General features: G+C 42.7%; 1 protein-coding gene across 2 annotated transcripts; it reads right to left on the minus strand.

Annotated features, from left to right (window-relative positions):
• Window positions 1–45,879: 45,879 nt before the first annotated feature.
• Window positions 45,880–56,399, minus strand: LOC145354052 (claudin domain-containing protein 1-like). Of its 2 annotated transcripts, none has more exons than XM_080205175.1 (5): window positions 56,349–56,399; window positions 53,238–53,560; window positions 51,265–51,372; window positions 50,190–50,327; window positions 45,880–49,714 (listed from the first exon to the last, which is right to left on the minus strand). In XM_080205175.1, the coding sequence occupies exons 2-5, from the start codon at window positions 53,533–53,535 to the stop codon at window positions 49,491–49,493; spliced, it is 768 nt and encodes a 255-aa protein (XP_080061301.1). In that variant the 5' UTR covers window positions 53,536–53,560; window positions 56,349–56,399; the 3' UTR covers window positions 45,880–49,490. The 2 variants fall into 2 exon arrangements, with proteins under 2 accessions (XP_080061301.1, XP_080061302.1); XM_080205176.1 differs by having other exon boundaries at window positions 56,353–56,391.
• Window positions 56,400–72,089: the final 15,690 nt, after the last annotated feature.

The following is a 72,089-nucleotide window of genomic DNA, read 5'->3' on the forward strand; positions in this document are numbered from 1 at the left end:
ACAAATTGTCCCTAAATTATTCTCCCCTTAATCTAGTTTCCAATGGGGGTACCATAAGCATAGACATGGGTCAAGGGTGGAGGAGGAAAAACCCATTGTTAAGATGGTGGCGCGGGCTCGTTGGGCCGAAGGGCCTGTTTCCCGTGCTGTGTTGTTCTTTGTTCTTTGTTCACCTACAACAGGAATCCCAGTCGTTTTATTTTATCATCTGCCTTTCTTAAATAATGTGTGGTAAAGTTCTGAACTGCAATTTTATCTTCGGTGTTCTTGCAACGTCTAATGTCCAGCATGTTAGTTACCTCAACTTCAAAACAATAATCTCCACAGAAGTAAACATCACCTGTAATGTATGAACGATCAACAAGCTCTTCTATCAAGAAGAACTAATTTGAGGGGAAAAAAACTAACGCGGAAGCACACATATTGGACAAATGTGAGTTTGTTTCTGCTCGGAAAAGATAAAATGAGAGCTGATTTGATGTAAGTAACATTATAATGTAACAATCCAAATAATTAAGTGAATGGGTAAATTTTCGCGAGAAGCAGCTATTACTGATGGAAGACTCCAGAACGAGGGGACACTGATCTATGGCGATTGGTAAAATAAACAACGGTGAAATATGGAGAAGGGTTTTCACACAAAGCTGCTGAAATCGGGAATGAACCTCTGAGCGATACATGGACGCACTAATGCACTAGATGAAACACTTTTCAACAGAGATATGTATAATTACCTGAACATGATATATCTGCAGACTATGGGTAAAATGAACAAGGTTCGTGACTGTTGCGGCTGGCTGTACTGACACAAGGCATCCAATGTTTTCCCACTCTGATCCAATTAATGTGTAAAATAATCATGAATACGATGAAGCACTCGTACAGTATTAAGCATATATCTGCTTTAGCTGCAAGAGCACTTGAAGAGAAAAACATGCAAGAGCATTTTATCTCAACTGAGTGGAGATTTTACCTCATTGCGTGGAGATACACCAAAGGCGCAAAAACAGTTTTCGATCTACACACTATCATCAGCTGCCTGCCTTATATAAAGCATGGAGGAAGTTGCTGTTACATCAGTACAAAAAAGAAAATACCAGAATCGCAATATCCGGCGTAGTGAGCATTACTACGAAAATGTTAATTGTTCTCAGCAAAGAACAACATAAAAATATAATAGCAGCTATAGAAACTAGAAGCAGTGGTGGGCTATTCGGCCCTTCGAGCCTGTTCCTCTTTAATGCCCATTATGGCTAATCATCGAATGCAATATCCTGATTTCTCCCTCCCCAGTATCACATGATCCATTCAGCCCCAATAGTTATATCTAATTTCTTCTTGAAATCAGACAACGTTTGGTCTTGAAGAATTTCATGTGGTAGTGAATTCCACCTACTCACTACACTCTGGGTGAAAAAACTCTGCCAATCCCAGTTCTGAAATATTTTCCATTTATCCTCAAACTATGGACGGCTAGTTCTGTCCTTTTCAGCCATTTCGAACATTCTGCATCTACCCGGTCTAACCCTGTTACAATTTTGTAAGTTTCTGTGACACCCCTCTCGCTCTTCTAAACTCCTGTGAATATAATCCTAAACAACTGAGTCACTCCTCATATGACATATTTTTCACTCCAGCAATCTCTTGCTGCCTGATTTTGTTTCTGGTGTTTTCTATATTGTATTGCTCCTATCAGATTCATCTAACAACCCCAAAATTTTGAACTGGAGTGTTGCTGGACTGCTGTAGAGGACAGTCAAGTAGATTTTTGTCTTCGAAAGCAAGGCTAGATTGAAGTATGGTTTTGGCTGTTGTGGTGCAATCTTGCTGATCATTATAATTGAAGGTTACCACTGAAAAGATTTACACAGAACACGTAGGCTATGATCCTAATATGTTTCAGTGTATCAATCCTGTATGAAGTTAAACACATTGTAAAAGAACCTTTAATAAATTGGTCAAAGTGATGCTAAGTGTTGCATGGAGTATATATAAAATAATGCTCCAAGAATCTCCAATTATGGGACAACATCAAGGCTCAGGCCGTAATTATCTAGCCTTGAAACGGAACACATGTGAATGTCTATAAGGTGCAATTACTTCTCATGTCATAGTGCATTAATGCCAACAAAGGCTGCCAGTGATCATGATGGGTGCCAATGCTGTTTTCAGGGAGTTGGTCACTCTGTTTTATAAATGCGTCCATGCTGTGAACCGTTGTGAGCATCATGGTTTGCAGGTGCCCAATGTTAGGAAGATTTCATACTAAGATTAGGTTGATTGGCCATGACAAATTATCCCTAAATGTCAGGAGGTTAGTAGGGTAAATACGGAGGGCTATGGGGATAGGGATGTGATCCTGTATACACGATGGGCTAAATGGGCTCTTTCTGCACTGTAGGGATTTGATGATTCTATGAATATGAGATTTCCACAGTAGCTTTAAACCTGTGAATCGGTATCTTTGTCCTGAACATTATGCTGAACGGAGCTGGCAATGCTGTTGCTTCCACGCTTCTTCTATACACCATGTACAAATCCAGGCATGAATCACCAAGTTCACAGAATTGTATTTAACGTTGAGCTGATAACTATGGTTCCCAGAGAGGAGATAATTATGACAGCTTTCAATCAAAGTGACATGAATCTGCCTGCTAGTTGCAGTTTGAAGAATTTAACAAGGCATACTAGGATGCAAACTGCCCAACACTGGGTAGAAGTCTGCCTAGCGCCAGCAGTAGCTAGCATTCTTAAAATGTGAACACCAAGCAACTGGTGTAACAGACATGTTAGAATATTCATAGAATGCCAACAGTGCAAAAGGAGGCCATTCAGCCTATTGAACCTGCAATTACAACAATACCACCCAGGCCCCATCACGGTAATTCCAATAATTTAACCTATTAGTTCCCCTGACGTGAGGGGCAATTTAGCAAGGCCAATCCACTGTGGTCTGTGGGAGGAAATCAGAGCACGCGGAAGAAACCCATGCAGACACGAGGAGAATGTGAAACCTCCAGACCGATAGTCACCCAAGACCAGAATTGTACCCGGTCCCTGGCGCTGTGAGGCAGCAATGCAAACCATTGTGCCACCGCCCAAACGAGGTGCAAATTGTCCTGTTAGCGACAAGTTGTTTAGTTAAGTGACTGGCAGTCTTCTGAGAGATCAGTGTACATCATACACATGTGAAGTTCTAAAGTCCCGTAATTTGATAGAGGTTTGCAACCATATACACAGAATGAGGACTCAAAGAGAAAAATAGTATAATTGCTAGCACACTCTGAAGCGGGCAAGAACCTTGAAAGCTTGATTATTTGCGTGCTGGTGATTTTGGCGTTTAAGTTGTAACAAGAGTGAGGACCAAGTGGAACTAAGAACAAAGAACAGAGAAATTACAGCACATGAACAGGCCCTTCGTTCCTCCAAGCCTACACCGGTCATGCTGTCCGACTAAACTAAAGCCCCTTACCCTTCCGGGGACCATATCCGTCCATTCCCATCCTACTCATTTATTTTGTCAAGTAGTCCCTTAAAAATCACTGTCGTGTCTGCTTCCACTACCTCCCCCGGCAGCGAAATCCAGACACCCGCCACCCTCTGTGTAAAATACTTGCCTCGTTCACCTCCTTTAAATCTATTTCTCACACCTTAAAATTCTGCCCCCTAGCAATTGACTCTTCCACTCTGGGGAAAAGCTTCAGACTATCCACTCTGCCCACATCCCCCATAATACTGCAGACTTCAAGATTAGTGAGGACGCTTAACTGAGCTGAAAAAATGAGTTTTTATCGAGCTCGATCATATCTGGGAGTAGACAATAGAACTGCATCAAGTTTGAAATGTTTATCTAATATCAATTTGATGTAATTAGCAGTCATATTGTAAAAGCCTTCTCTCAATGAGCTAAGAAATCGGAGATAATAAATGAAAAATCAACACATTTGTTGAATAAGGATCGATGTTGTATCAGGGAGACTCTTAAAATTGGGAAACATATTACAGGAGATATAATGTTTCCTGTATCAAAAGGAATACAACTTCTTGCAGCGTGTGAAGTGGGCAAGTTACACAAGCATCGACGTTGCATGAAGGAAACCCTTAAAATAGGATTAAACACTTCTGAAATTTGTTCGAAACATTGGCTTTCACCTTGTTGTATATGAACATACATTCTTACGCGAATTACTCGCCATGAAAATTTTTTGTATTTTTTTAAGCTTTCTTTTACTTTGTATATTACATAAGAACATAAGAACATAAGAAATAGGAGCAGGAGTAGGCCATCTGGCCCTTCGAGCCTGCCCCGCCATTCAATAAGATCATGGCTGATCTGTCGTGGCTCAGTTCCACTTTCCCGCCCTCTCCCCATAACCCTTAATCCCCTCTCTTATCAAAAACCCATCAACCCGCTTCTTAAAAATATTTAGCGAGGCAGCCTCCACCACTTCAACGGGCAGAGAATTCCAGAGATTCACCACCCTTTGAGTGAAGAAGTTCCTCCTCAACTCCGTTCCGAACTGCCCCCCCTTTATCTTGAGGCTGTGCCCCCTAGTCCTACTGTCTTTTTTGAGCGGGAAGAGTCTTTCCACCTCTATCCTATCCATCCCATTCATCATCTTATACGTCTCAATGAGATCTCCCCTCATTCTTCTAAACTCTAACGAGTACAAGCCTAGTTTATTCAGCCTCTCCTCATAGCTCAACCCCCTCAACTCCGGTATCAGCCTAGTAAACCTCCTCTGCACTCCCTCCAAGGCCAAAATATCCTTGCGCAGGTGCGGCGCCCAAAACTGCACACAGTACTCCAGCTGCGGCCTCACCAATGCCCTATACAGCTGCAGCAAGACCTCCCTACTTTTATATTCAATCCCCCTCGCTATGAAGGCCAGCATCCCATTCGCCTTCCTGACCACCTGCTGCACCTGCAGGCTGGGTTTTTGCGACTCATGCACAAGGACCCCGAGGTCCCTCTGCACCGTCGCCTGCTGCAGTTTTTCGCCACGTAAGTAATAGTCCTTCCTACCATTCTTCCTACCAAAGTGGACCACCTCACACTTGCCAACATTAAATTCCATTTGCCATTTCCTGGCCCATTCGCCCAGCCTATCTAGATCCTTCTGCAGACTCTCCACACCCTCCGCACAATTTGCCTTTCCCCCAATCTTGGTGTCATCAGCAAATTTCGACACCCTACACTCGGTTCCCTCCTCCAGATCATCTATATAAATGGTAAATAGCTGAGGCCCCAGCACCGACCCCTGGGGCACCCCACTAGTCACCAACCGCCAATCCGAATAGCACCCATTGACCCCCACTCTCTGCCTCCTATTTGACAACCAATCCTCTATCCACGCTAACACCCTACCCCCAACTCCATGTCCTCTGACCTTCTGCAGTAACCTCTTACGTATTACGTAAGAGGTTACCTATTACGTATATGGTAAACCTATTACGTATATGGTAAACAACTTCTAAGGCGTTTACAAAAAATAAACACACACATCCAAAGAAGGCCTGCTACTTCTTGCTGCAGCTAGACCAAAAAATAAAGAGCAAATAAATAAGAGAAAAAACTCAGCTAGCATATGACGAAAGTTTTGGCCCAATGCGACTCAGAGCTTTAATACTGATAGCTTTCAGAATCTCAATTGGAGGTCCAAAATTGGCGCTCTTTCAGCATGCGTCGTCTTGTTCCGACGCGCACGTAATCCATGCTAATCGGCTAGAGGATAGGGACGATTCTTTACTAAGTTGTTGCTCCTTAGCTCTCCGCTTATTCCAGTGACGAATTTTCTGTTATGTCCGCACATATGTTAACCACCCTGGCTGCAAATAGTCCACTGACCCCGGTAACAACTAACAAATCTATCCAAGAAGAAACGGCTGCCCCCGCCCCTCCCCCGCCCCAGTCCATTGGCGTCAACACCGTCAATACAACTAGAATCAATATCCTGAAACTAACTGGAAGTGGCACAGCAGCTTTAAGAAGTAGCAACAGTAGCTTCAAAAACAGCGCGTCCGCATCAACTGCAATTTGTTGCTTTATTTTTCTGTTTGCATTCACAAAGTGTTTTTTTTTCGGGGCGGATGGAGGGGCACAGTTGTGGGCGTGGGGGAGCGGCTTGGCATGACTTGACTTGTCCAGTAGACCCGGATTCATTCTGAACTATAATACTCCTGAAAATTTTAGCAGCGTGACTGTTTATCACGGGGAGTTTACAGATGCGGAGTTAGCCAAACTCCAGGTCATTGTCCAGACGCGAGAGTCGCGCTTAAATCTTTTTTTTGTTTACTTTATTCCAAACCAATCAAGTCAAATTAAAGCCAATTCAGAGTCCCAACAAGTTGGCACATTCCCGATCCAAGCTGACAAGACAGGGCTCTCACCTCCTATCTTGGGCTTGATCTACATAATCCAAGCTGATTGGAGTAGGTGTAGCTCCTCCTCCAAGGTTTGATCTAATTTACATCTTAGTCAAAACGCCGAGATGCCGCTTGAAAAAATTGCTTCAAATGAAGCTGAAATGTAACCTAATGACTCCAACCAAATGCAGCATGTCGATACTACACTTGATCTTAGCCAAAAAGCCGACTGAGCAGTTACTAAAAGCAACACTCAGTGCCAGGTCAAATCGCTTTTCCAAATCGAACCGCTGCTGGATAATACCAGAATCAGGCGCGCAAGCACACACACACACACACACACTGCCAAGTCTACCCTCTGTTGCATAACGTCTCTCTCTTTCTCACACATGCACACGTTTTAGCTACATCAACCCTCTGCTAGATTAGGTTACAAACTCTCTCTCACACACACACGCAAACAACAAATTTACCAATCTACCTCCTGCTGGATAATGCCAGAAGCATACCTACACACACACACACACAATGCTTAGGAGAATAATTTGGTAATCGTGGAAACCTCTACAGTGCAGAAAGATGCCATGTGGCCCATCGAGTCTGCACCGACCACAATCCCAGCCAGACCCTACTCGCATATCCCTACACATGTATCCGCTAATCTCTCTAAGCTACGCATTTCAGAACACTAAGGAGCAATTTTAGCATGGTCAGTCAACCAAACCCGCACATCTTTGCATTGTGGCAGGAAACTGGAGCACCCGGAGGAAACCCACGTACACTGGCACAATGTGCAAACTCCACACAGACAGTGACCCAAGCCGGGAGTCGAACCCAGGTCCCTGGAGCTGTGAAGCCACAGTGCTAACCACTGTGCTACCGTGCCGAACATTCTGATTCAGGAGATGGCATAGCCGAGCAGAGCAACTTGAAAAAGAAGAAACAGCACCTGTGAAAATATTGTATTTCTTCGTTTATTAATGGGATGAGGGGATGAGACTGACAACTGAGGCGTTTTCAGGGTATATTAGTGAAAGTTTCAGGAATTACTTCCAAGGGAGTATGTAACATACAACTAAGTAAACCGTGTTGAATTATCTGTTTTCAATAGCTTTGACTGGATGGCAGATGTGGCAAGTTGGCAGATGGGGATAAAAGAAAGCAAGAACATAGGTAAAGAATATACCATTGGACGATGTAAATAGCATTCAGGATATATCATGACAACGGTTCTTGTTCAAACATTTCTGTTTCATGCTTTCACAACCTAAAATGCTGCTTTCGTGTTTGTGATGATTAACATCTGAACCGCTCTGCTTGAAGGATAACTTGGTTCAAACGTGTGTTGCTGGAAAATTAGTTCCTAATTTTCTGCTCCTTTCAGAAGAACAAAGAACAAATGCACCAGATTTTTACGGAACTCGATCATTTCCAAATTACTACAGCCATGATTCATACATCGTTACAATGCGTCAGGATGGAGGCATTTTTTGCAGTTCTCTTGTTCTGCGCACTCAGCCCATTTGGTATGTTTGATATTTTTAAAGCTCAATACACTAACCAGGTAGAAGAAATGCATCAAACCGTTAAAATGTTTCTACGTTGTGTTCCTTTTCAAAGGAAAAAAATGTCTGTATCAAATATGTGCGTGTGTGTTTTTGATACTGGACATCAGACTGTAGCAATGATATCAAGACTAGTTAAAATGTCATCTGGGTTAAGGAACTTCCGTTATCTAGAGGAATTGAAGAATTTTGTTTACTTTTTCTCATTGGGTGAGGAATGTTTAGATTTCTTTCAGCACCTAACATGCTGAAAGAAGCGATCCCCCCCAGCCCATCAAATCTGCAGCGAAACTCGGAAACAGTATCCCACCAAGTATCCCTTTGTCTGATCTTGTAACCCCGCAAATCCACCGAGCATCACTGGATAATGAAGGGCAATTTATCATGATCAATCCACCTAACTGGCACATCCATGGACAGTGGGAGGACACTGGAGCTTCCGGATGAAACCCACGCAGTACCGTAACCCACGCAGACACGGTAAACTGTAGAAAGTCCATGCAATTTTTGGTACAGGCCTATGGGAATATAATAACGTTTGGATTTATTATACTGGATAAAGGACTACTATAGCGAATGGAACAGTGGAAATATTATGGGATGCATGCAGGGCTATGGGCAGTATGGAAATTTGAGATTAAATTGGCATGGATACAGCCGTATTGGAAAAGTGGCACAGTGCGTTTCATTTGCAAATTCATTACAAAATATTATTTCTGTCTCATCTATCATCATTGGCCTACGACAGTACCTAATTATCCCCAATGTCTAAATATCTTTACATGCCACTATTTTAAACCGAAAATTACCAACTACCCCGTTCTCTCTCTATAATTCCTGAAAATAATCTAAAGTAATCGAAATTTTACACGCTCTCCCAGAGCCCAGCACCAATCTCTAACGAATCCCACTGCACCACTCTCTTCCCGTAGTTGCCTCAATTGAATACCAATCCCACTGCCTCCCACTCACATTGGGGCCCCACATAAAAGCTGAAATGATCCATGGCCTCATTCGGGCGAGAACGGAAATTCCCCTCTGAGGTCAACGGAGATTTCCGTTGTGGATCCTCGCCCGCGCCGAGTCCGTGGCAGGCAAGGTCCTTCTCTCTCGTTGGCTCTCTCCATTAGCTCTATATCAATCCTGAAATAATCCCACTGTAAATCGCACCATTCGCTCAGCAAAGCCTTACATCAATCTAAAATGAATCCCATTGTTCCTTACTCTGCCAGCAGTCCGACAATTAACTAATCCCACTGACCACTTCCTCCCTGCATGTCTGCGTCAATCCTTAACAAATTTTTTTGTCCGACTTTTCTTCATAGCTGTGTAACCGTACACGTAAAATTATGTAGTGCGAGATCATGTTAGTAGTTGTTTAAGTTGCATGCCATAGCTGCTGAAGAACATGTTTTCAACTTGCTATTCAAATAGCTCCACATTAAGAGAAATGTGCTTAAAATATATCTGATCCCAGTGAAAATATATGGGTTTACTTTTGGTTTCTCAGTCTGCACTGCCGGTGAAGTAACACTGAAGGAGTTTGCCGTCGGCTATGTGGGAATGGATGTGATGCTCCGGTGTCAGTTACGAACATCCCAACAGGATCTGACGGTAGTCCAGGTCGCCTGGGTGAGGAAAACTGAATTGACGAAAACTCTAGCATTGTACAATCCAAAATTTGGAATAAGTTATCCACTGCATCCTGGCACCCAGCGCCTGCGTTTCAAAAACCCTTCTCCCCAAGATGCCCCACTGATAATTACAGATTTGAGAATGAGTGATGCTGACGAATACAAGTGCAAGTTCACCACATTCCCCAATGGAAGCATTTCACGGGAGATTACTCTGGAAGTACTAGGTATGCCAAAGTGTTTATGTGTTACTGATATATGTTATCCTCAGAGAAGATGGGTTAGAGAAGTAATTTTTTATGAGATATTTAAGGGAATCCGTTGAACTCTGAACGGTTAAGCCATATTGAAGAAAAAGAAATTCATTGCATTTTCTTATCATTCATTCGTGGCATTGGAGCATCAATGGCAGAGTATTTTCACTGAATTAGTAATCTGAGACCGAAGGTAATGGCTTGGTGATTAAACCTATACTCAATAATCATCTGCAATGTAATGAAAACCATGAGCTATTGTTCATTGTCGTAAAATGAGCATCTGGCTCACTGATGTGTTTCATCATGCTGGGGAGGGTGGTCACAATTTCCGGATATGGAATACGGCATTTAGTACTAAGATGATGAGACACACATCTTCATTCAATCATTCAGAGGGTGATGAAACTGTAGAAACCTCCTTCAACGGAATGTTGTGGAGAACAAACCACTGAATATGTTTAAGAAGGAAATGGACTTCTAGAACCAAAGGCTGTCGGTGGGTCTGTGGAGAGAGCTGGTGCAAGGTGGTGTGATGACAGTTCAGCCATAATCATGTTGAAATACAGATCGGGCTCGAAAGGCGTTCATATTTTCTATATTTCTATTCGAGGTCGCCTGATAACTGTTACTTTTATACGAACATTAAGTAACCCTCCCATTATGTAGAAATATGCCGATTAACCAATGGGCACATTTCTGAGTTGTGTTTTTAATGCTGTTTTATTCTTTCGTGGGACTTGAAAATTGTTGACAATGTCAATATTTATTTGTTGTCCATCCTTAACTACCTTTTTTCCATGTGGCTGGTATGGTGTCTTCCTCTCTCAGAACAAGGGAGGTATCAATGACAAAACCTTTTATGTAACACATGTTTCTTTTAGGCTGAATTTTATGTTAGACAGTGGGAGGCAAACTAACCAAGATTTGTTCCGGACTCCAGCATAATACTTGATTCAAAAGGCTGTGCGAATTGAGCACTACGTCTATGTTGACGGGTGTAATCAATAAAGTATTGCCAATTCTGATGCAAAGTGCTTCAAAGTAAACAAACGGGGGTCAGGTCATACATTGCCCCCTATACAATGGCGGTAGCACATACGCCCTGATGCATATTGCCAGTCCCGGAAATATGGCGGTGGTGCATAAACCTGGCTTAGTTTTGCCCTCTGTAAAGATGTCGAGCGGCAAACACAAGTGTACTGACATGGCATTGGTACCAAACTTCACATGTTGGCCAGAAGGTTTCAGACAGTAGGGTCTTTTCAGTTAAAGACTCGAATCAACCAACTGGATGTTTCTGATAAGCAGGTATCATTTTTTCCAGATTATGTATTTATTTTCTTAACTAAACCTCTCCCCACACATACAAACACAAAGAAACGTTTTCTTCATAAAATTTGTAAATGTACATGACGAAACATTTCAACTTGGAAACTTCAAAAAGTGCAATAAAACCCGACTTCTCTCCAATCAGCATATTCCACCTTATTTTTAATGCAACTCACCGCATATTTGTAACATAAATTCCATGTTAAGCATATGCAGGCTCTGGACAGATCATTTCAAATTCAACAATTATAGAAGGTGTACCAGAAATCATCACTCCCTCGTCCAGCATGTTTCTCTGGAAGGTGCCGCAGTTCAATTTCAATACCCTTTGTATATTCAAAGTATATTCAATGGGAGGCATGCAGCCCAAGGGGCTCTGGTAAACCTCCAGCCCTCATGATGCAGTGTGGCTGATGGCCACATAGGCGCAGGGAGAAGAACAAATTCCACAAAGACAGTCACGCAAAGCTGGAGTCAAGTCGGTTGAAGCAGCAGTGCTAACTATTGTCCCACCATGCCACCCGCCAGTACTGATCATTTACCATTGCAACTTTCTCAATGTCGGACTTCCAGATGTGCGATTGTATTTTCCTCAGTCTAAAAATCGCATGAACAGTTCTCATAAAAACAGAAAGTGCTGGAAAAAATTCAACAGGCCTGATCGCATCTGAGCACCTTCATGGCCGTCCAGACTCGAAACGTTGGCTCTATTCTCTGTCCACAGATGCTGTCAGACCTGATGAGATTTTCCAGCATTTTTGTTTCTGTTTCAGGTATCAGCATTTGCAGTATTTTGTTTTTATCTTATTAGTACTCATTAGTTGTCTTCAGCCTCCAGCAGAAGGCAATGCGAACAATGTTCTTCTGTTTCTCCCCAAATGTTGCAAACAAATGAACTATTAGATTATTGATATTGTAACATTGACCAAACGTCAATGAAATGAAAGTGCAGAATTGTGTTTTCTTTATTGTTATTTTGAGTTGAGTTAATTTATTATTGTCACATGTATTAACATACAGTGAAAAGTATTGTTTCTTGCGCGCTATACAGTCAGAACATATGGTTCATAGAGAAGGAAACGAGAGAGTGCAGAATGTCGTGTTATAGTCATAGTTAGGGTGTAGAGAAATATCAACTTAATACAAGGTAATCCATTCAAAAGTCTAACAGCAGCAGGGGAGAAGCTATTCTCGAGTCTGTTGATATGTGACCTCGGACTTTTGTATCTGTTTCCTGAAGGAAGAAGGTGGACGAGAGAATGTCGGGAATGCGTGGGGTCCTTAGTTATGCTGGCTGCTTTGCCACAGCAGGAAGTGTAGATAGAGTAAATGGATGAGAGGCTAGTTTGCGTGATGGATTGGGCTACATTCACGACCTTTTGTAGTTCCTTACAGTCTTAAGCAAAACAGGAGCCATGCCAAGCTTTGATACAACTAGAAAGAATGTTTTCTATGGTGCACCTGTAAAAATTGTTGAGTGGTAGCTGACTTGGCAAATTTCCTTAGTCTTCTGAATAAGTAGAGGCATTGGTGGGTGTTCTTAACTATAGTGTCGGCATCGGGGAACCAGAACTGTTTGTTGATGATCTGGAAAACTAAAACCTTGAAGCTCTCGACCCTTTCTACTGCGTCCCCATTGATGTAGACAGGGGCATGTTCTCCTTTATGCTTCCTGAAGTCAATGGCAAACTCCTTCATTTTGCTGACGTTGAAGGAGAGATTATTGTTGCTGCACCAATTCACCAGATTCTCTATCTCATTCCTGTGCTCTGTCTTGTCATTGTTTGAGATCTGACACACTACGGTGGTGTCGTCAGCAAACTTGAAAATCGAGTTGGAAGGGAATCATCGGTGTGTAAAGAGTATAGTAGGGTCTGAGAACACAACCTTGATCATGGCGAAGGTGCTGTTGCCTATCCTTACAAATTGTGGTCTGTGAGTTAGGAAGTTCAGGATCCAGTCGTAGAGGGAGGTGCCTAGGTCAAGGCCACGGAGTTTGGAGATGAGCTTCGTGGGAATAATAGTGTTCAAGATTGAGCTGTACTTAATAAATAGGAGTCTAACATAGGTGTCCTTGTTATCTAGTTGTTCCAGGGTTGTGTGCGGTGGTAGGCAAACCGCAGTGGATCCAGATAGTTTGGGAGACTGGAATTGATTGGTGCCATGACTAGCCTTTCGAAATACTTCATAACGATGGATGTCAGAGCCATCGACCAATAGTCATTAAGGCATGCTGCTTGGTATTTCGTAGGTACCGGGATGATGGTCGTCTTCTTGAAACAGATAAGGATTTTAGATTGTTGTAAAGAGAGATTGAAGTTGGCTTTGAATACCTCCACCAGCTGATCTGCGCAGGACTGAGTCTATGTCCAGGAACCCCATCCGGGCCAGTTGCTTTCCGTGGATTGGCCTTCAAGAAAGCTGCTCTGGCATCTGCAATGGTGACCCCAGAGACAGGTTCATCCAGGGTGGAGGGCATGCTCTAGTTGACCTCTTGCTCGAAACGGGCCTAAAATGCATTGAGCTCGTCAGGGAGGGTGCGTTGGGGCCAGCGATTTTACATGTCTTCATCTTGTAGCCTATTGTACATGATGTGGGCATCTCTGGCTAGGTCAACATTTATCAGCCATCATTAATTGCCTTTGAGAAAGTAATGATGAGCTCTCTGCTTCCATGTGTAATTCTCGTGATGTACGTGCATTCAGAATACTGTTAGATAGGTAGTTCCAGGATTTTGATCAAACGACTGTGATTTGGCATCACTGGTTGATACAAAAGTCGCCTTCTCCTTCTCTTTATTCACTTGTAAACTACTTTTCAATGGGCCTATTTATTCTTTTATTTTTGAGTCATGAGTTCAGCTTCCACCTCGGTATCCTTCAAATGACAAAGAACATTGGAAGCTTCCCTTGGTAGCATCTGACCATACAGCCATCTCAGGTAGGCTGTCGATACAACTCCAATTAGATCAAGATGTGAAATATGTTTAATATGTTATCCATTTTCTTCTCAGCTGCGCCCCTACCTGACAGGCACATCTTTTATAACGCAGTTTGTGTGATTGCGGTGCTGCTGCTACTCGCTGTAGTGCTGATTCGCTTAACCAAACTATTGTGTGAAGCAAGCATTCGAGGTAAGCCTTGTAAGCTGTCCGTTCACTTGCTCTGAAAGATTTCAAATTAAGTGCAGACACGGTGATGAGAATCAGTGTAATATTAACAAACCGCATGTGTTGACATTCGAAACACGTGCAATGGAAAAATGTTGTAAATTCGATAACAGTAAATGTTGTACAAACTCAGTAGATATTGGAGCATCTGTGGAAGAAACGACTAGCATTAAAGTTTCCCACGAGTCAATACCACACTTTCACTCTCACTCTCAATAGATTTTGCCAGAATCCTGAGTATTTGTTTTACTGCAATTTCCGTTTTAATTTATAAACTTAACGTTTTAGCCATAACCAATAGAAGGTTGAAAAGCTCTAATCTGTAGCATTATGACATGCATAATTCAGTCGCAGTCTAGTAAAGACACTAGAAAATAGCAATCATTTTGTATAAATTCCTATCCAGAATGTACACAGTTTCAGCAGTTAGGGAGGTAACCGATCCCATGCACCATATTGGTACACAACATAGTTCTACACCCTGCATATTGGGAAAGATGGTAAAATAGTAACAGTGAGTGTTGTAACTGTGGTTAGTACCTAAGCTGTTACATCAAATCATTTCAAAAGGAGCTAAAGTTTTGATCATTCCTCCAAAGAACCCTCCTTCCTAGCATTTACATAGTATCTGAATTGGCGTTATACAAAGAAGTACAAGTCAAGTACAGATGACAGCAACATAAGTGAGCTAGAATATGTGAAAAGAGGAGAAAGCGAAAACAACAGATCAAGGCCTATTCAACCATGATGCAATGATGAAACATCAAGGTCAATATATTCCATGAGATGCAATGCATATTTAATTCTATCCGTTCTAAATGTGAACCTTGGTAAATTTGCCTATCGATGAAGTAAGGAAAAAATGTATCAATGCACTGATTTCAGTAAATTTTGTTATTCTGTCTTAAATTCAAGATGTAAAAAGTTGAATAATACAAAAAATAGAGATGGACAGGCTGGACAGGGATAACCTTGGTTTAATAGTATATTACTACAATATTCCGTAATGATATTTCTCTTTTATAATGCAGACATCAAGAGCGATCCTACCGAACAGCAGGTATGTTGTTCCAAAATGCAATAGTCCAATAATCTAAAATAGTAAACTTATTGTAGTTCCAATCAATTTTGAAGTAAAAACTAGTTAAATGAATGATTCACCAAAAGGTTTACGCTGGGATATAGGGATGTGAAATTATTTTTGAGAGTCGTCAAAATTTCAGCCAGGTTCGAGAATATCCAATAGAATTTCTCCAATTACAATCTGATCCTTTCTGCAATGTACACATTCATTTCTGGGCTAGGAATGTGACTTACAAGCTCACAGAAATATCAAATATACGGAGGGGCTGAGATAATGTAGCAGAAGCCGACACAGTTAAGGTTTATATTTTATTGAAACGCGGACAGAAAATAATCATCCAGACTATGGCGCAGCATTTGATTATATTCATGAAGGATTTACCACAGTTACTAAAGACTCAGGACGTTAATTTCCCATGTGTGGGCAGGCACACAAGAGGAATGTCTACAAAGCAAGTGGGCTGAAATAATTTGTCCTTTTAACTTTTAAATGTGTAATAAGCGCATTTATTAGCTGCCCTGCAGCCCGTGTGGTTTGGCTATGAAATATAGATCCAAATGTTACTAACATACCAATCAGGAGCAGGATTTGGCCACTGGACCCTTCAGATCTGACCACCATTTAATAAGGGATAACAACGGGTCTGATACAAACCTCAACCCCAAATACCTGAATATCCCCTTTGCCGGTTCAGTCCCCTTATTTAGCAAGAATCTATTTCCCTCTGCCGTAAATAATGTTCAAGGGCTCTGCTTCCACAAACTTTTGGATAATTCCACAGGTTCATAGGTATCTGCAAGAAAATGTATCATCTCTGCCCTAAATAAGATTTTGTTTTGTTTTAAAGGCCCCGCCAACTAGATTCTCCTATAAGAGGAACTGGCAATCCACATCCACCCTATCATGACCTCTCTGGATCATGACCAATCAGATCGCCCCTTCCTCGAACATCCACCAGATGTAAACCCAGCCTATCCAATCTTTCCTTATACGACCTTATCTCCTTGGATTAGTAAACTTTCTCTGAACTGTTTCCAATATTTTTTCCATCGTTGATTAAATGAGGAGACCAAACCGTACATAATACGGCATACGTGGTCTCACGATTGCACTGCATAACTGAAGCAGAACCCCGCTACTGTTGTGATGAATCCTGATCGCTAAAAACAGTAGCAGCCTGCCCTTAAAAGAACATATGTACGCCTACTCCCTATTTCCAGTTAGATACCAATCCTCTCCCCATGCCAATATGTTACTCTCCACACCACGAGCATTTTTGGGGGTAACTGTCGACATGGAAAATTATCAAATGTTTTCTCAAAATCATAATAAAGCACATCCTCCGGTTCCTCTTTATCTACAACGCATATAATTCATTCAGTGAACTGCAATAAATGGATTAATTATGATTATGAAAGGCTCTTTGACGATATATTTATTTAATGGGTAGATGTTATATTCAGAAGGGGGAGTGCTGAAGGCATTTGCTGTTAGACGTTCATGGTAACCTGTGAATGAAAGGTTCCAGAAATAAGAAGCAATAATTCATTTTACTTTTGACATTACCTGGAACTGCGATAAAATAAAATAGTTTTGGAACAGGGAGAGACCATTCAGCCCTGTGAGCTTTTTCCTCCATCGAAGGTGATGATAGCTCATTTTTAACCTGACATTTCATTTACCTTCCTTTTCCATATTAGTTCAGTTACCAAAAGATAAAAGTTCAATTAGATTAAAACTTCCCACTATAATTGAGACAGAAACTCTCCTTACTGAAATTGTTGATGCACGTGATTGATCATCCCATGCCACGAAGAAACAGATTGTCAATGGGTGTCTATTTCTATCCTAGCAGGGCCATTGTCAAATTGAATATGCCGTCTTAAATCTGCAAACTTCACAAACACTGAAGAGTCAAAAAGGACAAGTTCTAAAGGAGAAGGCACCTGACCGCAAAGCAACTGTCTATGCAATGGTGAACCCCGAATAAACACATCCAACTTTTGCAATATAAACAAATGTTCCATGTATTAATTTGTGAGATCCATCCGAGAAATTCTACCTCAGTTAATCAGTCTACATCTGCCCATACTGCTTATGTATTATTACCCCAAAGCACGGTCAACACTCTGTCATCTATCATGGACTTCGGAATTGCTAAGATCATGTTAAGCTCCTAACTGTTTACCTGACTTTCCTTTTTCACATTATGAGCAATAGTTGATGCGAGACATGCAGAGCGCAGGAGGTTTCCGAGAAAAAAAAACTTCCTCTTTTACTTCCACATTGCATCATTATGTTCTCTGATTCTGTGAAGGTTGTTAATGACAGTTAGCTTCCAGGTAAGAGGAACAGTTGATGCATATTTATCCGTTCTTCTAAGGTGAACGGTCGATGGAGTAAAATCCAATTCACCACCGAATGTATTCATTCTCTCAGAGTTTACACTTTTCATTGTAACTCGAAAGTTGACCCTATTTGCTTTTAGCGACAGGGCCTAGGAAAAAGCAAGCAGCCAGTATGTGAATGTTTCTTAATCCTGTTTCAAACAGTAAGCATACATTACAAGTTAAGTGATCATTCAATACTCTGTAAGGATATGGGCACAGTATCTATCATGTATTCCTCTCGCAAGTGGAGTGTCTTCTTCTGTGAATGTCCGTAACTGACACGTTTCATTCAACTTCTGAAAATGTGTCAGTATAAAGGCAAAAAACATTTGGACAGGAATAAAGTCATGCAGCTGCATATCAGGAAGGTGGCAACTGACGCAAAAGTCAATGTTTCATGTCAGAGATCTGCTTCAGAAATGCAAAAAAAAGAAATAGGTTCCAAACAAATACAGAGAAAAGCAAAATACTCGGCCTCCTGCACTAAAGCTCAACGTTAGTTTTCCAAAGCACTTCTTCTTTCGATTAAGAACTTTTAAAAAAATCCAACTTCGGCACTGAGTTCAACAATTTCAAATTCTAATGCCTGCCTCATTTTCATTTTCAAACAGAAAGTTTTGATAATGACTCCAGTGTTATAATTAATACTACCTGTAGACAGATTTTATTTTCATTTATTTTATATTACTGTGCGCCATCGTTCCTATTTACATTAAACCTTCTTCCTTTTTTCTGTACCACTGACCTTCCATATTGTTATTTTTTTTTCATTCCCTTTGCTTCTGTGTTTTTTTTTAAATTGTACTACACGTTTGACAAATGTTGTGATAATGGATCTCCTTGAAAGTTTCACTTTAGTGTTCTCTCCACAAAAGCCATCTAAAATTCTGATCATTTATTTACTCGCATTAAATAATGTACAGGGGAAATTGACTCCCATGTGCTACTTATCCAGAAAAAATCTCTTCTTTATTCTTATGGTTCAGCAGCCCGTATTTCCAATTCTCTGAATATCATGTGACCCATTTGTAAGAAATTCGCTGATTGATAACTGATTGTAGAAGTCGAGCATTTAACAAATTGTTCGAATGTGAAAGTTTGCAAAACGTTGTGCCAAATTGTTTTTTTCTAACGTGAAATAGATACTGAGGTATCCCTGTTTGACTCCTTTACCAGTTGAGGAAGGAATTAATTCCACTTCCCCTACCGAGAGTGCTACCGTTTCTCAGTCGCTGTCTCGCTTCCCTGTTTCATATCTCTTAATCTTTCCCCAGCGTTTATTGGGAAATTACTGTCATTTGGCCTCATTCCAAATGAACAGGCAGTCATATTCGTAACTAAGTAATTCAGAACAACTATATCTATGGTTGACAGTCTTCTGTCTGGACAGACCACTGCCGGAATGGCAATGATAACAGAAAGGGCAGCGTCGTCCATTATATTGACAAGTGCATGTTTGGACACCTGAGTGTCAGTGTCACTCATAACACGAGCTATATTGGTATAGTCATCACGGGCCAAATGGTCTGCTTATTCACTATATCAATTCTGTGATTCGCACTAATTAAGTCTATTGTACTAAATTTAAATGACAGATTGAAACAAATCTGATGCTGACCTGATGCTGAGGTATCGGATCAACCGGCACATCCGTTCTACCCATCTACCACAGGAATGTCCATTCCCTAGTGAGCTAGACCTCGCAATCTCAACTTGTTTTGCTAGATTCATTACATCAAATAAAGATGAGGGTACATTTGATTTACTCCATGCATCGCTCTCCTGCAGTATCATGATACCAGATCTAAACGATCCTTACTGAAGTGTTCATTCCTGGAAGAAGTAACAGCCAATTTCAATCCATCTACAAATACATTTTCAAAATTTCACATATATAGACCGTGACCATCCCTTCAACGCGATTTTCCAGCTATTTAGTTGTGCACCTCCCCTCTCATCACAACATATCATGCCACAGCTTCCAACACCACCAAAACTGTCTTACACTTGCCGTCAAAACGTTAAGGAAATAATGATTTACACTTTAGCACTTAAAATGAGCCAAATCTCACTTCTCCTGATTGCTGTTTCACTATGTTGAAGCTATAATGAAACAAGCAATGTTATGTGGCGGATTCAAGCTACTAAACACTGGGAGGGGAAGTCACAAGGAATCATTTCACACATACAAATACAAAGCTCAGACAAAGTCACATGATTATATTTGGGGAGAAGGAATTTACAGGATCATCACAAGGAGTCCACTCAAGAAATAAATGCCCTCTCTGCTCGCTGTGAGTAAAGTATCTTCTGATAAACATCAATGTTGTTGCGTGTTTTCCTTCCGAGGCCAGGAGATATAGGTCATGGAACTTGGGAGCTTGTTTTCTCGAATCAGAATGATTGAAGGTATTTGATATCTGGCAGGAGGAGCTTTATTTCACACTTGAAAGGTGATACTTCCACCAGTGAGACAATCGCTCAGTTTGGCAGTAGGTTCTTGGAAATGATGTGCTTTCTGACCCCTGAATACAGGAGTCACAAGAGTGGCCTGAACAGAAAGCTCTAAGCTAGCAAGTATGTTGCAAAGCGAGCCAAGTCTAATCAAACTGATTCATTTAATCATTCAAAGTGATGCAATAAGGTTGGTGTCCTCTGTGTGCAAGCAGGATATATCTGCTGCCTCAAAATTTTGTTAGGTCATGCCCCAATCCGGAGACTAGAATCCAATTTGTCATCTATGGCCTCCACTAATTGGAAACATCAGGGCATCAGGTCCATGATAACACCTGCAAGCCCTCTGATAAATTGCACGCTATCTTGACGTGGAAAAAAAATGACATTCCTTTATTTTTAAGAGACAGATCTGGAACTCTGTTCCGATGAGATATTTAGTTATAGATTGACCACACACATGCAGCAGATCAAGAAGGTGTCTGACCATCGGCTTCTCGGGAGTAATTACCGAATGGGTAATAAAGGCTGCATGCAATGCCGAACCCAATCGATGAAAAGATTTATAGAAAAAAAAGCGTTCTCAATTATATATTGAAGGAGTAGTGAATCTGTCTTACGGAGAAAATGATAAACCAGACCTAGCTTCGCCCTCAGGTGGACGAAAATGCTACATGCACTTCTTGGAAGAAGAAAGGGTTAATCCTCTTTCGTGTTCTGAGCCAAAAGAAGAACAATGAAAAAAATCCATATAATGCGCGGGAATCATGAAGACAAGGAGCACAATCCTGAGCGCTCAGATAATTAAGTCCAAAGTATTGTGTGTATATGTGTGAGGAGGAGTGGGGTATCGGGAGGAATGTGAGGCTTGCGTTAAGGCAGCGCAGTCTACGGTGTGGCGAATTGGAGATTTGGGAACATCTCCAAGTTAAAAATAGGAATTTTAGGTGCTGATTTTAATCAGTTCGAGATGCAGCAAAGGGCATCTTCCATTCCTGCGATGCGGCGCGGCTCGGAAAGGCCTCTATAGGAGGCACAGGCCGTGCTGCCGTCTGGGAGAGCCCGATGCAGTTTTGTTTTAAATTATTCTTCCCTTCCTGGCCGCTCATACTTTTGGTTCCCTCTCCGTTCTGAAAACTCTTCTTCTTGGACAAGTGATGGACCAAAAGGAGACAGGGAATGAGAACGATTAGAGTGGCCCTCAGAAGCCAGGAGGGGAAACAACAACAGGCACAGTCACTCTCTCTCTCCATCGGTTCCAGTTCTGTTGTCCGAAGCCCTGGAAGGCTCATCACTATAAAGTTCTGTTCATGAAATCAGCAGCAATATGAAATAGACAATAGGAGCAAAAACAGTCCACCCGTTTCCGTCGAACTGCTCCCCCATTCATTGTGACCATGGATAATTAACCAAGTGAACAGCCTGATCCAGCGTTCCCCAACCCCCATATCCTTTCATCCCCTTCACTCCACACGCTATAGCTAACTCCTTTTTGAAAAGTTTTCACGTTTTGTCCTCAATTACGTTCTGCGGTAGTGAATTCCACAGGCTGACCTCTCTCTGGGTGAAGAAATTTCTCCTCAACTCAATATTCAGAAGAATTAGTTTCTTTCCTGGGCAGTTTCACTCTATCCCCACTCTACATTCCACCATTTTATACCACTCCTAACGGTTTGTGAAAAAATTGTCAGTGATAAATTGATAGAGAGAAACGTAGAGGCAGGGAGAGGGATTGGGCCAGCCAGTCCGGCCAGGTAGATAGAGATGGAAAGTGGGATTGACTGACTTTAGTCATGGAGGTTACAGATGTTCCATATAACAATGCAGGAGAGAGGCTTCAATGTGTGTTCCTGAAAAATACCCAGCTCCATTTACCTGTAGTCATACCATCACATGTATTCCCCTAGTGTCAGTTTCAAAACTATCTGAGCTGATACTACCAATCTTGTTAACATAGAGTCATGTATTTGAGTCTGTTAGCGGTAGGGGGGGGTGGTGAGGTGGAGTTGGACATTGACAATTTGACAGAACATTATCTTTCCAGCTTTGGTGCTATTAATAAATTCTAGGAGTGTTGTCTTGCAATCCTTCAGTGTCATCTCGATATTTGTGAGAGAGAAATATCAATGTTGTTCTGTTTTAATGAAGTAAACAACAGTCAAAAGGAGATCTTTTTTCATATTTTTTCTCCCTTCATTGTGAATTTCATTTTACACTTTCTTAAGGTCAAGAATTCCTAAAGTGACGGTCTCCTTGCCCATTGACAGTGCGTTTCTTCTCTCAGTGATAGTGAAGTTCATCATTACTGAGTAAACATTGGATTAGTATCTTGAAAAGCTTGCGATGACGTGTTCGCCATTAGAAGGTTTGTATTGTTGGACACCTAAGGAAAAATAGGAAGAAAATTGTTCACTTTGCCTTGAGTTGGAGGTTGAGAGGTAATTAATAAGTATCCACGCTATTCTTAGCCTGAGAACAATATAGTCGAAAGTAGGAGATTCCAACAATGAGAAAAGTGGACGCACAGAAGATAATTGCTATTGGGCAGTATTGATGGGTGTTCAGCGCTGCTGCCTTACAAAGATAGGGACAATTTCAGCCTTGGGTAACTCTGTGGCATTTTCATGTTCCCCTGTGTCTGCATGAGTTTCCTCCAGGCTCCTGCTTTCGCCCACAGGCCAAGCTAGGTGGATTGGCCATGCTAAATTGTATCTTAGCGTCACTCTCGGAATATTAGTGAGTTAAATTGGTGCAATTTCCGATTTAGGGCTTGGGTAAAATGCTCTGTCAAATTGTCAGTGAAGACTCGATGGGCCAAGTGGTCTGATACTGGAAGAAAAATGATTCTACTGTATAATCAGAGGGTCAGTACTGAGGGAGTGTGGCACTATTGGAGGGAAATATTACACTGTCGAAGGCTCAGGACGGAGGGTGCAATGCACTGTCGGTCGTCAATATTGAAGCAGTGCTGCACCGCAGAGGGTTAGAACGGAGGGAACATGGAACAGTCAGAGCGTCACTGCTAAAGAACTGCTGCAATCTCAGAGAGTCAGTACCGAGAGAGTGCGCTATTTTCAGAGGGCTAGTTCAGAGGGAGATCTGCAATGCCAAAAGTCAGTACAGAGGGAGCACTGTATTTTGAGAAGGCAAGTTCTGATGGAGCGCTGCTGTGTCAGAGGTTCAGGACTGAGGAGATATTCCAGAATTGGAGGTTCAGTTCTGAGGAAATGCTGCAGTTTCAGAATGTCAATATTGAATGAGGGCGGGATTGTTAGAAGGCTAGTACTGAGGGAGTGCTGCACTGTCAGAGGGTCAGCACTAAGGGAATGCTGCACTGTCAGAGGGTCAGCACTAAGGGAATGCTGCACTGTCAGAGGGTCAGTAGTGAGGGAGCGCTGCACTGTCAGAGGAGTGTCCTTGGATAGAGGGGAGCAGGAATGCTCACAGTGGAATCCTGATCTGTATGTATTCTTCGAACATCACTGAAACATTAGATCTACTCATTTAACATGTACTTGTTTATGAAACTTATGAACACAATGGTGCCATCATTTCAACATTGCTTCAATCAAAACGTTCATTTGGAGGACTATTTCAGGACATCTTGATCTGGCGCATTACAGTCTTAAAAAAGGAGTTATTTATATTTGTCTTACCGACAGGAATTGGTACTGTCCCATTCAGGAACTGCCAATAAGTCCTATTTTTCGTACTTCCATCAACGCCTCCGATGCTGGTGATGTAGTAGCCCAGGGATGTTTTGACTTTGGTGAATCTGGGTAGGTAACATGGACACGTGAGGACGAAATATGTTGGAGCAACCAGAGCAACAATCATATTCCAGATAATCCACTGGGCTGAAGCTCCATTTGACTTTCAAACTGTTGAACTTCTGAACTTTAAACACCTAATGCTCATTTCACTTTTGAGCGTGGCTTCAGTCAAACAAGTTTCTGCAGTTACAGAGGCAGAGACGAGGAACTGATCCTCAAGATCGCGTTCTATTTGTCTCTGTCTGTCTCAGCCAGTAATTTTAATTTCTCGTTCTTTCAATTTTTCTCTCTGTATATGTTTGAATTCCTCTCTCTCTCTCTCTTTCTCTCTCTCTCCCGCTGTCTCTCTCTCTCCCTCTGTCGCTCTCTGTCTGCCTCAGCTAGGAATTTTATATTTTTCTCTTTCATTTTTTTCTCTCTCCATATGCCTGAATTGACCTCTCTGTCTCTCTATCTATCTCGCTCTCTATCTGTATCGATACGTCTCTCTCTCTCTGCCTGTCTGTCTTTCTTCCCCACCTCCCACCCACCCCCCCGCCCCTTTCACTCACTCACTCACTCAGTATTTTGTTTCTAGCTCACTCTATCTCTCTCTGTCTCACTCTGTCTGAGTGCCACTGCTTCCTGATCACTTTCTGTCATCATCTTCCAGCATCTATCTTTCTCTTTCTGGTTCTGTAACTGCCTGTGTCTCTGCACGTGTGTGTGCCTGTGCTTTTTTGTATGTCCCTATGTTGTTTGTTCTCTCTCTCCCAAAAAAATGCAAATATGTTCCTCCATTGAGTTAGTATCCATTGAATGTGAATTTGTTATATCTTGAGTACAAGTCAATTTACATTGATTGTGCAAGTTTGAGCATGTATGTAACTGAGTTTCCATTATGTGCCACTGAATTTACCACTGAGTGTGAGTATGTTTCCACTGAGTGCGAATGAGTTCCAAATGAGTGGGTGAGTTTGGATTGAGCCTGAGCGAGATTCCATTAAATGTGAGTCCATTAAGCATGTGAGTTTCTACGTGGTTTGTTACCCACTGAGTATAAGTGAGTTTCCAGTCAGTGTGTGAGTCCATATAGAGTGACTGAGTTTCTATGCCGCCCTACTGAGTTTTTTTTTAGTTGTGTAAGTTCAAGAATAATATTAAACAAAATAAGACGAGATATATTACATTACTTCTTCTCCCTGACTATACATTTATATTTATACACAGCTTTGTAAGAATAACAGAAAATCTGTTGTATGCTCTACTGTTCACTGCAAGAACACAATTGATGTAAACTGAGCAGTGAACTGTCATTGCCTGCACCATTCTCCAAAACCAAATGCCACTCAAACAACTTATATGGGCTTTCTACTTATTCCCTCCAAGATGCTTGTCACATTGTGAGCTAACTTGTCTCATTAGAACTCTATCTTTCATTTAAGGGGTTTCCAGCCCACACTCTCAAAGGAAACACGTTGGAATTTCCCCTCAATGATGCATTTTCATCAGCTGTATTCACCGAGGATCCATTTCCAGAGCTTCAAAATCTCTTTCTGGTGTTCTGCTGTCCCAGAGGTCCACGTGCTTTGCCTTCCACAAACTCTCTCAGATACCTATCTGTGCCAGCAGAACCCAGGCACATAGTAAGGAGTCATCAATCTTATGGTCTTCTTGGACCTCCGGCTTCTCATAGGCCCGTTTTGCTTTTGGTCTGCTTTCTGAAGCTTTGCATTTTTGAAATATCTCTTAACAGTATTGAACATACCTATTTTTCCAGATTTTCCTTTTGTTTTACATTGATTGGAAGCTCTTTTTAGAAATCGTTCCTATTCTTCCCCATGGCTTCTGGGACATAACTTCTTTTTATTTTTAATATGGGCCATAATACTGTCTCTATACCTTTTCTCGACTGTTCAGGTAATGTCTGTGGAATAGCCCTTCTTTTTAGGTTGCATTCTTTCAGCTGAACTCAAATTACTTTTTTCTGCCTCTTTGGGTATGTATTTGCTATGCAACAGGTCAGTTGTTTTATATACTTCAATGGTTTCCGAGTCGTAAAAACACTTATGAAAATGTAGATATCTGTCAAAATGAAACTAAAAATGAAATTCTTCACAGACAACTGCAGCAATTTTTTTAAAACTTAGACATAAAGTGATTGGTTACACCCAAGAAACATTAATGAAAATATAACTAACTTGAAACAGCATATGTTTCCTAATTGTTGAGAAAGGGAGTTTTTGTTGGGGAAATGGGATGGCAGAATAAAATTTCATTTTTTTAGTGGGGTGTCTGTTTATTGGGGGGGTGCATAGAGTTCAATTGGGAAAATGGGGTTTCTTTTGATCGAATTCAGTTTTAAGTATATGGCAAATTTTGTTCAGAATGGGAGTTTCTGTTAGGAATGGAGGATTCTGATGCAAATGCATGTTTTCTGCTGGGGAGCCAGTTGTGTGAATGGTGGTTCAGTGGTAGTGGCATTTATTATATTCCGTTGTGAATTGTGGTTGTTGTTGCAGATGGGCTTTCTGTTTGGTCTGATGTGATTTTGATTACAGAGAAATTATTGGGGATGAGAGTTTTTTTTTATTTGTTCATAGGGGGCATTGTGTGTGCTCTGTGTTGACATCAAACTGTTACATAATAAATTGTGCTGCACAAACAGGTTTCTGGAATAGCATTAACAGAGGAAGGGAGGGGTAAAAAGTTGATATTATAAAGCTTTAGAAGATATGGCAAAGAAGAATCCAAAGAACTTCTATAAATACACAAATGATGAAGGAGCGACTGGGGGAGAGTAGGGCTTTTTCACTATCAAACAAGGTCATCTATGTGTGGAACCACAAGATGGGTGAGATCCTAAAATTAATATTGTTCATCAGTATTTACTGTTGAGAAAGACATGGATGTTAGGGAACTTGGAGAAATTAATAGTGATGTGTTGAGAAGTGTACACATTACAGTGAAGGAGGTGCTGAAAGTCTTCGAGCACACCAAGGTAGATAACTCCCCAGGACCTGATTAAATGCCTCTCAGGATTTTGTGGGAGGCTTGGGAGAAAATTGAGGGTCTCCTAACAGAGATATTTGAATAATCAACAGCCACACGTAAGGTAGCAAATTTTGTGCCTTTGTTTAAGAAAAACTGAACGGAATAGTTTGGGAACTACAGATGGTGAACTCAATGTCTGTCGTGGATAAGTTCATAGAATCATAGAATCCTGCAGTGCAGAAGGAGGCCAGTTGGCTAATCAAGCCTGCACCAACCACAATCCTACTCAGGCCCTATCCCCGTAATCCCATGCTTTTACCTTGACTAGTCCAAATGGCACTAAACGGCAATTATCATGGCCAATCACTAATTTGCACATCTTTGGGCTGTGGAGGGAAAGCGGAACACTCGGAATAGATCCACACAGATTCCACACGGAGAGTCACCCATGTCAGGAATTGAACGCCCATTCCAGGCACTGTGAGGCAGCAGTGCTAACCATTGTGCCAATGTGCAATCACACTGTTATAACGTATTCTCAGAAACTTGATCTACAAGTGTTGAGAGGCAAAGACTGATTAGGAACTGTCAGCTTGACTTTATGAGTGGAAGATCTCATCTCACAAACCTGATTTTTTTCAAGAAGATAGATGAGGGCAGTGCAGTCAATGTTGTCTACATGGACTCCAGCAAGGCCTTTGACCAGGTACAGCATGGTATGCTGTTGCATGAGGTTAAATCTCGTGGGACCTAGGGTCAGGTAGCCAGTTGGATACAAAATTTGCATGACCACAGATGGCAGTGGGTGGTTGTTGAAGGTTTTTTTTTAAACTGGAGATCTGTGACAAGCGAAGTGCTTCAGTGTCCAGTTCAGGGTCCATTGTTATTTCTTAATTATCTTAATGACTTGATGAGAATTAAGAACACATGGTCAGTAAGTTTGCACATGATACCAAGATCGGTAGCATAGTGGACAGTGAAGAAGGTTATCTAGGATTTCAACGGGACATTGATCAATTGGATTAGTGAGCCAAGAATGGCAGGTTGTGTTTAATTTAGATAAATGTGAGATGATGCATTTTGGTAGGTCGAATTGGGGAGGACCTATTCAAATAATGGTAGGACATTGGGATGAGTTGTAGAACAAAGGGATGTAGCAGTTCAGGTTCATAGCTACTTGAAAGTGGGATCACAGAAGGACAGAATGATGTAAAAAGCGTTTGGCATGTTTGGTTTCATTGGTCAGAAAGATGTATGCAGGAGTTGAGACGTCTTATTGAAGTTGTACAAGACATTGCTAAGGTCACACTTGGAATACTGTATACAGTTCTGGTTATCCTGTTATAGAAAGGATATTATTAATCTAGAAAGAGTGCAGAAAAATTTACTAGGATGCTACGAGGACTTGATAGCTTTAGTTATGAGGAGAGGCTGGATAGACTGAAGCTTTTTCCCCTGGATTGTAGGAGTCTCGGAGGTGATATTATCGAGGTCTATGAAATAATGAGGGGCATGAATAATGTAGGGATTCAACATCTTTTCTAAAAGGTAAGGGAGTCTAAAACTAAAGGGTGTAGGTTTAAGTTGGGAGAGGGAGATACAAAATGGTCCAGACGGGCATTTTTTTTCAGTCAGTGAGTGTTGAGTATCTTGAGTGAGCTTCCAGCGGCAGTAGTAGAGGCAGGTACAATTTTGTCTTTACAAAAAAACATTTAAGATGGGTATAAAGGGGTATGAGTGAAATGCAAGCAATTGGGACTAGCTTAGTGGTAAAAAACTTGGTGGTATGGACAAGTTGGGCTAAAGGGCCTATTTCTATGCTGTAAACATCTATGACCTCTATGATTATATAAATAGGTGACCTTTCATTCATACAAAAATTGAAAAACAGCAGACTAATGCCACTGCACCCAAAGCATAATTCAACTGTCCACCCCTTACGACATTGATCAAATCCTATCTGCTATCACTGGATCCCCAAACCCATACCATATCTCATCCCATGGGCCATTTCATTCCTCACTGTATTAACCCCCTATTTACTCTACTGTCCACATTACATATTCAACTCCTCCACCATACCTGCCCATTCCCCAATTCATCCCAAACCTAATTCACTTCAGAAGGAGTTTGTTTAATAATCATACAAGTTTAAAAATCACATAAGCTGCTCGCTGCTAAAATTCTCAAACTCAGATAAAATTCAGAGGAGAGCAGAATTGCCTTTGATGCTGATAACTTTCAAGAAGCAAACCTTATTAATTATAAAAAAGGTTTTCATAACACAAAGTACACAAAAGCATTTAATTGAACTCTGTGCAGCTGCAACTCATGTGTGAAGGAAAATGGATAAGGAGGTGAATCCTAATTGATAAAGCACCGGTCAAACATTTCTTATCATAATTACATCTGAAAGCGGTAGATAAATATAAGTAAAAGCATGTTTGGTAATATTATAATTAAACAGACTTGTCAGATTATAATTGGATAACCATATCCACGTGTAATACATTATGTAATCCCAATTATTAGCTGTGATTGGGCATTTTTTCAAACTAACGCGGTACTCTTTTATCAGTAGATGTTAGTCTTTTGTAGTTAAGGGTATAATTGCCATTGTCTTTCTTAATCAAAGAATCTGTGAACCTAATTGGCCAGTCAGATTCCTTGCGATGAATCTTAAACTGGAACCCTAATTGTCACCTGGTCAACTATGAGGAGTTAACAACACTTTAGTCAACAACTACAGAACTTCCACAACAACTTCCATATTCCCAATCCATTTCCTGTTCACAACCTCAAGCCTGCCTTGCAGCTGATCACTCCCCATTCTCCTCCAGCACATCAGCTGAATGTCTCTTAGAGAAAAAATAACTTCCATTCCACAAACTCCTGCCATCATATCACCTATCATATATCTTACACGCTAACTGACCCTGCATCTATTCCACCAGGTTTGTCAGTCAAGTCCCAATCCTGCATCCAATCTCTCATCTCATATCCCACAGCTACTCCCCATTACCAAACCTTCCCTTACCTGTTCTACAACTGAAATCCTCGATCTATCTGTTTCCTCATTACACAGATCATATCACTCCCAAATCCCCAGCCAACTAATACTCATCCCCATGATACCACCTATGGTGTACCCATCTCACACCCCATCACTCACCCCAATACTCACCCCATCTCTCAATCCTTCTATCAACCTGTTACTCACCCCATTGCTTACCCTATCACTAGCAAAATCACACAACATGTTTTCATTCCATCAGTTACACCACCTCTCACTCTATCACACTGTTCAGCATTCAGTCAATACTCACCTCATCATTCATCCTGTGACTCACCCTGCCATTCACCCGATACTCATGCCATTAGCTCCCTAACAGTGTCAACAACACTCAACTCATTTTCATCCCACCACTTACTCTATCTCTCACTCCATCATACTTTTCAGCATTCAGTCAACACTCATCTCATCATTCAGCCTGTGACAGCCTCCATTTCTCATCCTATTGATACTCATCCATTAACTACCCTATCACTGACAACATCACTCAACTCATTTTCCCCTCATCACTCAGTCCATCAGCCACCCCACCACACAAACTATCACTCACTTCAACACACCCAATCACACAAAGCATGACATAGTCCTTCACTCGCCAGTCACTCACTTCAAAACTTAGCCAATCACTCAAGAGCATCGGTCACCCCATTACTCTCCCCATCTTTCACTTAGTCACTCACCCAATCACTTACCCAATCGTCACCATATCATGCAACAAATCAATCATCCCATCGCTCAGCCCATCATTCACAACAACATCACCCAGCCACTCATCCCGTCACTCTCGTCATCACTGAACATGTCACTCAACTTGTTCCTCTCCCTTCCACTCATCCCATGACTTACTCTATTATGTACTCCATCACTCACACCATCATTTGCTCCATTACTTACCCCATCTCTACCTTTGACACTCATCCAATTTCTGTCCTGTCACTGACTCATTCAGTCACCATGTCAATCACTCCAGTACTAAATGCATTCCTGCTTCCATCCCTTTCTTCATTATCAAACTAATCTTCACTCTATTTCCACACTCCAACTTTCTCTTCATCCTCACCCCACCCCCTTTCGAATACCAAACCCGACAGCACTCTGCACATCCTTCAGCAAAATCTTGCACCATATTTCCTAATCATGAACACCCATACTATCTGTTTATAGATTCCCCTCTCTGTGTGAGGAGTCTGTATGTGTATCCATCACCACACAGCAAACCCTGGTGTTACCTACGCAAAGGCATCCGGCTTTGTGTCCTGTGCACACTCCATAACTTGGAGGAGTGTGGTTCCTCTAGATACAGACAGATAAAGGGAATAGCTGGATGAAAAGTTGCAAGGCAGATCATTCCTAACAGTGTATTTCACGATAATCTTTCCAGTCTTTCCAGCCTCCTGGATATGGCATGGGTGATGATCTGAAAAAAAAAGAGGGTTTTAGACGTTGCCTGTGTGTATAAATCTATCAAAAGAAAAATTCTCAGTGATAATGAAAATGGCTACTTTGTAATAGTTTTATGATATGTGTACAATTGCACCTTCAAATTCTTATTGCTCTAGTTCCATCACAGGACAAGGTCATCCAGCACCAGGAACAAAGACCTGGTTGTGACACAAAAGTCGAAACATAGCCCTCATATGCAACTAGCTTTGAAGTCTGTCTATCTTTTTAACCTCCTCCAATTTCTGTATCTCCATGATCTACACATCTCCTTAAATCGACAAGTTCCTCCAACCTCTAAAATTCTCCATAGTCTCTTTGAGCTCCGACAACGCTTCCTATCTCGGTAATCTCCCCCAACCCCTAACACCGTCCATATTTCTGACACTTCCTTCAAGACCTACAGCTCTCCCTTTCATTTGTGACCTCCCCATAACTCCACAAATGTTACTATCTCAATCTCGTCCAATCCCGGCAAACTTTCTTATATATATAAAACCTCCTCCAGTGCCCATAATCTGCTTATGTTTGTAAACCCCTACACCAGAACTTTCTCTGTAAACACCTCCGAGCCTACGTCTCTCCCTATCTCTGTAATTTCCTCTAATCTGTCCAATCCACCATATCTCAGTTACTGCCATCAACACATTCAGTGCCCTTCTCTCTGTAATCTCAACCAGCCAACGTGACTGTCATCCTCCATAACATCCCCTATTTATTGCAATACTTTCCATCTCTGGATCATCCACTAATCCCTAAGACATTCCCTATATGAGTGAGACCCTACAGCCCTCAATACTGGTGAAATATTCTCCAGCCTCTAAATCCCCAGCACTGTAACTTCCTCCAGCCCCACAGTGCTGAAATTTCAGCACACTCCACGAGCCCTGCATTTGTCTCCATATTTGCAACCTCCCCTATTCCTCAATTAGCCACACCCTTTCCCAAGTTGGCAAGTTCCTCCAGGCCTACAACACTCACCATCTCTTTAAGTCCCTCCGAACTATGCAATCCTCCCTTTCTGTACCCTCTGCCAGCTCTGCATCATTCCTTTTCTTTACTGTCTTTAAGCCTCAATAAATCTCGCAAACTCTGTGAACTCATGCAGCCCATGTAAATTGAATCATCTCTTGTTAGCTCCTCAAAACAAAGGCCCCTCACCCTCTCCAAAAATTGTTCCAACCTCGACGAGCCTACCCATTTTTGTAAGTTCAGTGAGCACCTGCAACCAAAGCAAACCACCCATCTTTAACCACATGTCACTACAAGTCCCCCTGTCTTCCTAAACAACTCCATCCCCGTAATCGTCCAATTCCTGTACGCTCCTGCAACACCTACAACCTGCCCATTCCTGTAACCACCTCCGTCCCCGACAGTCCTCACTATCTCTGTAGCATCCTACACCCACGCTAATCCTCCCTCTCTTTTAATATCCTCCTTGCACCTGTAACCTTCTCCAAATGCTACAATGCTGCCTTCCTATCTGCAACTCCCTCCAATTCCTACAACTTGTTTTCTCTGTAATCCCCTCCAGGACCTACAATTCTCCCTAACTCTGTAACAATTTTCATTCCCTACAACCCTCCCTTCAATCTGTTACCTCATGCTGCCTCGAAAACATTCCCTTTCTCGGTAACCTCCTTCAAGATCTACAACTCTCCTTAATCTTCCAGAACCTACAATTACCTGTAAGTTCATCCAGACTGTATGAATCTCTGAAACTCTGTAAGTACTTCCAGCCACTATCCATTCGCCCTCTCTTTATAACCTCCTCCCACACCTAATATCCTGCCAAATACTGTAACTTTGTGGAGTCCATGCAACCGATGTATGTTGCCTGTTCTAAGGAGAACAGGACCAGCTTGCCCACTCTCTCCATTTTAAGTAAGTTCCAAAAAATGTTCCACTTCATTCCCATCAGTCTGGGTCTTAAGCAGAGGGCTGCCATTACTTACTGCAGCTTTGGAGGCCATGAGGGAAGCTCGCCAAGATCAGCAACAGCATGCAAAGAATAGCCATCTTTGTCTTGTGTCTGTCACTGCACACAATGCCGTCCTTCCAGTGTGAGCTTGAAATAGCGATTGAATAAGGGGAGGCTTACAGTGATTACAACTGATAACAATTATTTACCTTCAATTAATGATAAGTTCACCATGGAACTCTCACCTTCCATGTCAAGTTAATTGCAAAAGCAAATATTAACTCAATGATTTCAATGTGGTCAGCAGCAATGTCATTAATAGGGCATTTTGCTTACTTGGTTACAGTTTTGCTGGCCAGGTCAGCATTAATTTTCTGTTAATAATTGCCCTTAAGATGATGGTGGAAAGTTACCTCTTTGAAACGCTGCAGTCCATGAAATGTAGTACACCTAACTGCTGTTATGGAAAGAGTTCCAGGAATTTGACACAGCGATAGTGAAGGGACAGTGACATATTTCCAAGTCAGGATGATGAGTGGCTTTCAAGGAACTTGCAGATGGCCATGTTCACATATGAATATTGTTCTTGTCCTTTGGTTTATTAGAGTTCAATGGTCGGAATGCATTATCGAAAATTAAACCTTGCACTTATATAATAATTGCCACCATAATACCATAAGACCATAAGACATAAGAGCAGAATGAGGCCACTCAGCCCACCAAGTCTGCTCCACTCTTCAATCATGACTGATAATTTTCTCATCCGCATTCTCCTGCCTTTTCCACATGACCTCTGGTCCCCTATGGGCGGGCTCGAGGGGCCAGATGGCCTACTCCTGCTCCTATTTCTTATGTTCTTATGTTCTTTTTATAATTTCTTTGCTGTGCAAATTAATATAAATTATTTATTTAATAAACATGAATTCACATTATTAACTAGTCCAGTATATGAACAGTCATCTTTATAGTGTATGACACCTCTCCGAGCCATTACTTGATCTTGAATATATTTAATGAAAGTCTTAATTTTGTATCTTTATACTTCGTCACTCACTGTTCCTGAGACACTGATTTACTCTGCGTTCATAATGCATAAATCCAAGACATAATTTAGGTTTGGGCCAGTAAGTGAGAAATAATATTTGTGCCACGAAATGGCAATCACTATCTCACTATCTAAATTGGGGGTGAGCTGCCTTCTGAACCACTGCAATCCCTGTAGTATAGGTACACTCATAGTGTTGTTAGTGACAGAGTTCTAGGACAGAGCTCAGTGACTAGCACTGCTAGCTGTGCAGATACATGGATTTGGGCCTGTGTCTGTGGGAGTTTGCGCAATCTCCCTGTGGTTACGTGGGTTTCCTCCGGGCGCACCGGTTTCCTCCCACACCCCAAAGATGTGCTCATAGGCTAATTGGTATACCAAATTGACACTATTCTCCCCTGAATCTGGCTAAGTAGGGGTTCCACTCACATAAACACAGGGCAGGGTAGGTGTAGGAGGATGCGGCGGCGCAGGCTCGTTGGGCCAAAGGGCCTGTTTCCCGTGCTGGGTTGTTCTTTGTTCTTTGTTTTGTATTTTGTCCCAATGACAATTAAGGAATGACAATGTATTTTTGTGTCAGGATGGTGAGTACTTGAAGAGAAAGCTCCAGGTAGTGGTGCTTCTAGATATCTGTTACCCTTGTTCTTCTAGATTGAAAGAGTTATGGGCTTGGAAGACACTGCCGAATGAACCTTGGTGAATTCCTGCTAGTAATATTGTAATAGGAGCACACTGCTGTTACTGTGTAACATTGGTGCAGGTTTGTGAAAGGGGTGCCAGTCATGCAAGTTACTTGTTCCTGGGTGGTGTCGAGATTATTGAAAGTACTTGGAGCTGCACTCCAGGCAAGTTTAGCTTATTCCATCATACTTCAGAATTGTGTCATGTAGATTGTTGATAGTCCAGGAAGGGATGCAGGAGGTGACTTCTCACCACAGGATTCCCAGCCTCTAACTTGCACTTGTAGCCATCCTTTTCCTATGGGTAGGCAAGTTCAGTTTTTGATCAATCGTAAACCCCAGTATTTTAATAGAATGGGATTCTACGAAGGTAATGTCATTGAACGTCAAGGGAAAATTGTTACATTCTGCCTTGGTTGAATTGACAATGGTCCGGCACCTGAACTGAACAAAACAGACATGGCACTTATCCCCAGATTGCACTTATATAATAATTGCCACCATAATACCATAAGAACATAAGACATAGGAGTAGCCCACCATGCAGAATTTCTCCAGATTATGCTACATGAAAAGGTTGGTAGGAGTGACCACTGTACAGAACCTGTAGAGGTGATATCCCAGCCTCGTATCAAGGACACCCCTCCCAATTCTGCTGTTAGGCACTACCACCATAAATTACATATCTATAAAAAATAGAAAATCATGACTGAGGAGATATAGCCAATCAACATAAACAGAATTGTATACTACAAAATACTGTGATCTCATTGTGCCGGCTCTAACATTACCAACAGACAGGATCAATGCTGGTACAATAAAGAGTTTTGGAAACACTGCCAAAAGCCACATCCAGTGTCCAATAAAATGTAATGTCAATCTGGCAAAGCTACAACATTGGACTCAGCAGAAGCAGCATGCAATCTTAGAATCACAGAGGTTTACAGCTTAGAAACAGGCCCTTCTCCATGTTGCTTTTTTTTCTTTTAAATGCCTAAGCTACTCCCAATTGCCCGCATTCTGTCCATATCCCTCTATACCCATCTTATCCATGAAACTGTCTAAATGTTTTTTAAAAGACAAAATTGTACCCACCTCACTACACTCACCACCTCTGTGTGAAAAAAAGTCCCTCTGGATCCTTTTGCATCTCTCCCTTCTCACCTTAAACCTACGCCCTCTAGTTTTAGACTCCCCTACCTTTGGGAAAAGATATTGACTCTCTAGCTGATCTGTGCCCCTAATTATTTTATAGACCTCTATGAAGTCATCCCTCAATCTCCCACGGTCCAGAGAAAAATGTCCCAGTATATCAAGCCTCTCCTTATAACTCAAACCATCAAGTCCTGGTAGCATCCTAGTAAATCTTTTCTGCACTCTTTTTAGCTTAATAATATCCTTTCCATAATAGGGTGACCTGAAGTGTACACAATATTCCAAGTGTGGCTTCACCAATGTCTTCTACAATTTCAACAAGACGTCCCAACTCTTGTATTCAATGCCCTCTTCACCACTCTGTCCACCCAAGACTCCACTTTCAATCTTATAACCAGTGGATCACAACTAATTTCTGCAGTCTAGCTACATCCAGTTTTGAATGGTGATGGAACAATAAACAATAAGCAGACCTTGAGGTTGCACAGAAAATAAATGGAACTAAAAGCAGGAGTCTCTGAAACACTGTAGTACCATCACTATCAAATCACATGACCAGTTCTGAAATCATGCAACCATTTTGATACATAACGTTCCTCCTCTTTTAGTCGTGTCATCACGAAAACAAATCACTTCAATGTTTTATATTGGGTCAACAATATGCTTGACACAGTAATATGCACTATTAATAATTATGCACAGTCAATAACAAAGTCAGTTAGAGGACATTTATTCATTTTTGGTTGTACACGACATCCAAATTTGGCTGCCCTTCACCCTATGGGAATGATTTGGAACTAATCTTGGAACAAATTCTGCATCATTCTAACGTGGTATTGCAACATAGGCACAATCATCAGGTAACTCTGAGTGAACTAACTCTTCTACAGTCATGCTCACAACATTAGAGTCTAAAGAGATTGGTGCTCCTGGAGATGCTTCAGAAAATCAATTTGAGGTAGCAACAATTGATCAGCATTGATTCAACAAAGTAGTTCATCATCGGTTTGAACCACAGAAGAAACTGTATCTGGATATACTAAAACTATGGCTCACATATTGCATAATTCAGTGCTAATATTTGATCTCATTGTTGAAATGAGCCTTAAGAATATAAGGACATAAGAATTAGGAGCAGGAGTAAGCTATCTGGCCCCTCGAGCCTGCTCCGCCATTCAATAAGAACATAAGAACATAAGAAATAGGAGCAGGAGTCGGCCATCTAGCCCTTCGAGCCTGCCCCGCCATTCAATAAGATCATGGCTGATCTGTTGTGGCTCAGTTCCACTTTCCCGCCCTCTCCCCATAACCCTTAATCCCCTCTCTTATCAAGAACCCATCAACCCGCTTCTTAAAAATATTTAGCGAGGCAGCCTCCACCACTTCAACGGGCAGAGAATTCCAGAGATTCACCACCCTTTGAGTGAAGAAGTTCCTCCTCAACTCCGTTCTAAACCGCCTCCCCTTTATCTTGAGGCTGTGCCCCCTAGTCCTACTGTCTTTTTTGAGCGGGAAGAGTCTCTCCACCTCTATCCTATCCATCCCATTCATCATCTTATACGTCTCAATGAGATCTCCCCTCATTCTTCTAAACTCTAACGAGTACAAGCCTAGTTTATTCAGCCTCTCCTCATAGCTCAATCCCCTCAACTCCGGTATCAGCCTAGTAAACCTCCTCTGCACTCCCTCCAGGGCCAAAATATCCTTGCGCAGGTGCGGCGCCCAAAACTGCACACAGTACTCCAGCTGCGGCCTCACCAATGCCCTATACAGCTGCAGCAAGACCTCCCTACTTTTATATTCAATCCCCCTCGCTATGAAGGCCAGCATCCCATTTGCCTTCCTGACCACCTGCTGCACCTGCAAGCTGGGTTTTTGCGACTCATGCACAAGGACCCCGAGGTCCCTCTGCACCGTCGCCTGCTGCAGTTTTTCGCCACGTAAGTAATAGTCCTTCCTACCATTCTTCCTACCAAAGTGGACCACCTCACACTTGCCAACATTAAATTCCATTTGCCATTTCCTGGCCCATTCGCCCAGCCTATCTAGATCCTTCTGCAGACTCTCCACACCCTCCGCACAATTTGCCTTTCCCCCAATCTTGGTGTCATCAGCAAATTTCGACACCCTACACTCGGTTCCCTCCTCCAGATCATCTATATAAATGGTAAATAGCTGAGGCCCCAGCACCGACCCCTGGGGCACCCCACTAGTCACCAACCGCCAATCCGAATAGCACCCATTGACCCCCACTCTCTGCCTCCTATTTGACAACCAATCCTCTATCCACGCTAACACCCTACCCCCAACTCCATGTCCCCTGACCTTCTGCAATAACCTCTTGTGAGGTACCTTGTCAAACGCCTTCTGAAAATCCAGAAAGACCACATCCACCGGCTCTCCTCTATCCACTGCCCTAGACACATCCTCATAGAACTCCAGTAAATTTGTCAGACACGACTTCCCTTTAATGAAACCGTGTTGCGTCCGCCCTATCAAGCAATTCCCTTCAAGATGCCTCGCAATTTCCTCCTTAATGACGGATTCTAACATTTTACCTACCACAGACGTTAAACTAACCGGCCTATAATTCCCCGCCTTTTGCCTGGCACCCTTCTTAAACAACGGCGTAACATTAGCCGTTTTCCAATCTTCCGGCACTTCCCCGGAATCCAGCGACGTCTGGAAAATAACCACCAAGGCATCCACTATAACCTCCGCCATTTCTTTCAGAACCCTCGGATGCATTCCATCCGGTCCTGGGGATTTGTCCACAATCAGCCCCTCCAGTCTGTCGAGCACCACCTCTCTAGTAACAGTAATGTCATTAAGACCCTCCATTCCTACCACCTTTCCATCGCTAACACCCGGCAAATTATTCACGTCCTCCTCCGTGAAGACAGAAACAAAAAAGTTATTCAAGACCTTAGCCATATCCCCATCCCCTACCACTAGCTCCCCTTTCTCATCCTCTAAAGGACCAACGTTCACCCTAGCCAGCCTCTTCCTTTTTATATATTTATAAAAACTCTTGCTATCCTTTTTTATATTAAGTGCTAGCCCAGCCTCATAGCTTCTCCTACCCTCCTTTATCAACTTCTTTGTCAATCTTTGTTGACATTTAAACCTTTCCCAATCCTCTTCTCGCCCACTACTCTTAGCTACTCTAAATTCCTCCGCTTTTAATTTAACACTTTCCTTCACCTCCTTCGTTATCCACGGCTTATTACCTCTCTTCCTACTGTCCTTTTTAACCATCGGAATAAATTTCTGCTGAGCACCAAGAAAGATCTCCTTAAAGATCCTCCACTGCTCCTCAGCAGACCTACCTTCCAACGCACTCCCCCAGTCCACATTCGCCAATTCTTCTCTCATCCTACCATACTCCCCTCTATTCAAACAAAGGACGCGTGTCCGGGAACCCACTTTCTCCTCCTCCATCTGCACCAGAAACTCCACCATACAATGATCACTCTCTCCAAGAGGATCCTTCACCGCAAGGTCCCTAATTCTACCCGCCTCATTACATAGCACCAGATCCAAGATAGCTCGCTCCCTCGTCGGCTCCAACACACACTGTTCAAGGAAATTATCCCGGCAGCATTCCAAGAACTCCTCCTCGAGCCCACCTCGTCCAACATGGGTCGACCAATCAATATGCAGATTGAAATCTCCCATAACTACTGCCGTCCCATTCCTGCACGCCGCACTTATTTGCGTGTTAACAGCCCGCCCCACCTCCAGATCATTATTCGGGGGCCTATAGACGACACCCACCAGCGTCTTCCTCCCTTTGCTGTTCCTAATCTCCACCCACAACGATTCCACGTTCTGCTCTTTGGCTCCGATATCATCCCTTGCTACCACCTTGATACTATCCTTAATCAGCAGAGCTACGCCACCCCCTCTTTCCTCCTGCCTATCCTTCCTAAACACTTGATAGCCCTGTACATTCATCTCCCAGTCCCTGTCACCTTGCAGCCACGTCTCTGTAATGGCCACCAGATCGTATCCATTTGTGTCGATCTGCGCCACCAGCTCATCCACTTTATTCCGAATGCTTCGTGCATTCAGATAAAGCGCTTTCATCCCAGCCTTCACCTGGACCCTATTTGCCGTAACGCCACCAATTGGGACATCCTCGGCCTCTTCCCTTACCTGTACCCTATCCTTAACTTTAGACCTCGTAGCGTCACCTACCCTCGCACCCTCCCCCCCCCTAATTAGTTTAAAGCCCTGTCTACAGTCCTCTTTACTCGATTCGCCAACACTCTGGTCCCAGCACGATTCAGACCAACCCCATCCCGCCCGAACAAGTCCCACCTACCCCAATACTGGTGCCAATGCCCCATAAATTCGAACCCATTCCTCCCACACCAATCCCTGAGCCACCCATTCACTTCCTTTATCCTGTCAATCCTACGCCCGTCTGCACTCAGTTCAGGCAGTAGCCCAGAGACGACCACCTTGTCGGTTCTACTTTTTAATTCCATTCCCAGCTTCTCATACTCCCTCCCCAGATCCTCAGTCCGCACTTTGCCTACGTCGCCGGCACCCACATGTACTACAACGACCGGGTTCTCACCCTCCCACTCCAGGTTCCTCTGCAGCCCAGCTGCGACATCCTGTACCCGAGCACCAGGCAGACAACACACCCTTCTGTGCACTTTGTCATTGTGACAAAGGACAGTGTCAATACCCTTCACCCCACTATCCCCAATCACTACTACGTTCCTTTTCCCCTTCTCTTTGCCTATGTCCTGCTGCATCACTGTACCATGTGCAGTTTGCTCACCAACCTCACCTGCCTCGTCCTCTTCCAGAGTGGAAGCAAGAACCTCAAACCTGTTATGCAGATTAAGAGGCTGAGGCCTCCGCTCCTCACCCCCCTTCCTCCTCCTCCCAGCAGCCCCCTTTTGTCCCTGACCCTTAGATTTAGCCAGTCTAGGGGCACCCTCTCTCCCCCTGATGAGCCTCAGTGTAAGATCATGGTTGATCTTTTCTGGCACACAGCTCCGCTTACCCATCTGCTCACCAAAGCCCTTAATTCCTTTACTGTTCAAAAATTTATCTATCCTTGCCTTAAAAACATTCAATGAGGTAGCCTCAACTGCTTCACTGGGTAAGGAATACCACAGATTCACAACTCTTTTTGTTAAAAAAGTTCCTCCTCAATTCAATCCTAAATCTGCTTCCCCTTATTTTGAGGCTATGTCCCCTAGTTCTAATTTTACCTGCCAGTGGAAAACAACTTCCCTGCTTCTATCTTATCTATTCACTTCATAATCTTCTATGTTTCTATAAGCCTTGTTCTCTCCTCATGCTTCACCTATCAACTTTAGATTGTTGTTGACTCTCTACTCTCTTTGAAGTTTCACGAGGTAATGACATGTCAAACACAGTTCTCAACTTTCTCCTTCAGGGTAGTAATGAAGGTGAAATTTGGCTAGTTGCATGAGTAACATGCTGACTTTGTTAGGGTTTGTGGATTTTAATAGGAAATGAAAAGATTTGGTTTACACATGTAAATTCAAACAAACGCAGAACAGGTTTTATGGAAGAATTGGTCTCAGCTCTGCATCACAATACAAAAGTCAAAGTAAAATAGCATCCTGAAAATAGACCCTAACCATATCACCACCAAAGTATGTGTCCACCTTTAAAACATCCCACAGCCCTTTTAAAATGTATAACATGTGGGACAATACGCGTCCAATTAAAATAATATATATAATTTAAGGGCAATGTTTAAAATTTCAGCTTTTTTAGGCAGAATGTGCATGACCAAACTGGTTATGCTCTCTGAAGTGTCAGGTATGCATGTGCAATACTTTGGTCCAATCAAAGCACATGTTTCAACCTTAGCTGCCAGGATGAAGTTGAATGCAATTCGATTCTGTAACAACAGTGTAACAACACTGCACAGTGCAACCATCTCATCACTGATCTCAGTAAGAGCTGTAATGGTATCATTGACAATGCTCCAAAATCGAGATAATGGCTTCAATCTCAAATGGCAATATGCTTATTACACCAAGGACGTAGTCTCTCTTCCACTTCCTTCCTTTGGGAAAAAAGATACACAAGTCAGGGGTCACGTTCCAACCAACTCAAGAACACCTTCCTCCCTGCTTCTGTCAGACTTTTGAATGGATTTACTTTGCATTAAGTTGATCTTTCTTTACACCCTAGCTATGACTGTGATACTACACTCTGCAGTCTTTGTTTCCTTCCCTATGAACGGCATGTTTTGTCTGTGTAGTGTGCAAGAAAGAATACTTTTCATTGTATGTTAATATATGTGACAATAATAAATCAAATCAAATCAAATATTCCCACAAGGGCACATCAATTTCTCCCAGATGGAATCTGATAAAAATGACAAAAATATGGGATTACATATCCAAGGTAACACCACCTTCTCCATCTGATAGGCAGCCATGGATATGCCTTGTTCCCAAACATGCAATATGTGCCATTAAGAGTTGTATACATGCCGCCCCTGCACTCCCCCCCCCCCCCCCCCCAACACTTTACAACAATATGGAAGACTGCAAGATCACTCATTACTGGGTGGATTCATATCAATCTGACTGGACTGAGTGTTGACACTTGCTTGTGCCCAAGTCTCCTCCAGAACGCTTTTTTTAACATGCAATATTGATTTTGGTTTTGATTCTGCTTAATTCAAAATAATGTTGGGTGCTGGACTGAATGTGTTAAATTCAGGTGAATACCTGTTCACATGACCTGGCCCATCTGTACAGGGTCTATTTCTATAAAAATCTACTCTATTATAATCTCCAAAAAAACTTAATTCTACTACATTATGATCTCTAAGAGACTGAGAAAGCTGATCCCACACAATTCAATCTGACCATAACAGATGCACTGAATGGAGAGTTATCCCTCCCACAGCATGTATAGGAATGTGTGAGCAAACTCAACATTTAGATATACTGGCTGTTCTAGCATAAGTGTATGCCATATGCAAGTAAATATTAGCATGGGGTTCCTGACAAACTGTCTGCATTAAACATAATAAATTCAAAAACAAAAGAATAAGAAAGTTCACAATCATTTTGATAATTCACAACCGATGACCCACATCTCCCAGCTGCTAGTCAATATTTTAAAAAAGATCAAGTTTCATTTACAGAACCGTGGAGTGATTGCACCGCCTCAAAATTCAAGTCTTCTTCTTGACAAACCATCTTGGGATTTGATTGTTGTTTCTTATGTTCTGTCAACTGCAGTTCTCTGGATATCTTCGTACAAATTCTGTAAGTACAACCAAAGTGCCCTGAGGTACTTGAGTTAGTATCACATGAACTAAATCATGTCTATATTTTCTATTCTAATATTACTCTGATTTTCCAGTGCCATAATCTGGCCTAACCTAATAATTCATATGCAAACCCAAATTAACCCTATTATCAGTAATGCTATGATGGTCCATTTCCTGGGATACATTATTGCTGGAAAGCATATTAGGATATGGTTTCAACTGTGTCCAGTGTTGCCACAGTTATTTCCTGGGTTAGGATTGTTCTCCCCTAATCTCGTCCAATCTCTGCGCTGCTGTTGAGTGATTGCCTGCTCTTTGAGAGACTTTCTTCTCTGCCAATCTCAAGTTCTCCGTCTCCTGTTATTGCATCCTCTGGGAGACGCAATGTCCTACAATCATCAGTTCCAAAGGGGTTAATCCTGTTCCTCAGGATGGAATGGCTTTCTGTAGCAATAATAACTCAGGCAAAGCCTGCACTTAATTGTTTCCTTCCACTAAAATGGCCTTGGCCAAACTATTCTTCAGTGTTCAGTTAATTTATTCTACTATTCCTTAGGTTTGTGGGTGATATGGTATGTAAATCTTTGCTTTAACCCGAACATTCGACAAACTTCTCTCAAAACTCTACGTGTGAAATGAGTTCCCTAGTCTGAGTCTAATTAAAGAGCTATTCCCCACCTCAATATTACATCATTCACCCATTTCAAAGCCACAGTTTTGACTGTGGCATCTCTACATGGGAATGCTTTAACCCATTCTGTAAACTGTGCAATAATTAACAAACAATAGGTCTTGCCTTTTTTCTCTAAGTCTCCTGTAAAATCCAGCTACAGAAAATCCCATGGTCCTCTGTGTCTCAGCTCATTCCCCATTTGAACCTTGCAATGCCAACGTGGTTCCGTTAGGCCACGCTGTAGTCACCTTTGACAGCATTTTGCTATCATTTTGTTAAGGTAACTTGCTTACGGCATATTTTCTTATGTCAGAATTTTCCTAAGCTCATCAATTTCATTATTATTTAACTTCTTGCTTTCCCACTTCTCTGATGCCATTTCCTACATGAACATGTGATGGCAGCGTTGACTATAGAATCTGTCTATCTCTCTCTGTGGACAGGTTCTGATTTCTGTTTATCTGTTTTATTTATATTCATGGGGCCACTGGGAGGGCACAGTAAGAATTCTCACAACGCCAGGTTAAAGTCCAACAGGTTTATTTGGTAGCATGAGCTTTCAGAGCACTGCTCTTTCATCGGGTGAATGAGTTATATTCACCTTCGTTTTTGGTTCCTCAGACTTCTTTCCTGAAATTTCTCTACGTCAGTGCCCTCTGCCCCTGCTGAGAACAACAGTAACAACTACCCATTTCCCCCAATTCTTCTCTACTGGGGACTTCTCATTGAGGATTCCATGCCAATAACTCAAAAATGCTTCACTCTATCGCCTCCAAGTGGCCTTCTTATACTGGGTGGACCATTGCCCAGCCCTCAAATAGGCTCGAGCCTCTAATGTTACTGATACATGACTAGGCTGATTATGCTGAATGAACAGTACCAAGATTCTGCTCCTAGCAAGGAATAATTTACATGTTTCCCTTTCCGTACAGCTCTCTCGGCTCAGATGACGAACAGGTAACAAAATTCCATCATTCCATCAACCTCCCCCCCCCCGCCACCAGCCCCCCTTCCCCCACACACCTAACCCCACACCCCTCCCTCAACAACCCTTCCACTTTAAACATAGATGCTTTACTCAGTAACACTGCCTTCTCGACCACAAATGGCTGTTTGGATAGGTCAACTTATGCATCTGACAACTTGATGCGTTTCTCCTTCTAACTGACTTAGATGGCATTGTAAAAATACTCAGTCTTTGGACACACTTCCCGCCATCAGAGCCCGGTGACTCTATCCCTTCGCTCATCACTAAAAAGACTGTTGAAAAAAGAAAATGTATCAGTTGCGTCAATCTCAATAATAATAATGCATTCAAAATATCAGCATTTGTTTTACAATCATGATCACTCATTTGAATCAATTGTTGCATCTTACATGTGTAAATTGCTTCTTGTTTGCTCATAAATTTATTTTCAAAGTAATTTAGCTGAATGTTCCTCGCTCTGTCAATGTCTTAATGTTTACTGGTTTAAAAATAGGAACCATTGCATTCGTGGTTCCACTTCCAGGAACCTGGTCAGACACCATAACACATTCCTACCCCTTCTGTGATTGAAACAACAAATTACTACATTGTTATACAGAGGTTCAATAATACTCTGGACACATAACTATGTATCTTTAATCATTATAGAGAGCCAATGAGAAAGTCAATCACGAGGACATCTATTCATATATGGCTGTATATGACATTCTGAAATTGGGGTATCTTTGAGTCCAGAAATATGATTTTGTACTTCAGTAAATGCTTCTTCTCTTGGAACTGATCCTATATCCATTCATGATGATAACAATTTGTCAGTATGATATTGCTAAACTAGTTCGTCATCATTTTAAACTGTGCAAGAATTTGGACCTGTTTTTGATTTAAAAAAACATTTCACACTTGTGGCATAATTACATGCTGACACTCGATCTTGTCGTTGAAATGAGTTTTGTTTTGTCCTCACCTCCCATCCAAAGACTTGAGATTGTTGTTGGTGCTCTACCAGTTCTGAAGTTTATGGAGGTAATCTTAAAAAAATCACAGTTCTCAGCTTTCTCTTTAAGAGTAGTAGTTCAGGTAAACTACGCAAGAGTATTATTTTGATAAAATTCAAAAATCTACTTACACTATCTGATAATGAACATTGCTCATATAAAATTTTGAAATTAATTTTTCAAAGATTGAAACTTTCAACTACTCTATTGGTTGATGGCTGCTAAGGTGTGGATTTTATATGCTGAAAACTATTCAGTTTGATGTAATCCTCAAACACTTATGGAATAGATTGTGAGCAATTATCAATAACAATTTGTTGTCATTTTCCAAATCTTGCAACAATTTCATCGGGTTTCATTTTTTTTTAGATGTTGTAGATCTCATGATAGCAACTTCTGATCACTTTGAGGGTGCATCAATTTTGTCAAAGAACATGTGACCCTCAAGTGGACCAGCACCACGTTTTAAATATATAACAGCATGAGTACAATTTCTGTACAATTTCAAAAAGCTATTTGCATGATATTTGTTCATCTGTAATAGATCACATGATTACTTCTAGCCACTTTGAGTGTACATCAATAACTAAAAATAAGCAACCCTCAACACACCAGGAACATTTACATGTAACTATTGTTGTGGCATTATAGACCACTCCCAAGTGTGTAAAGGAGACAATAGTTGTGCATTTCCTATTTATGCAGGAGATTGACACTGTCACACTTTTTCTTCAATCTGAAACACCCAGACGAGAATACCATTAAATCTTGTGGCATGTTCTTCTGAATCATGCAATAAATATATAATAGACATCAATTTGACAACGTGGAAATGTTCCCAAGTACACCTTGCCCATAAAAAATAGTGCCAATCAATCCCAGGCTATTATTGCCCCAACAATCGACTCTCAATTATTTATATTTTTCTTTCAAGAGTGAGATTTGGAAAAGTTTGACACATAAAATGGGTGCTAGAATTTTGAAACTCACTTCCACTATGTACAATTGGTGCTAATTGATTCTTAAACTTCAGTTCTCATATTGAAAGATTTTGTTAACCAATGGCACTGTGGGATTACGGGGGCAATGGAAGATAAATGGAGTCAGCCATCATTGCACTGAATGGAGAAGTAGACTGAAAGGGCTGAATAGTCACATCCTGTTCTGATGTCCCTCCTGCAGTCCTTCTCAATTAATCCCCGTACAGCTCACACACCTAGTTCATGATGAATTATACTGTTTCAGACACTCACTCTTCTGAATCCCATGACGAAGTGCTACACTGGGCTCACCCTACGGCTCATCATTTGTGGAATCATGCTGTGTGCAAATTAGCTCTCATGCATCTCACATTACAAGTGATGTATAGTTTATGATACAAATATACTTTATTGGCTGCAAAGTGCTCTGGGATATCCCGAGATTATGAAAGATGTTATAGAAATGTCCATTTTTAATTCAATAACTTATAGGTTGCAAGGCATGGCAGGAGTGGGGATTATATAAAGATACATTCACAGAAGTTGTTAAACAGTATTATTTCACACACACAAGGTGCTCATTAAACTATCAGAGTTCCATGATCCTCTAAATCAAAATAACACTTTCTATTATAGCTGCCGATTACAATCTTACGCTGTACCACTGTCTCTGCCACAACTTCCTACACTCATTCCCAAATGGGACATTGAGCGATTGACCCTTTTCTCTCACCTTACCATTTAGAACTGTCATAACTTCATTCAGCACACCCATTCTAATGTGGAGAGAAAAAATGACTTTGAGAAATAAAAATAAGCATGCCACAATCCTGAGAATTGAAGAGTTAAAAAAAAACAGGGGGCTGTTTTTCTGAGAGCAGAAGATTGGTTAAAAAAAATGTTTCTCAGCTAGCCAGCAGGAGACTTCCTTAGAATGCTGAGAGTAGAAACACAATAATAGCATTTTGTGTAGCTTTGTTCAGAGAAAAGAATTGCATTCTCTCTCTCCATTGTTTCTGAATTAGAAATTTGTGCACTCGAACCAAAAGACTGAGCCAGGCCTGAGGAATCACATCACTATGATAGTGTAAATACTGCACTGACAAAGGGACAGCACTGAGGGAGATCTGCACTGGCAGAGGGTCAGTAATGAGGGAGTGCTGCCCTGTTGGATTATCAGCACTAATAGAGCACATCACTGTGAGAGGGTCAATATTGAGGGAGTGCATCACAAAGGGAGTGAGTAATAAGGGAAAAGCGCCGTGAGGACGTCAGTGCTAAGGGAGCACTGCAAGGTAGTACTGAGGGAGTGTTGTACTGTAGGAGTATCAATACTGAGGGAGTGCTGCACTGTTGGAGGTTCATGATGAGGGCAAGTGCTGTACTGTCAGAGAGTCAGTGGTGAGGGACCCTGCACTGTCAGAGGGTCAGTACTGAGGGAGCCCTGCACTGTCAGAGGGTCAGTACTGAGGGAGCCCTGCACTGTCAGAGGGTCAGTACTGAGGGAGCCCTGCACTGTCAGAGGGTCAGTACTGAGGGAGCCCTGCACTGTCAGAGGGTCAATCCCGAGGAAGCCCTGTAATGTCAGAGGGTTAATCCTGAGGGAGTGCTGCACTGTCAAGAGGGTCAATCCTCAGAGTGCATTGCACTGTCAGAGGCTCAGCAATAATGGAAAGTGCTGCAATGTTTCAGGGACAGCAGTGAGAGTCCTGCACTTTATTTCTGATGGGACACGAAATAGAAGATCATCTGCTCTCAAGTGAAAAGGGAAGATCCCACAAAAATTACTGAAGAATAGAAGTGCTGAGAACTTCCTGCGGTCCATGATTCATCTCACAATCAACAACACTGAAGCAACAGATAATCTGCTCATCGTCACCTTGCTGTTTGTTTGAGCTGGCAGTGCACTGACTGGCTGCTAGGTTACCTATTACAAGTGACCACATTTCAAATAAACAACTTCATTGGCGGTAAAGTGCTTTGCAACCTCTTTTGGCTGTGAGACGGATTCCCGAAATGGGGAACTATTTATCAATATCGTGTGTGGGAAGGCTGGAAAGTGCAACAGAGACAGAACTACTGACATGAAACAACTTCCCCAGGGTTCTCTGTGTAACGGATTGGAATAAGACCTTCATGATTGATCAGTGTGGAGGGAAGGATCAGGAGCCAGCTCCTTTACAGCACAGATTTCTAAACATGATTTATGTGCATGTCCATATGGGTCGAAGGCAGAACACATGACATCCAGATCGCAGCTATGCCACACGGTACAACTTCATCCGGCTGTATTCTGTCCGCTCAGTCTTGGCTGCCCAGATAAAAAGGGCAGCAGCCATGAGCTGAAGAGGGGCAGAGACACAGGCCAGGCAGAAAGACCAGCCAAAATGTCCCTTCGGGAGCAACTGCGGGTCCTGGGTCTTGGCGTGCAGGAGTTCGACATTGGCAACAAAACAGGCCACAGTAGCCAGTGTGCAAAGTCCTGGCAGAGGAAAAACCAGAGAGAACGTCACATCAGCAGATATACCGACCAAAATACCATGTAAATAAAACAACCTATTCAAACTCAGATCTGGATTGAATGTTCTGAGTCCTCATTCTGTACAAACACAATCCGATAGTTATTAAACATAATGAATAACTGGTTTGAACTTCAGTGGGTCCAATCCCTTCATGAAATCAAGATGCTGGCGTATGAAAATGTTTTAAAGGTCGTGGGTTCAAATGTCACTCCAAGAGTTTATCATAGCAACTGAATCTGATTCTCTCGTGAAATATTGAGGCGGTACTGAACTGCCAGAAAGTCAGCACTAAGCGAGTGCAGCACTGCCAGAGGGTCAGCACTGAATTAGCACCGCACCATTGGAGGGTCCATACTGAGGAAGCATTGTAGTAGTTGGTTGCGGGTTAGACCTTGGGAGCTATGGAGAAAGGGAAAGACTGCCTTTAGATTCTACCTGCAAGAAGGTGTAGCACTCCAGTGCCAATGGCTGGATAGAGGGTGTGACAGGAACATGCACACAATCCAATCAACGCTCCAAAACACATCAGCCCTAAGCTGATAAATGGGAGTAGAATCTGACAGCGACTCAGGTCTGTGAGAGATAAAGACAGGGAGAGTTGTAGAAGGACAAAGAAAGTGAGATCTCTTAACATTTATAGAATAAGGTACATGCAGATAATAAATCACAGCATTTTCATATTGACCAAGCAGGAAGCGCTAAATGGCCTCCTGCTGTTCCTGTGTAACAGGCTCAGGGAGCTGAATAGCCTCCCTCTGTTCCTGTGATATGGGCTTGAGGGGCTGAATGGCCTCTTCTTGTTCCTATGCGACACCTTGATGCGGCTGAATTGCACCTTCCCGAGTAATGGGCAAGAGGGGTTTAATGGGGCCCTCCTGTTTTTGTATAACAGGTTCAAGGAGCTGAATGGCTTCAGCCTGCAGAATCCCTACAGTGTAGAAAGAGGCCATTTGACCCATCGAGTCTGCACCAACAATAATCTATCTAGATCCAATCCCCAGAACCCTACCTATGAACTCAGCTGGTTCCCCTGATCCTCTTTTAAAGCTATGAGGCAATTTAGCATGGCCAATAAAATCTAACCCGCACATCGTTGGAGTGTGGGAAGAAACCAGAGCACCTGGAGGAAACTCATGCAGACTCGGGGAGAACGTGCAAACTCCACACAGTCACCCGAGATCAATATTGAACCCAGGTACCTAGCGCTGCATGGCAGCAGTGCTAACCATTGTGCCACCATGTAAAAGGCTCTCAAGGTTGAATGATCTTCTCCTTTCCTGTGTAACAGACTTGAGGAGCTGAACGGCTTCCTTCTGTTTTTGTGCAACATGTCTAAAGGATTAAATGGTCTCCTTCTTTTCCTGTGTAACAGGCTCGAGGAGCTGGTCGATGTCTCTCTGCTGTTCTGGGGACTGCATTGTTTGAGTGATGTGCGACAGGTTGAGAGGGAACACTCAGAACAAACTACATCTTGCAGATAACACATGGATGAAGAGCAAAGCAAACTCACAGGTTCTCACGTAATCAACTCCACTGTTGTGGTTTCCAACCTGTACGTACTTTGGTGTGAACTGGTCTTGTAAAGAGAAGCTGACACACAGTGTGTCCTGTTTCACATCTGGAACACAGTGCAGAGAAAATCCAAGTCAGCAATTAAGACCTGCCCCCACACCCCGTCTTGACATTCAATAATGTTACTGCCTACCTCCTTGGGGGTTACCATTGACCGGAAAGCAACTGGGCGCACAACATCAGCAGTGGATACAAGAGCAGGTCAGAAGCTAGGAATACTGTGGCGAGTAATTCACCTGACTCCCAAAAGCCTGCTCACCATGCACGAAGCACAAGTCAGGACTGTCATGGAATACTCTTCACTTGCCTCGATGGGTGCAGCTCCAACAACACTCAAGAAGCTTGACACCATTCAGGACAAAGCAGCCCCATTTGATTGGCATCAAATCCACAAATATCCAATCCCTCCACCACCGACACTCGATAGCAGCAGTGCGTACTAGCTACAAGATGCACTGCAGCAATTCACCAAAGATCTGAAGCACCTTCCAAACCCATGACTACTTCTAGAAGGACAAGGACAACAGATACATGGGAACACTATCATCTGAAAGCTCCCCTCCAAACCACTCACCATCCTGACTTGGAAACATATCTCCATTCCTTCATCGTCGCTGGGTCAAAATCCTGGAAATCCCTCCCTCCCTAATGGCATTTTGGATCAATTTACAGTACGTGGACTGCCGCAATTAAAGAAGGAGGTTCACCGCCACCTTCTCAAGGGCAACATGGGATGGGCAATAAACGCTGGCCCGCCAGCGATGTCCATGACCCACGCTTGAGTAAAACAAATTCAGAGGGACAGTAAAAAGCTGCATTCAGAAAGAAGCAACATCAAGAGTAGGACATTTGGCCCTTTGAACCTGCTCCCCCATTCAATCTGATAATGGCTGATCCTCTATCTGTTACTCCCCTGCTCATACCATGCCTTTTTATACCTCTGGAGTATAGAAATGTATTTATTTCTTTCTTAAATATACTCAGTGACTTGGTCTCCATAGTCCTTATGTGGCAGAGAATTCCAGCTCCATCACCTTCTGAGTGAAGCGTTTTCCCCTTATCTTGGTAGAAATGGCTTCCTGAGCCTGTGACCCCTCGTTCTGGACACCACCATTCAGAGGAAACACCGTCCCTGCAACCAGTCTGTCCAGCTCTGTCAGCATGTTATATGTTTCAATTAGATTCCCTCTTATTCTTCAGAACTCCAGTAAATACAGGTCCAGTCAACCCAGTCTCTCTGGTGAATCTTTGCTGCACAAGGGAAACAAAAACTGCACATGATACTCCAGATATGGTCTCACCAAGGCCATGTAGAGTAGAGCTGCAGTAAAGCATACTTGCTAAAGTCCTCTTGCAACGAAGGGAGCATGCGAGAGAGAGTGCAGCAAAGATTTACAGGGAATGATGCCAGTCCTGGAGAATCTTGGCAATAGAGAAAGATATGATTGGCTGGGATTGTTTTCGCTTTTCTATTTACCTCAGCAGGTTAGTAGGAAAAACCAGGGTGCACAAATTTGGAAACGGATTGGAGGAGAGCGAGGACTTTCACCCACAGGCTGATAAGGATGTGGATGGAGCTCAAAGAAGATGTCAGCTCATTTAAAAAGAATGCCAATGTTTAATGAAAACCATGATCGATAATACTGTAGACTAATAGCTAGATATTACTGTGAGATTTGTCCCAAGTCCCAATGGACAAACCTCCTTCATTTTGTCCTGTAAACGTCATATGATGCAGCGGGAGGGAGAAATGGTGAAGGGAGGACCAGATTGGGGGAGGGACAGGTTTGGGCAAGGGCTGAGGTGTGTTGGGGATGTGGGTGGATGTGAGTGGATGTGAGTCAGATACATGGAGAGAATGATCCTGGCTCAAATAAGCGAAGGCAGACAAAGTCGAAAGTATGTACAAACCTTGTGGTGGGGGTTTGGACCAATACCTCTCGAGGACACTGATACATCCCCTCCACAGACCGATGGTGCCATTGTACTTGTAGAGTGCACGTGAGTACGTACACTCGTTCCCGAATTTAAACTCCACACTGGGTAGAATCGTCGTGTACAAGTTAGTATCATTTGTCTCAGAGAAGCCAAACGGGCTCCGGTACTCATACCAGTGATCGGTTCCAATGGCCGCGGCGATGTACACTGCCGAGATCAGTGCCAGGACACTGCCAATTACCAGCGCCGTGGCAAAACGGTTGTCCACCATTGCATTAGTAGTTTGCTTGTGCTGGCTGTGGGAAGAAAGGCAGGAGGTTAAAACAAAGGGAGTGAGAAGTAGAGAAAGTAGAGATGAAGAGGGAGAAGGCTGAGGAGGGACACAGGGAAAGCAGGGGATTGCAGGAAGAAGGAAATGGGTGTTCAAGAGAGCACAGATGCAGAACAGGCAACTTGAACGAGTGCACAAAAGATGGAAGGACAAATAAGAGCAACAGTGAGTGGCCGAGGGAAAGTTGAAGAGCGAGTAGGATATACAGGACAGAACATAATAGCGAGTAAGCATTGGACCAAAAGATCAAGTCTGGTCCAGTTGAATAGACAGGGAACGAACGGACAATAGACAACACAAGAGAGACAGACTTGTGTATAAATGCAGCTCAGTCAAGGGTCAGGGAGTGGGCAGTGAAACAGAAAGAGGCCCTTGCACATAAACACAATCACACCTTCGTTCCTCTTACCCCTCCCCCAACCACGCGCTCAACAATCTGCCCATATATCGCACACTTTACATCTGACCCCTGTCACTGTCAACACTCAGCCAAATTACCTTCTCTGTGCCTCTCTCTGTCTAGGGCACGAATAACAAATCGGATCCCTCATTCTTTCCAAATAGGTTTAGGGGTCAGTTAGTTCATTTGACCAACTGCTTGCTCAATCCTTGTTGTAACTTGAAGCTCTTCATCAGCCCTCAAACAAACACACCCCCACCCCTGATCCTGAAGAGAAAACTCACCAATCTGAGATCAAACACAGGGGGCTGCAGTGGATTGGGGCTGAGATAGAGGGCAGGTTAAAGGTAGACAGGCACGCAGGGACAGGAGAGCTTGAGGGATCCCAGTGGAGGCTTGCATTTCTATAATGTCTTGCATGAGGTCTGGATCTTCCAAAGAATTTCACAATCAATTTTGCCCTTTCATTCAAAATGTCTCCATCCCTCTGCCTAGTAACAGTGAGACTGAGAGTCTTTTCACAACCTTGGTATCACATTTGATCCCAAGATAAGCTTCCAATTACATATTCATGCCGTCACAAAGACCACCTACTTCCACCTCCATATCTGCTTCATCCCTGTCTCAGTTCATTGCTGCTGACACCCTCATCCATGCTTCACTAATTCCAGAACATAAACTATAGCAAAAGTAGGCCACTCAGCCCACCAAACCTGTTCTGCCATTCAATCAGACCATGACTGATCTTGTACGATAATCCTGAACTTCACTTTTAATTGCAGCAAATCCCATTCTCCTCTCAGCCCAGGTTCACTGATGGACATTGGTTCCTGGTCAAGCAATGTCTTGACTTTGACATTTTCATCCTTGTTTCCAAATACCTCAATTGCCAAAACCCTCCTTATTGCTGCAATCTTCAACCCCATAACACACTGAGATCATTGCACTGTACTATCACTGGCCTTGTACTCTGATCCATTTGTAATTGCTCCAATATGGGCAGCCATGCCTGTGCAAAAAACTGCACAATTCCTTCCCTATAACTTCCCTTCCCACTTTTCTCCTTGGAGAAATTTTGTATAAGCTTTGTGTTTGACCAAGCTTTTGGTCAACTGACCTCCTTCTGTGCTTCAGTGTGATATTCTGCTTATAATGCTACAGTGAAGGACATTAAAGATACTATATGCGTAAGACTAAATATAGTAGATGTCTCCCACTTTCTGTGCCTTTTAGCTTTGACAAAGCACCACCTGGACTCAAAACACCAGCTCTTTTCTCTCTTTACAGATACTACCAGACCTACTGAGGTTATCAGCATTTTCTCTTTTGGGTTTAGATTCCAGCATCCATAGTAATTTGCTTTTATTACTACGTGCGTTAATGCTTCAATGCCAATTTGCACATAGCCAAATCCCACACAGCAGGGCTTATGATGGAATCTTGCCTGGTGCAAATTTGCTGTTGTTTATGGTATTTTACTTTTGTTGACTGAGGCACAATTCATGTATCAGCCATGGTTCAGTGTGCATGCATCCTTGTCTCAGAAGCTGAGCACCCCTGCCGCAGAAGCACATGGGATGAGGTCCCACTTGGGTGGAGAAAGCACCACCTTCATTGGAGGGTGCCACTTTTCAGTAAGGCATTAAACCAAGAGTTGCTGCACCCATCTTGATATAAAATAGCCACCATGAGTTATCTCTCCCCCATCTCAACCCACCATGGTGTCCTGCTAAATGTCCTCCCTAAGCAACCTTATACAATAAAAACACGGCTGCTCTGGACCATTGTCAAAATACAATGAATTGTATCTCATTTGCAATGAACAAATTGGCTGCAAAATTACAACAGTGAGGCTTAGAATGCAAAAAAATCACTTTGATCACAGAGACATCCAGTGTTCCTGAACAGAGCCATCTAAATCCCATTCTTGCTGGTGTTGGACGGGTGGAGGCACAGTAAAAAGTCTCACATCACCAGGCTAAAATCCAATAGGTTTATTTGGTACCATGAGCTTTCCAAGCCTTGACCCTTCATCAGGTGAGTGACTTTAACCTAGTGTTGTGAGAGTTCTTACTCTGTTTGTTGTAAGGATTCCAAAGAACTGAACCCCCAAATCCTCATTCCACACAAAGGGATCTTTCACATTCACCTGATGGAGCAGCCCAGGCACAAGTTAATGAGGTCCCTCTGACACTCAGCCTGAACCACATCTTCACCCCTCTCCGCTCTGAGCAGAACAATCCCAGCTTCTCCACAACCAACAAGCCACAACAACATCAGTTCTCCCATCCGGCACTCTGAATCTCCCACCCAGGCTCTAACCTCGCACCCCTTTGCCCAGATCTTCGATTACCTACAGTCTCTCCAGACGCCAGCCCTTCTCGACCGCTTCCGGTCCACCGACAGGAGGGAGGGCACCTCCGGCGTGTCTGTCGTCATCACGTTCAATCGCTCAGCGTCACTCCAATTGGGAGACGCCCGTTCCCTGACGTCAGTCACCTCGGGAACAGCCGGTCCCGCCTATGGCCTGACGTCACCCCTATCGGGCTCCACCCCCTCCGTCTGAACCGACGTCACCAGCAGACAAGATAATTCGCAGTTCCACCCGAGACCCCGCCCCTTGAACAGTGGTTGCTGCCCCGTGCCATGTCACGTGGTGCTATACAGAGCAGCCGTTTTGAAAGTATAGTCTGAAGTGTTGCAACAGGAAGTTAAAGTCCAACAGGTTTATTTGATAGTAAAAGCCACTAGCTTTCGGAGCGCTGCTCCTTCATCAGGTGAGTGAGAGGTGTATTCACAAATGGGGCATGTAAAGACACCAACTCAATTTACAAAGTAATGGTTGGAATGCAGATCTTTGCAGGTAGTCAAGTCTCAAAAGTACAGACAATGTGAGTGGAGAGAGGGTTAAGCACAGGTTATAGAGATGTGTATTGTCTCCAGACAGAACAGTTAGTGAGAGTTTGCAAGCCCAGGTGAATCACGGGCGTTACAGAATCTTAAGATTCGCATTCTAATCAGTAATCTCTAGCCTGTCTGTGCTTTATATGCTCTGTCTGAGACCAGAACTCTCCATTCACCTGACGAAGGGACTAACCCGAAAGCTTGTGAGTTTACTATCAAATAAATCGGTTGGACTAAAACCTGGTGTTGTCAGACTTTTTACTGAGGGAACACTTCAGCAGTCACAGGCATTCGGCTTCTGATCTTCGGGTAAGCGTTCTCCAAGGTGGCCTTCACGACACACGACAGCGCAAAATCACTCAGCAGAGACTGATAGCCAAGTTCCGCACACATGACGACGGCCTCAACCGGGATCTTGGATTCATGCCACACTATCTGTAACCCCCGCTCACTGTTCTGTCTAGAGACAATACACATCTCTTTAACCTGTGCTTAATGCTCTCTCCACTCACATTGTCTGTACCTTTGAGACTTGATTACCTGTAAAGACTCACATTCCAACCATTATTTTGTAAATTGAGATGTTGTCTTTATATGCCCTGTTTGTAAACACATCTCCCACTGACCTGATGAAGGGGCAGCGAGTGCTCTGGAATCTAGTGGCTTTTGCTGCTAAATAAACCTGTTGGACTTTAACCTGGTGTTGTGAAACTTCTTAATGGGTTTACCCCAGTCCAATGCCAGCATTTTCACATCATTTTGAAAGTACCCAGCTGATTTCCCTGATTTTAAGGTGATAAAAGAAACTGGAGTTGCAAAGTACAAAGAAATCATTCACCGAAAGTCTCGAGTCCAATATGCCTCTCCTTCCATTCCGACTCAAATGATTAGATTTGCTTCCCTGTTGACAGACGCTGCCAGATTTGTTGAGGTTTTTCCCCATAGAATCTGTATAGAGCAGAAAGAGTCCATTTGGCCCATCGAATCTGTACTGTCTCCAACAGACCATCTTACCCGCCCCTCTATCCCCATAACCCCATGTATTTACCATGAATATCTCCCCCCATCTACATATCTTTGGGAACAAATCTGTGCAAACACAGAGAGAACATGCAAACTCTGCACAGTTTGCTTGTTTTTGACTGTGTTCCCCAGTTCCAGTCCTTCCCATAAGGGACAACAGTCCAGCACAAACCATGTCGAGCTCCCAAAGAGTCTTTATTAGTTACAATACAATCACTTCTCATTCTAAGTACCAGTGAGTACATAGGGTGGCAGTATGGCACAGTGGTTGACACTGCTGCCTCACAGCACCAGGAATCTGGGTTTGATTCCCGGCTTGGGTCGCTGGCTGTAGGGAGTTTGCATGTTCTCCCCATGTCTGTGTGGGTTTCCTCCCACAGTTTGAACGATGTGCTGGTTAGATGCATTGACTCGAAGGGGCACTGGAGGATGACGACTCGGAGAATTTCACAGTAATTTCATTGCAGTATTAATGTAAGCCTTCCTTATGACTGATAAATAAAACTTCTAACTTTAACTTTACAAACACAACCTGCTCAAGAAGCCCAAACCCTCATCCCTGGAACGGACTTAATGAACATTCCCTGAATTGCCTTCAAAGCAGTATGAAGATCACAGCATTCTCTGCAGTCTCACTAATGCCAAGTACTGCTGTAACAAGACTTTCCTAATTCTACACTCCATGCCCCTTGCAACAAAGGGATTCACCTGGCAAATTTCATGCTGTTTCTGCATGCTAACATGATGTCATAAGATTCCTGGCTTGGGTCACTGTGTGGGGTTTGCCCATCCTCCCATGTCTGTGTGGGTTTCCCCCAGGTATTCTGGATAACTTCCACAGTCCAAAGGTGTGCCGGTGAGGTTGATTGGCCATGCTAAACTACCCCTTAGTATTAGGGGGCTGGCTAGGATAAATGCATAGGGATGTGGGGATAAAGCCTCAATGGGATTGTGGTTGATGCAGGCTCAATGAGCTGAAAGGCCTCCTTCTGCACTGTATGATTCTATACTACATGTGGTCCTTCATCTAAATTATTAAAACAGATCATAAATAGTTTAAGCCCCAGTCCCAATCCTTGTGTGATGCCATCAGTTAAAATTTATTTTAGGTTGCAAGTGACCAAGTTCTCCTGACTGTCTTCTTCCCGGTGAGTTATCCAATTTCCCTCACCACGATAACAGATCACCCCATCCCACATGAGTTTGAATCTTGTGTAGTAAACTTTTACATGGCATCTTGTCAAATGCCTTTTAGCAATCCAAAATTTACCTCTTCAAATCCTCTTTAACCGTGCCTCCAATTTCTTTACATCAATGGACCCTGGTAATTGGACTCCCTGCTGATGGAAATTTGTCCTTCCAGTCCACTATCTCTTGCCCTTGTATCATTTTATTCACCTCAATTATATGTCCACTCAGCCTCCTCATTTCCAAGGAAAACAACCCCAACCCATCCAGTTAATCCTCATCATTCAGATTATCCATTCCCAGGAGGAACTTCTTTAAATCAGCTCCTGCCATCTTGTCCTCAGGAATCAAGAGTGGAAAGTCAGTGACTGTTTTGCACTCTGTTTAGTTGAAGTACTTGCCACAGTCAAGTAGCTGCAGGCAATATTGGTAGGTGTGTGAGAGTGGTGTGTTTCTGAGCCAGGTCGGAGGGGTGGTAATGCTGCTGAGTGAGTGATGGGGATGTGGAACAGTGAACAATGTGAGAAGTGTTGCTGGTGCGGTGGGTCAGAGTCATCGTGTAGAGAAGCTTTCACCGAACTTGGCCACCCACATGAAATCATTAGCCTTCTTATGGCACCACTGCTAGGGTCACTGCCACTACTTCTTATCCTTGAACTTAATAGTTTGTTGGGCCACTTCAGAGGGCAGCTAAGAATCAACTGCGTTTTGAGTCACAAGGAGGCCAGACTGGATAAGGACGGCAGATTTCCTTCTCCAAAGAACATTAGTGAGCCATGTGGGTTTTTACAACAATCAATGATAGTAATTCTAAATCCATTGTTTGAATTTAAATTCCACCAGCAGCTATGGTGGGATTTGAACCCACATCTTCAGAGTATTAGCCTGGGCCTCAGGGTTACTAGTCCAGTGATTGGATACTGTGCCACCACTCTCCATCTAACCTATCAAAGAAGTTCAAAATTTACCCTATCGAACTAGTTCACAATTTTAATGGCCTCCATCAAGCCACTCCAGCCTGTTCAGTCTCCCCTCAAGGATTTTGGATTACCATTTCCTGATTTGATGACAGACCACCCACCTAAAACATTAACTTTGTTTTTTTCTCCACAGATGCAGCCTGACCTGCAGAATATTTCCAGCCTTCACCGTTTAAATTTCGCACTAACAGGCAGGCAGCACGGGAGACACGTCAAGGTTTGCACAAAGACCCTCAGGCCTCAACAGCTCACTGTCAATTTTCCACAAGGGTGGCTGAACCTGATACAGCACAATCCCACAGGCATCCAACTGATTTGTTTTGATGATTGAAGGAAGCCTATGAGAAAGCCGCGTATGGAATGTTTTTGCAAACATTGGCAGCTGGATCTGTAAGGTCAGCAGCTGTGTAACTCTGTGGGATGTTGTGAAAAGATAGCATAGATGTGACTCCCTTTGCTGAATGCAGACCTGAAAGGGGAAGATGGGAGCCCTAGTTTAACTATATCATCCTCAGAAGCAGAGGAATAAGAGAAGACCCCTTGAAATAAAAGCAGAAATTGCAAGAAAAGCACAGCAAGTCTGGCAGCATCTGTGGAGAGATGAACAGATTTAACATTTCAAATCCAACATAAGAGTGACGTGGCATAGTGATTGGCACTGTTGTCTCAGAGCGCCATGGACTAAGATTTGATTTCGGCCTTGGGAGTCTTATCTGTGTGTCACATTCTCCATATATCTGCTTGGGTTTCCTCACACAGTCCAAAACTGTGCAGATTAGGTGAATTAACCGTGGGAAATGCGCAGTTTTGCGGTGGGGGGGGGGGGCGGTGGGCTGAAGTAAGATTCTCTTTTGGAGAGTTGGTGCTGATTCAATGGGATGTTTAGCATCCTTCTGCATTGTAGGGATTCTGTGATACAATTCTATAGCTTTTCTTTTGAACTGAACAGAGGTAGGAATATGATGGGAGTTATGCTTTTGAGAAAGGTGGAGCAGAAGGGAACATCAGGGAAAAGTTTGAGGCCTGGAGTGATTACATAACAAAGATGTCATGGAATACAAAACAAAGAGAGTGGTATGATATTGGTAAAGACACAAAACTTTTGTTCTGAGTCAATATTAAAAGCAGAATAAATGTCAGTTCTGTTTGAAAGCAAAATAACAGAATGTGTTGATAACAGCATACAGCTCACTTCTGTCTGAAAGCAGGCCAAAAGACTGACTTTGACAGTGCAGCATTCCCTCAGCTTTACACTCCAAAACATAGAAACTGGAAGCAGGAGGAAGCCATTTGAGCCTGCTCCAACACTCATTATGATCATGACTTTTCATCAAATTCAATATTGTGATTCCCCCCTTTCCCCCAGATCCCTTGATCCCTTTAGCTCCAAGCGCAATACCTAATTTCTTATTGAAACCACACAATGTTTTGGCCTCAACTACTTTCTGTGGTAGTGAATTCCATACATTCAGCAATCTCTGGGTGAAAAAGTTTCTCCTCATGTCAGTTCTAACCCTTACCCTCAAACTATGACCCCCTAGTTCTGGACTCCCCCACCACTGGGGACATTTTTTCTGAATCTACCCTATCTACATATTTTAGAATTTTATAGCTTTCTATGAGATCCCCTCTCACTCTTCTAAACTCCAATGAATGCAATCCTAATCAACTTAGTGTCTCCTCATATGACAGACCTGCCATCCCAGGAAGCAGTCTGGTAAACCTTTGCAGTTCCCCCTCTTTACTGACCTTCTGAATCAGTTGGGAGGCACAAGTTCTAAGCTTTCATCAGTTAGCGAGGTTGGGTGAGGGTCAGATGTCTTTTTGCTGCCACCAGTTTGATGATGTTGCCTGGGATTCTGTTCATGTTGGAGATCAAAATAGTAACGTCTGGAATTCAGTTCTGTCAGATGATATCACAGTGCAGCTTGGGGGCCGGTGATGTGACATACCTCCTCAATGTCGGGCACAGGTTGGCTGGAATCTTGAGGTTTAATTGAATTCAAGAGTCCTTTTGTTTTTGTGAGGACACTGGTGTCGGATTAACAAAGTGATTTCTCTTTGTTGAAACTGTTGTGTTAGGACTGCTGATGCTTTGGCTATATGTACTATTATGGAAGATTAAGACCATCAAAGATTTTCATGTGTTCAAAGTTAGTTGGGAACACACTCACTGTCTCCATGGACATTGTTACTTTTAAATTAGTACAAGGCATCAGGTGACAGGCTGAACCAGTTTTTCTGCTCAGCTAGTAACCATTTAAAGAAAGCAGAAATCAATGTGGTTATCAAATATTCCAGTTGATCAATATAACCACAGTGGCACAATGGTTAGCATATTGCCTCACAGCACCAGGGGCCTGGGTTTGATTCATGGCTTGGGTCACCATCTGTGTGGAGTTTGCACATTCTCCTCATGTCTGTGCGTTTCTTTTGGGTGCTCCGGTTTCCTCCACAATACAAAGATGTGTGGGTTAGGTGCATTGGCCATGCTAAATTCTCCCTCAGTGTAACCGAACAGGCACTGGAGTGTGGGAACTAGGGGATATTCACATTAACTTCATTGCAGTGTGAATGTAAGCCTACTTATGGCAAATAAATAAATATAACATAAATGTTATTGTCATCCATGTCTTTACTGAAACAGAAGTTTAAATTGATTAGTGAGAGGGTAAGAAGATGGCAGAAGAACGATAATGTGAGGAAGTGTGAGATTATGTTGGTATTTAGAATCAAGAGGTTGGACAATTATTTTTAAACTTCTAAATATTGACAAAACGTAGAATAGGACATCACAGCACAGCCCACAGTGTTGTGCAGAACATGATGGCAAATTAAACAAATCCCTTCTGCCTGCTCTTGGTCTATATCCTTCTATTCCTTGCATATCCACATGCTTATTTAAAAGCTCCTTAAACACCCCTACATATCTGCTTGCAGCACCACCCCTGGCAGCAGGTTCCAGACATCTATCTCTCCTCATGTTCAGATCCCACCATGGCAGATGATGAAATTTGACTTCAATTAAAAAAAACATATCTGGGATTAAGAATCTACTGATGACCATGAAACCATTGTCAGAAAAACCCGTCTAGTTCACTAATGTCCTTTAAGGGAGGAAATCTGTCATTCTTATCTGGTTTGCTTACGAGTGACTTCAGGTTACTTCAAGTGAATTTACTATTTACTGGCCTCTGAAATGGCCCAGTGAGCCACTCAGTTTCAAGGGCAACTAAGGATGGGCAATAAATGCTGTCCAGCCAGCAACGCCTATGATCCACAAATGAATAAAAATAAAGTTCTCTGTGTAAAAAAAACTTGCCCCTCACATCTCCTTTGAACGTTCCCCCTCTCACCTTAAGTGCATGACCCCTGATATTAGACATTTCAAATCTGGGATAAAGATTCTAACTGTCAACGCCATCTATGCCTCTCACATAATTTTATAGAATATTATCAGGTCTCCCCTTAGCCTCACCACTCCAGAGAAAAATAGCGCTACTTTGTCCAGCCTCCCCTTGTAGTTCATACCCTCTAGCATCCTGGTGAACTTCTTCTATATCCACTCCAAAACCTCCACATCTTGTCTGTAATGTGGTGACCAGAACTGAACGCAATAGTGCGGCCTAACCAAATGCTCAGAAGTACTTGAGTGTACTTAATTTAGGAACCAGAAAGGGATGTGTCCCTTGTATCATATGGGGATTGGACTACAAGAGTAAAGATATCTTGACGTTGATGAGACAACACATAGAGCACTGTGCTAAGTTTTGGTCCCCATGTTTCAGTGAAGGTTCACAAGATTGGAGCTTGCAATGAGAGGGTTGGCCTGTGTCGAGAAACTCAGTAAATTAGGTCTCTGGGGATTAGAAGAATGGGAGGTAACCTCACTGAATTCTAAATATTCTGAAGGGACTTGACAGCGTAGATACCGAGAGGGAATTTACCCTGGCTGTGGAATCCAAAAAACGAAGACATACTCTCAAAGTAAGGAATAATCATTTAGGATTGAGATGAGGAAAACTTCTTCATTCAAAGGATTCCAGTGTTGAAATTTATGCTGGGATAGGCAAATTTTTGGTTTTCATGCAAGGCAACAGATGAGGGGAGCAATGGCAGTGCGAAGATGATGACCTGGATTGTTCATAATCACACTGAATGATGGAGCAGTCCGCAGGGGAGCATGGAGGTAGGAGAAGGGTCCATTCTTGTTCCATTTCTTGTGATCTTATGACAAGAAGTTGACCTCGGAGATGAACTCTCACATCTAATTTTTATCTCATTCAAACACCCACACAGAGGCCTCACTAGTGCTAATGATTAATGTCAGGATTGAAAGGCCTCCTCACAGTTCACTGCTGGTTAACCACAACCTGCGTCACCACACGCAAACCTATTCAGATGGTGTTCAATCCTTACCAATGGCAGAAATCTTCGCTGAACAGATTTCTTTTCAGCCTCTTCCTGTGCTGAGGTTATTACAGGTTAAAGGACACACAAAAACTCTGCATGTTCTGCTTTTTTGAACCAATTGTGCTGTCTGGCAGCTTCATATTTTAAAGTGCCAGCTTGAGCCCAATCAGTTCAACCTAACTAAATCTCACCAGCCTTTCACTCTTCTCTCTCTCAATCTCTCCCCAGCAATCTCTCCCTATTATAGAAAGGATATTATTAAACTAGAAGGAGTGCAGAAAAGATTTACTAGGATGCTACCCAGACTTGATGGTTTGAGTTATAAGGCGAGGCCGGATAGACTGGGACATTTTTCTCTGGAGTATAGGAAGCTGAGAGGTGATCTTATAGAGGTCTATAAAATAATGAGGGGCAAAGATCAACTAGATTGACAATATCTTTTCCCAAAGGTAAGGGAGTCTTAAACTAGAGGGCATAGGTTTAAGTTGAGAGGGGAGCGATACAAAAGTGTCCAGAGGGGCAATTTTTTCACACAGAGAGTGGTGAGTGTCTGGAACAAGCGCCAGAGGTAGTAGTACAGGCAAGTAAAATTTTGTCTTTTAAAATGCATTTAGACGGTTACATGGGTAAGATAATGAGGTATGGGCCATAATCGAGCAATTGGGATTAGCTTAGGGGTCTAAAAAAAAGCTGCATGGACAAGTTGGGCTGAAGGGCCTGTTTCCATGCTGTGAACCTCTATGACTCTATAACCCCACAAACAAACTATTACTAACACTTTTGAAGCAAATTGATGTGGCTTAAAACCACCCACCATTGAAGAACTTAAGCCCCATAATCCAGTACTGATGGAGTGCTGCACTGTCAGAGGTGAAGTACTGAGGGAGTGCTGTGCAGTTAGAGTATCAGTGGCAGAAGGAATGCTGCACTGTCAGAGGGTCAGTACTGAGGGAGTGCTGCACCATCAGAGGGTCAGCACTATGAGAGTGTTGCACTGTCAGAGGGTCAGTACTGAGGGAGTGCTGCACTGTCAGAGGATCAATACTGAAGGAGTGCCGCACTGTCAGAGGGTCAGTACTGAGGGAGTGCTGCACTGTCAGAGGGTCAGTACTGAGGTAGTGCTGCACTGTCAGAGGGTCAGTACTGAGGGAGTGCTGGACAATCAGAGGGTCAGTACTTGGGTAGTACTGCACTGTCAGAGGGTCAATACTGAAGGAGTTCTGCACTGTCAGAGCCTCAGTACTGAGGGACCACTGCACTGCCAGATGTTCAGTACTCAGGAAGTGCTGCACTAGGTACTGAGGGAGTGCTGCATTGTTGAATGATCAGTAGTGAGTAAGTGCTACACTGTCAGTGGGTTAGTACCAAGGGAGTGCTGCACTGTCAGAGGATCAGTACTAAGGAAGTGCTGCACTATCAGAGGGCCATTATTAAGGGGGTGCTGCATTGTTGGAGAGCCCACAACTGAGGGTATGCTGCAGTGTAGGAAGGTCAGTACTGAGGCAGTGTTGCACTGTAGGAGGATGGATCACTGCACTACTCAGTATGAGGCTGTGCTGCACTGTCAGAGCGTCAGTACTGAGGGAATGCTGCACTGTTAGAGAATCATTACAGAGGGAGTATAGCACAGTTAGGGGTGTCAGTTAAATAATGAAATAAAAGGGGGGCGGTTTAGAACGGAGTTGAGGAGGAACTTCTTCACTCAAAGGGTGGTGAATCTCTGGAATTCTCTGCCCGTTGAAGTGGTGGAGGCTGCCTCGCTAAATATTTTTAAGACGCGGGTTGATGGGTTTTTGATAGGAGAGGGGATTAAGGGTTATGGGGAGAGGGCGGGAAAGTGGAACTGAGCAGCGACAGATCAGCCATGATCTTATTGAATGGCGGGGCAGGCTCGAAGGGCTGGATGGCCTACTCCTGCTCCTATTTCTTATGTTCTTATGTTCTTATGTCAGTACTGAGGAAGCTTAGCACTGATGGAAGATCAGGACTGAGGGAGTGTTGCACTGTTGCAGTGTCAGTTGTAAGGGCGTGCTGCACTGTGGGAGAATTAGTATTCATAATAACATAAGAATTTGGAGCAGGAATAGGTCACTTGTCCCATGAATACTCCAAACACAACTCTCTTGGGTGTCCTCAAACTCTTGTCAATGAAAGATTGGCCTAAGACAGCCTTGAATTTCTCCAGTGACTCAGCCTTTACAGTTCTGGCTTCTGACAACCTGAAGGAAATGAATGTATCCTCCTTCTCATCTTAAATGGGTTACCCCTTGTTTTTTTCCTGTGGCTGATGTTCTCATTTTCCCCATTAGAGAAACATAAATCTCAGCACCTGTCCTCTCAAACCCCCTCAGAATCTTGAACCTTTTAGTAAGATCACCTCTTATTCATTTAAACTCCAATGAATGTCAGCCTAGCCTGCTCTACCTTCCCTCACATGACAATCCCTTCAGTGTACGAGCCAGCTGGTGAGCCGTCTTACCTCTGAACCAGTTCCATTGCAGGCATATTCCTCCTTGAAGTCAAGAGTATTCCAGCTGTGGCCTCACCAATGCCCTGTACAGCTGTAGCAGGCCTTCCCTACATTTATACTCCATCCCTCTTGTCATAAAGGCTGACATTTCATTTATTTCCGTAATTACTTGTTGTGCCTGCAGGCAAATGTTTTGTGAATAATGTACAAGGAAAGCACACTTCGCTCTGTATTGCAGTATTCTGCAGCCCCTCTCTTTATAAATAATATTCTGCTTTTCTCTTCTTCCTGCCAGAATGAGCAACCTCATATTTTCCCACATTATTTCCCAGCTGCTGAATTTTTGCCCAGTCACTGAATCTGTTAGCATTCCCTTTGCAGATTCTTTGTATTCTCCTCACAACTTGCTTTGCTCCCCATCGTTGTATTGTTATTTAATTTGACTATGATCCAGTCACTCCCTTCAGCCAAGCCATGAATATGGATTGAAAATATTTGACAACATAAGAACGTATGAACATAAGAAATAGGAGCAGGAGTGGGCCATCTAGCCCTTCGAGCCTGCCCCGCCATTCAATAAGATCATGGCTGATCTGAAGTGGATCAGTTCCACTTTCCCACTTTCTCCCCATAACCCTTAATTCCCCTGTCTATCAAAAACCTATCTACCCGTGACTTAAATATATTTAGTGAGGTAGCCTCCACGACTGCAACGGGCAGACAATTCCAGAGGTTCACCACCCTTTGAGTGAAGAAGTTCCTCCTCAACTCTGATCTAAACTGCATCCCCCCCACCCCCCTTATCTTGAGGCTGTATCCTCTAGTCCTCTTATCCTTTCTAAGTGGGAAGAATCTCTCTACCTCTACCCTATCCATCCCCTTTATTATCTTATACGTCTCTATAACATCCCCCCTCATCCTTCTAAACTCCAACGAGTACAGACCCAGTCTATTCAGTCTCTCTTCATAGTCCAACACCCTCATCTCCGGTATCAGCCTAGTGAACCTCCTCTGCACTCCTTCCAAGGCCAATATATCCTTCCGCAAGTGCGGCAACCAAAACTGCACACAGTACTCTAGCTGTGGCCTCACCAGTACCCTGTACAATTGCAGCAAGACCTCCCTGCTTTTATATTCTATCCCCCTCGCTATAAAGGCCAGCATTCCATTCGCCGTCTTGATCACCTGCTGCACCTGCAGACTGGGTTTTTTGCGACTCGTGCACAAGGACCCCCAGGTCCCTCTGCACCGTAGCATGCTGCAGCTTTTCACCTTTTAAATAATAATCCTCCTACTATTATTTCTGCCAAAGTGGATAACCTCACACTTGAGACCTCAACACTGACCCCTGTAACACTCCACTAGTTACAGTTTGTGAATGCAGACTGAAAAGGACTCATTTATCCCCACTCTCTGTTTCTTGTCTTTAGCCAATCTTGTATTCATGCTAGAGTATCCGTAACATCATGCGGTCTTATCTTGATCTTTTATGCGGCCACTTATCAACTGCCTTTTGGAAATCCAATGGCACTACATCTACTGTGTCCCTTTGATCCACCCTGCTTTTTATATCCACAAAGAATTCTTAATAAATTTATCAAGCACAATTTCCCTTTCATAAAACCATGTTTACGATGCGTGATTACATCATCATTTCCTAACTGTCCTGCTGCTGTCCCCTAATAGAATCATAGAATCCCTACTGTACAGGAGGCCTTTTGAGCCTGCACCAACAGTAATCCCACTTTATCCCCATAATCCCACATATTTACCCTGTTAATCCCTCCAAAATTAGGGTCAATTTAGCAAGCCCAATCAACCTAACCGGCACATCTTTGGACTGTGGGAGGAAACTGGAGTACCCGGAGGAAACCCACACAGACATGGGGAGAATGTGCAAACTCCACTCAGATGGTGACTCAAGCCTGGGTCCTTGGCGCTGTGAGGCAGCAATGCTAATCACTGTGCCATTGTGCCACCCTATAATAATGGATAATGAGTTAATAATGGATTCTTCCCAATGATAGATGTTAGGTGAGATGGCCTGAAGATTCCTGCTTTCTCTCTCCCTCCAAGGTGTAACATTTGCAGTTTTCCAATCCACTGAGACTTTACCAGAATCTTGGGAATTTTTGAAGATTATATCCAGTGCATCTACAATGTCTGTAGACACTTCTTTGGACAGCCTTTGGTTTAGGATACCATGTCCAGGGCACTTTAGCCCAGTTTTCCTGGTAGCTTTTTGTGAGTTATTGTGACAAGTTCTTCTCTTTTTCTGCCTGCTTTCTACTCTTCTTCAGATTTTTGTTTGGTATCCTCCATTGTGAAGACAGGTATAAAATACTACTTCAAGGTCTCTGTCATTTCCTTGTCTCACAGGTATTTAAATGGGAAATGATGAATGGACCATGACAGGAAGTGATAGAGTACAAGTCCATGAGTAAATCGATCATGAGGTGGTTACAAAGAGAACAAAGGGCAAATTTACCTGACTGCACACAGCATTCAAAACAAACAGATGATCTGATGGCACAAATAGAAATGATAAATACAATTTCATAACCATTACTGAGATATGGCAACAGGGTCTCATGGGTTGGGACCAGAATATTGAATGGTACGTAACATTTAGGAAGGACTGGTAAATTGGAGAAGGTGGATGGGTGGCTTTGTTAATTCAGGATGTTATTAGCACCATAGAGAGGATGATCAAAGTTTAAGTGTTTGATTTGATATGATCTATTATTGGCTTGTGTATTGGCATATAGTGAAAAGCATTGTTTCTTGCATGCTATACAGAACAAAAATGCTGTTCATAGAATACACAGGGGAGAAGGAAAGAAAAGATTTCAGAATATAATTTTATGGTCACTGCTAGGGTGGAGAGAAAGTTCAGCTTACTATATGATAGGTCCATTCAAAAGTCTGATGGCAACAGGGAAGAAACTTCTTGGGTTGGTTGGTGAAGGATCTCATGTATCTTTTTTCCTGATGGAAGAAGATGGAAGACAATATGTCTGGGATGCATGGGGTCCTTGATTCTGTTGGCTGTTTTTCTAAGGCAGCGGGAAGTATGGATGGACCCAATGCATGGGAGGTTGGTTTGCATGATGGACTGGGCTTCATTCATGCCCCTTTGTAGTTTCTTGCAGTCTTGTCAGAACAGCAGCCGTACGAAACTGTGATGCATTTGGAAAGGATTGTTTTTATAGCAATCTGAAAAAGTTGGTGAGAGTTGCCGAATTTCCTTAGCCTCCTGAGGAAGTAGAACCATTGGTGAACTTTCTTAACAATAGCACCAGCATAGAGGGGCCAGGACAGTTTGTCACTGATCTGGACAGTTGCCAACTTGAAGCTCTTGACCACTTCCATTTCATCACCATCAATATAGACAGGGGCATGTTCACCATTAAGCTTCCTGAAGTTGATAATTTTCTCTTTCATTTTACTGACATTGAGGGAGAGATTCACCGGATTCTCTCTTTCCTGTACTCTGTCTCGAGATTGTTTGAGATCTGACCCACTATGGTGCTGTCGTCAGCAAACTTGAAATGGGGTTGGAGCAGAATTTGGCCACATAGTCATTGGTGTATAAGGAGTATAATAAGGGGCTGAGAACACAGGATTGAAGATAACCATGGAGCAGATAACATTTTTTATCATTACTGATTGTGGACTGTGGGAACTAGCCCCCAAGTTGGATACAGCATAAAGAAAGAAATGGTGAGCTCTTGTCAGAAAAATTCAGCGATAAGCTAAACATAGACTAGAAAAATCAAAGATAATCTAGCTAAGCTGTTGATAGAATATTTTCAGGGGAATGTCTTAGAATAATACATTCTGGAGCCAACCAGAAAGCAGGCTATATTTGACCTGGTAATATGTAATGAAATAAAATTAATTAACAACTTCACAGCGAAGTTTATTGAGCTAGTCAGGGAGCAAGCTATACTAGATCTGGTATTGTGCAATGAGGTAGAATTAATTCATGATCTCATGGTGAAGGTGCACTTAGGTAGCAGCAATCATAATAAATTGAATTTACATTCAGTCGAAGGGCGAGCAGTGTGTCCCAAGCTGGTATTTTAAGCTGAAACAAGGGCAGTTATAAGGAATGAAAGCAGAGCTAGCTGAAATAAACTGGCAAATTAAGTTAAGGAATAGGTCAATAAAGATGCTGTGGCAGACATTTAAGAAGATATTTCAGAATACACAGAACAGTCACATTCCAATGAGAAAGAAAAGAATCCAAAGGAAGGACTCACCATCAGTGGTTAAGTAAAAAAGGTAAAGGCGGCATCAAACTTAACAAGCATATTATTGCATAAAGGATGGTGGCAGGTGAGAGGTTCAGACAATATAGCAAACAATGACAAAAAGAATAATGAGGAAAGCATGAGAAATGAGAGAAAAATAGCCAGAAATATCAAGACAGTAGTTTCTATAAATATTTAAAAAGGAAAAGTGAGTACTTGTGCTATAGAAAGTGAGTTTGGGGAATTAATGGAAAATAAGGAAACAGCAGAGGAATTAGGCAAGTATTTTGCTTCTGTCTCCACTGTAGAGGATATTGTAGAAGGGAGGCGATGGTCTAGTGGGACAATTAGCAGACTATTAATACAGAACTCAGCTAATTTTCTGAGGACCCGGGTTCGAATCCTGCCACGGCAGATGGTGGAAGTTGAATTCAAATAAAAATAGAATCATAGAATCCTACAGTGCATAACGAGGCCATTTGGCCGATCGAGTCTGCACCAACCACAATCTCACCCAGGCCCTATCTTCACAACTCCATCCATTTACCAAAGTTAGTCCCCCTCACAATAAGGTGCAATTTAGTATGGCCAATCCACCTAACCCACACACCTTTGGACTGTGGGAGGAAACCAGAGCACCCGGAGGAAATCCATGCAGACACAGGAAGAATGTACAAAATCCACAGACAGTGACCCAAGCCGGGAATCGAACCTGGGTACCTGATTTTGATTTGATTTGCTTTATTATTGTCACATGTATTAAAATACAGTGAAAAGTATTGTTTCTTGTGCACTATACAGACAAAGCATATCGTTCATAGAGAAGGAACCGAGAGAGTGCAGAATGTAGTGTTATAGTC

The sequence above is a fragment of the Carcharhinus amblyrhynchos genome, chromosome 16 (genome assembly GCF_965287045.1).
Source record: "Carcharhinus amblyrhynchos chromosome 16, sCarAmb.v2.hapA, whole genome shotgun sequence".
Taxonomy (NCBI): domain Eukaryota; kingdom Metazoa; phylum Chordata; class Chondrichthyes; order Carcharhiniformes; family Carcharhinidae; genus Carcharhinus; species Carcharhinus amblyrhynchos.

What these genes read in the sequence shown, in the direction of transcription:
- LOC145354052 (XM_080205175.1), bottom strand. Translation starts at nt 53,535, where the DNA reads ATGGTGGACAACCGTTTTGCCACGGCGCTGGTAATTGGCAGTGTCCTG. An exon ending in GTCCAAACCCCCACCACAAG is followed by an intron (nt 51,373 to 53,237) that starts GTTTGTACATAC and finishes ACTGTGTTCCAG; the next exon opens with ATGTGAAACAGGACACACTG. An exon ending in AGTGCTACACCTTCTTGCAG is followed by an intron (nt 49,715 to 50,189) that starts GTAGAATCTAAA and finishes TTCCTCTGCCAG; the next exon opens with GACTTTGCACACTGGCTACT.